Here is a 72,089-nt window from a genome sequence, read left to right as displayed (position 1 = left end):
GTTGGAGAAGAGAAAGGGGAGGCGGAAAAGGGTTTCGACGTTTTGTTTTATCTTTTATTTTTAATAAATATAAAATGATGTTATTTTTTATGTTCCGATGAATGAAAAGCGCCTTAGGGATTAATGAGTTTCGAAGTGTAAATTCAAGAATGAAATTAAAGAATTATTAACTTTAAAGATCACTTTAAAGTTTGAGTGCAACTTCATGAATCAATTTAGGGAAATGCTACCGTGCTTACAAACGTTTTTAGCATAGTATGCTGATTTTGCGTGGCAATATGAAAGATCGACACGTGGAGGTGGAAATGGTTGTGAGGCAGAGAAAAAGAAGCATCCCGTTCTGCAAGAGTAAAAAATTATGCATGGTAGTTAGTTTTATAATTAGTTGATAAGATAATTTAAAAATTAAGAATAAAAAATATTTAAAAATAAATATAAAAATTTTATTAATTATTTAAATTTTAGAATGTATAAAATTTATAAATTTAAACTAAATAAAATATAAAAAAATATTTAATTATTCTGTTAGCCTTTATAGTTTCGTAAAACTTTTAATTATGTTTCTATATATTTTTTTAATTAAGTCTCTGCACTAATTTTTTTTAATTAGATCCCTTTTAGCAGTAATTGGCTTAATTTTATAGGGACCCAACTAAAAAACAAAGTGATACAGAGACTCAAATAAAAAGAAAAAAAAGTGTAGGGATCCAATTAAAAAATATTGGTCCAAGGATTCGATTAAAAGGAAAAAAAAAGTATAAGAACCTAATTAAATATCGATAAAACATTAATATAATAAAACATGAATTAGATATCGAATCGAGACCATTAGATATCAAACCACATTCAATTTGCTAAAAATCGATAAAACATGAATATAATAAAAGTATAAATTAATAATTTTAAAAAGTAATAAAATTAAAGATAATTTAATAAATTGAATATAAAATTTAAAATTATGCATGAAGATAAAAAATACTTTGAATATAATGTTTATCTTTGCTTCAAATTAAATACTGTTAAAAAAATAAATGAATACACTTATATAATGTTTATGTTAAGATGGGTAACCGGAGATTAATGGGTTGGACTCGTTGGGTTGGCCCAATCGCCTGAAGGAGAGAGCCCTTTGACTTGGTTCGCCCATCTGACTTGTGTGCGTGCGAGAGAATGGGGGGTGGTACCTGCAAAGACACTCCGATGCCTAAGTCAGCAAGAGTCTAAGCAAGTTTGGAGAATATTAGAACTTATGGATACCTGAGGAGTGTCAGTGTATTTATATGGTGAACCAATAACTACCGTTGAAATAGTTCCATCTTTTAAAGAGGATAAATGTCCCTTTATCATAGGGAAGTTGAGATATGGTAGTTACTTATGTGAATAAGTATTATTTTGCCAGCTAACCCTTGTTCCCGACTTTCTTAGGGTGGAGCTTGTATCGAATCCGACCTCTTGTGAGGAGGTCGATTACGGGGGGAGGTCAATCTATGGATTTGGCCTTTTTATCTTATTTGGTCCTAGCCCTCAGTGTTGGGTCAGGGTACGAACAATTTATAAATAATTATTTTATAAATGTTTATTTTAATTTTGTTACACATAATAATAATATAATAAAATTTTTTAGGTTTAATTACTTTGTTGGCCCTATAGTTTCGCGAAATTTTTAATTAGGTCTTTGTACTTTTTTCCTTTTAATCGAGTCCTTGCACCAATTTTTTTTTAATTGGGTCCCTACACTTTTTTTTCTTTTATTTGGGTCCTTATACTAATTTTTTTCCTATAAAATTAAGTCAATTACTATTAAAAGAGACCTAATTGAAAAAAAAAATTGATATAAGAACCTAATTAAAAATTTCGTAAAACTATAAGGACTAATAAAATAATTAAACTTTTTTTAATATTTTATTTCATTTAAATTTATAAATTTTATATATTCTACAATTTAATTAACTTATAAAATTTTTATATTTATTTTTAAATATTTTTTATTTTTAATTTTTAAATTATCTTATCAACTACTTATAAAACTAACTACCACGCATAATTATTCTTGTAAAACGGGATGCTGCTTATGCTCCGTCTCACAACCATTCTCTCCCTCACGTGTCGATCTTCTATATTGCCACGCAAAATCAGCATACTATGCTGAAAACGTTTATAAGCACGGTAGAATTTTCCATCAGTTTAAGGCTTAACTTATAGTCTGAGAACTTCCCATCCCACGGTGGCAGAACAAAATGTTTACCCGTTTTATTTTTCAATTTTGTGATTTTTGGTTTACAATTTTTCAATTCTTAATTCTTTTATGTTTTGAACATGGGCCAAGCCCTAGAAGTAAAACCCAATCCGCAAACCTGGTCTCCAACCTATTCTTATGCCCATGACAAAAAAAAACCCTATTCCTATGCCTCTTAATTCGTTTTGTGTGCGAACTATTCATTTTGGCCATGCTAGTTTCTTTTTTGGTCAAGTTCCACAATGACTTCGATAATGAATTCATGACCAGTCATATGAACATTTTTGGGTAGCATTCTTAGAAAATTTTAACAATTGGGCTATAAGCAATAGCAAAAGAATTAACCTTTATTTTTTTCCAAAAACCCTGACACTATAATCTTAAAAAAAAAAAGAAACGACAAAAAGTCAAAAAGTAGTAATCGTTGTATATATGCTTAGTTGCTTACAGCTTAGAATATGACAAATTGTCAATTAGGAATTTAAAAATGTCATATACATAATAAAAATTAATCATTAAATTATTCACTATGTATTTATATATAAATATATATTATTTAATTTATTTTTAATATATATTTTAGATTGATTTTTATTTATATAAAAAAATATTGATATTTTTTTTAAATGAGATTATTTGGTGTAATTACAAGTAGATAAATTTTATAGGTAAAAAGTCAATACGTGAAGAGCATGTTGCAATCGTAAAAGCGTGTTAGACACGTGATAATATTCTAGCCAACACGTGAGAACGTGTTGAATACATGGCACTATCTTAGCTAATATGTGGAGGCGTGTTACAACACGTGGGAGTGTATTGAATAATTTTTATAATACTATAATATATTTCAAATATCAATACTCAACCAAAATATTATTTTTATTTTTATATTAAAAATAATTTTTGTATATTTTATATTGTAACGTGTATTTATATAAATATTTAATATAGTAATTAATTTTTAATATACACATAATATTGATATGAGTTAGAATCTGATACTAAGCTTAAAATTATTGAAAGTAATTAAAGTTGTTTTCAAGAGAAAATATCTTAGGTAAAGTCTTTTTTACATCTAATTCTCAAATTAAGTAATGACATCTGGATTTTTTTTTTAAATCTTAATATGAGTATAAAATTTAAAATTTCAATTATTCACTTAAAGCAAAAAAGTAAACATGTAATTGTTTGAATTGAGAATTGACTGAAATAAATATAAAGATATAATACAGCTGCCAAAAACAGAGTGTCCTTTGAGGCATGTCCACATAACATTAAGGCATAGATATAATAATAGTTCAAAACAAGAGGAATTACCAATGTCAACGTATGAGAACAGATCAAAACGCAGCACGTTAAAGAAAAGAAAAGTTTTTCACCAACTATTAGGAAAACCTAATTAAACAAACTTGTACAAAGATGCAAGCATGCACGAAAAGGCAAAAGTAGATTTTGTGACATAACATAATAATTTTCAAAATGGAACAAGTGACAAACTTCAAATCACACAGTGACACATTGAAAGCGAACCATAACCCACAAGCTATAAGGAAAGAAAATGCTAAAAGTGTATTCTATAGATAAAACTATTTTGGGCTTTATTTAAAAACAAAAGTATTACAGTCTGAGAGGAAATTTTTCCAAACAGGTTGGATATGATTTTTCTTGGCATGTTGGAGATTCTGTCGTGTATAATCTTTTTGTCAAAAAAAGAAAAAGGAATTGATAAAGATTCCTTTGGTATTTGTAATATTGTAATAATATTATGTTGAACTTTAGTGAGGCTAATATTGAAGATTCAGGTGAGTGGGAATAGCACCAAAATGAAACGGAGCCCACAAATAAAATAGGCATAAATAGTGGACAGTTTAAGCTGTGACCAACTCCTTGGAGCTTGGACCAAGGGCCGGCCTCTCCCATAGTCACATGTATTCCCACCTTTTTTTTCTTTCACGGAATAAATAGGTTACGGTAAAGTGTCAATTAAATTGTGGAGGATTTTGACTAGAACTAATTAATTTTTAATAAAAAATATTAATTAGAATCTAGAATTAATTAATTTTTAATAAAATAATATCAATTAGATTATCCACTATGATAATCAGTAGATATATGTCTTTTTAATAAATCGCGCAAAACGAAATAAAATTATTCATATATTTTATTATTTATAGTCATATATATTCAATTAAAAATACTCTAGTTTTAGATAATAAATTATTTATTATTTTTTAAGTTTTTATATAATTTATATCAATTATTTTTTATTTATTACAAATTTTACTAAAACAGATAAAATTATTATTTATATAATAATGTTACATAAATAAACACGTTATAATAATTAATGGTACATAAAAGTATTATTGTTAAGTTTTACATGTTAAATTAATAAAAGAACATAATATATCTACTGTTTATTACTGTAAAAAGTTAAATTGATAGTTTTTTTAAAAAAGGCTAATTAGTCTAAAGTCAAAATTTTCAAAAATTTAATTGTCACTTTATTCGTAATTTTATTTGAGTAGATGTTAGTTTAAATAGATGATATTTTCCCAAGTTAAGTTGATTTGTGTTTAGAGAAAAAATATATTTGAATTGATGAGATTTAGTGAGTTTAAATTGGATGGAATAAATATATTTTTAAATGAATCAAAATCAATCCAGATTGATTAAGCCAGTTGGATCGACTTAAATACTCGGATATCTAAATTAGTAAATATGTGACCGTAAAAAAAAAAAGGATAGCACAAGTGAATTACAAATTATAATATATAATTAAATTTATATTTAAATAAATATCATTTAAGAATTGACGAAAAAATTAGAGTTAGAGTGATAAAGATAACAGACCTGCTATACATACAAGCGTTTTTGGTTTATAAGTTATATAAGTTGGGTTAAACCCAATAAAAAAAAAGCTCACCCATACGAACATGTTAACACGCACGCTATTTAACAGTTTTCATAGCGCGCTCACTCACTATTATGAAAGACGCTTCTTTTTCTTCCTCGATCAAAACTACGACCGTCGTTTTTTTTTTCGCCCTCCTCCTCCTCCTACTCCTCTTCCTCCTCCTCCTCCTCCTCCTTCTTCTTCTCCTTCTTCTTTGAGTTTCTCTTTCTTTTTTTGTGTGTTTCATCTTCATCGCCGTTTTTTTATTACTGTTGTTGTTACTGCATTTTTTTCTCCTTCTCTTTCTATTCATTTTACAACATATTATGTATTTTTTTCTTTGTTTATTTTTTTCCTAAAAAGAATTATGAGAATATGAAATAAGCATATGAAGAAGAAGAAGCAGTAGAAGATGAGGAAGAAGAAGAAGGAGAGTTTTGAATTATGTAGAACTTATCAGAACACATACGCAAAAAATTCTTAAACAATACACCCAAATATCTTCGTGTTACACCCAAATATCTTACACCCCAATTTGCTGCAAATACAAAAAATTGTTTCCTCTAATGTTGCATTTTTTTGTTCTTTTTTTCTTATTTCTTTCTTTCTTTTAGTTGAACGAATGTAAGTTAATCATCTTTATGTGTTTCTTTTTCTTTTTTGTTTTTTTTATTTTTGTTTTTATTCTTGTTAAAAGAGTAAAATAAGAAAAAATTTGAAAAGATAAAAGAAAAAAAAGATGAATAAGAAAAAAAAGAAGATGATGATGATGATGATGAAAAGAAGAAGAAGCAGCAGGAGATGAGGAGGAGGAGGAAGAAGAGTTTTGAATTATGCAGAACTTATCAGCACACATACATCGAAAATTCTTAAACAATACATTCAAATATCTTCGTATTACACCCAAATATCTTTGTGTTACACCCAAAGACAGAAAAATATTTTCTTTAATGCATAACTTTTACATTACATTCAATTCAAATCATCAACGATGAACAACAATGTTCACAAACAAAAACAACATTATTCACCTACAGAATCATAAACTACTAACAAAAATATTAACTAGAATCCAACCACACCTCAACCGCTTGATCGGATTCAATATAATCAACTTCGTTCTGGTTTAATTGACAATCTGAACTTGAATTATTCATTATTTTCAACAACAAGATAACTGATGATGGAGGAGAAGGAGGAAAAGAAAGGAGAAGAAGAAATTCCAATGAAAAAGAAAGAGGAAGATGAGGAGGAGGAGGAGGAGGTGATGTTGGTGAGAGAGTAACAAGAAGAAACTTGAGAAGGTAAAACAAAAAGAAAAAGATGAATAAAAAAAAGAAAAAGATAGTGATGATGATGAAAAAAAGAAGAAGAAGCAGCAGAAGATGAGGAGGAGGAGGAAGAGAAAAAGATTTGAATTATGCAGAACTTATCAGCACACATACACCGAAAATTCTTAAATAATACACCAAAATATCTTCGCGTTACACCCAAATATCTTCGTGTTACACCCAAATTTGCTGCAAATATAGGAAAATGTTTCCTCTAATGCTGCATTTTTCTTCTTTTTTTTTCTTATTTCTTTCTTTCTTTTAGTTGAATGAATGTAAGTTCATCCTCTTTCAAGTAATTTTATACCACTATGTGTTTCTTCTTCTTCTTTGTTTAATTTTTTTTGTTTTTATTCTTATTAAAATAGTAAAACAAGAAGAAACTTGAGAAGATAAAATAAGAAAAAAAAAAGATGAATAAGAAAAAAAAAGATGATGAATATGATGAATTGATGATGATGATAAAAAAGAAGAAGAAGAAGAAGAAGTAGTAGAAGATGAGGAGGAGGGAGAATAAGAGTTTTGAATTATGCAGAATTTATCAGCACACATACACAGAAAATTCTTAAAGAATACACCCAAATATCTTCGTGTTACACCCAAATATCTTCGTGTTATACCCAAATTTGTTGCAAATACAGAAAAATATTTTCTTTAATGCAGAACTTTTACATTACATTCAATTTAAACCATCAACGATGAAACATTATTCACCTACAGAATCATAAACTATTAACGAAAAAATTAACTAGAATCGAACCACACCTCAGCCACCTGATTGAATTCAAAACAATAATCAATTTCGTTTTGATTCAATTGACAATCTGAACTTGAATTATTTATTATATTCAACAATGAGATAAGGAGGAGAAAGAAAAAAAGAAAGGAGGAGAAGAAATTTTAATGAAAAAAGAAGGAAGAAGAGGAAGAGGAAGAGGTGGTGGTGTTGGTGACGACGATAACGAAAAAGAAGAAAAAGAAGGTGCAGTAATGACACGAAGAAGAATGTGCACGTGTTGATTGAAATCTGTTAAATTAAGACGCGCATAAAATGTGGGTGCGTAAGACGCTTGCGTGATGGTGATTTAGGAAAAAATGACTTGTATGAACTTGTATGGTAAAATAGTTTGTATGTAGAGAATACTTGTAAAGATAATATTTTATTTTTTTAATGCAAATATAAAACTAATCGAATTTGTTGATCCATACTTTTATTTATGATGTAATGACTCTTATTAAGTCTTAATAAATGATTTGCAAGTGATAAATTTCTATGTAAAACATGCTTGTATTTGTCTCTTTGTGAACATGATAATGCTATGTGAATACTATACATGAGAGAATCTATTCTTTTGTTTTCTTTAGTTGTTTTGAAAACGAGAGGTTCATTACTTTTATTTGCTACATGTTATTTCTACAAGTTGTAATTTCACCCATAATTTAAAACTGCATGTGTTAGTTTGCTGAATTTCAGGTAGATATGATTTAAACGTTAAAATTAATAATTAGATGCAAAATATTTACCAAAATGACAAACATATATAAAAAATAAATTATTCAAGTTTTATGATTTAAAGTTATTCAGTGGTTCTTATTTTTAATTATAAGGGGAAGGGGAAAAAAGTGTAAAGAGGTTTATATTATATATATAAGAAAGTGGGCATTTTATTCTTGATGCTTCCACTTCCCCTTTAAAAAAAAAAAAAAGGAATGACCGAATGAACGAATCAAAAGATAAAGTGATTACTAAAGAAAGGTAAATTTAAAGCGGATTAGTTTTTACATTCCAATAGTCTAAAGTATTTTATATTACCTACTTATTATCAATGATATGATTTGCCAAATATAATTTGCCATAACATTGAAAACATTAAATATTTTGTTATTATCGTAGTAATTTAAAATTAGAAGTTTTATATAATTTTTTATGTCGATAATAAATTAAAATGGGAAAAATAAACAAAAACGAATATTTAAATTGAGTAAAAAATAATAAAAGTATTCATGTAGTAATAAAAGGTTTAATTATCTATTGGTTACTGTATGTAGTTTTCTTAATTTTATAATTAGATTTTTATATTTTTTTAATTAAGTTTTTATATTATTTTTTATTTTATAAGTAAATCTTTTTTAATAGAAAAAATATTAGAATTAATTAAATATTTTTTTATAAATTAAAAGTATATATAATTAAAAAACTAATTAGATATTTGATTATATGTATTTTGAAAGAAATATTCTGATAATTTTAAAAATATTTTAATTATAAAGTTAAAAATAATGTAAGAATTATCCTACAATTTTTTATATTGACTCACAAGACAAGTATTTGAGATTGCCATCAGTGGTGTATAGATAAAAAAAGGCGACATTTTACTACATCAAAGGACAAGGTAATAAAAAATTGCAACATTGAAACCGGAATTTATTTTCAACAAGTGAAAGAGACTGCTTATAAAGTCAACTGGATTTACAATATCAATTTATACACTTGATTGTTTCAAACTATCCGACACTCATTGATGATATTCAAAGGAATATGATGCGATTTTGTTGGGTAAAAAACATGATGAAAAAAGATGCAATAGACTAAACAAGATACATTGTGCAAAGACAAAAGGTAAGACAATATGAGTTTTAAGGACTTGAAGAACTTTAATTTAGCAATGTTGGGAAAATAGAGATGGAGATTGAAGGTTGTAGAAGGCTTAGAGAAAGGGGGTTGAATCTATGGTCTTCTTTTACTTTAATGACCTTATTCTTTAATTTCAAACTCTTAATTAGAATCTGTTTGAACTGTGCAGCGAAAACTTTATGAGATAATTTCGTTTTGTATCATAAATAATAGAAAACATAACTTAGAGCAAGAGAAGAAGAATGACACAAGCATGTATCCTGGTTCAGTTGCCTTGTGCCATGCAACCTACATCCAGTCTCCACCACAACAGTAGTGGAATTTTGATAAACCCCATTTGTAGGGTTTATCTTGTATTGATTTTAGGAGATTTTAATACCTTTTACCCACATTTATTCAATGAATTAGCATGATTTTGTGATTGTCTCCTTATTTGTGCTTAGATGTGAAAATATGCTTTTTAGGTCTATAACTTGATGATTTTAATCTCCCTTTGATTCCACTAGATGCCTTGATGTGTTTGTTAGTAATTTCAGATTGAAAAGGCTAGGAATGGATCAAAGGAGTGAAGAGGAAAGCATGCAAAGTGGAGAAATCATGAAAAGTCAAAGATTGGACTCGCCCATGGACGCGCGCGCACACCAGGCGCTTACGCGCACCTTGCGAAATGGCCCATGGACGCGTACGCGTGTTGTGCGCGTACGCGTCGTTGCGGAAATATGATTTTTTAATAAAAACGTGCCCAGCGATTTCTAAGAAGCTGTGGGGCCCAATCCCAACCAACTTTGGTGCCGAAAATACTATTTAAAGCCAAGGATTGAAGAGCAAAGGGAGGGGAATCATTCACATCCATTAGGATTAGTTTAGAGCTAGTTTTAGAGAGAGAAGCTTTCACTTCTCTCTAGGATTAGGATTAGGATTAGGTTTAGTTCTTAGATCTAGGTTTTTATTCATCCTCTTCTACTTCTACTCTTCAATTCTTTGATTGTTACATTCATCATTCTTCTATTCTTTTGTTGTAATTTCCTTTATGTTGTTCCTATGCTTTGTTGTAGATCTACTCTTGTTCCTTCTATTTTCTTTCAATTCAATTAGAGGTAATTCATAATAATTGTGTTTCTTTTTATTGTTGTTGTTAATTCCTTTCAATAATTGTTGTTAGATTCTATTCTTGTTGTCAATTTTACTATGCTTTCCTTTTATTGCCTTCCAAGTGTTTGATGAAATGCTTGGTTGGATTTTAGAGTAGAATTTTATGCTCTTGGCATGGAAAGGTAACTTAGGAACTCTTGAGTTACTAATGTCCAAGTAATTGATGATTGGGAGCCATTGACTCTAGTTCTCACTATATGAATTAGTGAAGAGTTAGGACTTATAGACTTGGATTGATATATCTCATTTAACTTTCTTTTACTACTAGTTAGAGGATGATTTAATGAGATTAATTCTTGCCAATTCTCATATTGTGGTTAGTGATTAGGATAGAGATCCTTGACCACCAACCCTTGCCAAGACCTTTTTAGCTATTAGTTTACTTTTTGCCATTTATCTTTCAAGTCTCTTATCAAAATCCCAAAAATAACTCATAACCAATAACAAGACACTTTATTGTAATTCCTAGGGAGAACGACCCGAGGTTCAATACTTCGGTTTATAAATTTAGGGGTTTGTTTTAGTGACAAACAATCTTTTGTATGAAAGGATTATTGTTAGTTTAGAAACTATACTTGCAACGAGAATTCATTTGTGAAATTCTATACCATCAAAATCCAATCATCAAATTTCCACTATAGTTAAAGTATTACATACACCAATTCATAGGATTCACCCAATCCTTTTCTCTCAAGTTCTCAACTAACTTGACTTGGTCATGTTAACACCTAACTCTTCACTCTAAGTGTTAACCCGACTTAGAAAGGGACACCTCACAGGTACAAGATACAAGACACATGAAACAACCTAAAGAAATCTGAAATCACTCTAGGCTTTTCTCTCAAGTGTGTTACTCAGCCTTTTATCACTCATGGGCTTTTTCTTGATTCTTCTCTTTCAGCCTTTTTCCACTCAACAAATTACAGAAAGATATACATTAAAAATAAAATACAAACTGTAGAACATGAAGGAGATTGATGCATTAATCGCCTCTGTTGCTATAAGTTGAATCGGATTCAGTTGACACTGATTAAGTTCTTCATCTTGGCAGAATTCTTCTTTTACTAGAAAATACTATCCAAAGTTGATGAACACTTCACAGAGAAACTCTTCATAACAATACTCAAAATCTGGTTTTCTCTTCTTATTTTTTTAAAAGATGAGAATTTTTTTCTTTTGTATCTCTTTTCCAATTGCTGAGTTGCTTTCTTCCAAGTCAACTCTTCGAGTTGTGTGCTTCCCAAAAGTGACATTTCATTTTCTTCCATTAACCCCCAAATTAGAAATTTTGGAACGGACCCTTTTTACTTGACCGAATGCCTGAAATCAGCAAAGATAAAAGTTTCAAAGGTAAACTTGAATATGAACCCTTGAGCAAGAGCTTTGTCCCCAATAAATAGTTTTAGCCTTTGATTCACAGCAGTGATTATCAGAGAACACTTTTCCATTTATCCCAAATTAGAATAGCAGAATTTTGGAAAAGGAGTAAAGAAAGTAAATTGCATGCAAATAGATATAAATCACCTTTAACTTCTAACTTAGCTTAAAATGGTTTGATTTTGGTGATTAGATCTTTGTCCTTTTTTATTAAGCTTTCTCTTTCTTTCTTCTCTAGTGAAATGAGCAAGAAGAAGAACAAAACTTTCTCTCTCTTTTTCTCTGAGTCTAACCGAAGCAACAAGTGGCTTTGAAGTGTATCAGCTTGGTGGGATCAACTTTGGCTTGGATTTGCTTTCCTTACCTCTCAACCCGTTTGATTTATTTGCTCAATTACTTTGGGTTTTGTTGGCTAAAGATTCACCAATAATCTCGGTTTTGTTTTCTTCCAAATGGGCTGCTGCTTCTTTGATGTTTGGCCTGCATCACTTAACCAAATACAATCAAAACTAATTGGGTGTTTAACCCAATGAAATAATATTTGTCATCATCATATTAAATTAGTTATACACATGATTCAACAATCTCCCCCTTGATGACAAACATAATTGTGACATTGATCAAAGGAGTTGAATTTTAATAAAGTTGAGGTACTTCCCTCTAAGTGATGTCACTTGCTTTTGAGTTGCTCTCCCTTTTTCTTTTCAAGAGTTACTTCCCCTAGATTTGTGCTTTTCTCTTCTTTCCTGTTTACGCATTCTCATAAAGAACACAATAATATACTACATACTATATGTTGTCCATGGATGAAGCAATCCTCAAGATTTTAAAACAATTTAACATCTCAACTTAAGTGAGAGATTGTACGCATACAACAATTAAAATCCAGCCTAATACCAAATAAAACATGGCAGGAACTGAACAAAAATAGAGCAGCAACATCAAGAAGATCAAAAGCAAAGCAGAGCAAAATAGAGATAACAAAGCAGAGCAAAGCAACATATAGATTTATGCAACAGATACAGACCATATACACAATATATGCAATCTGATACTATTACTACTATTACTACTACTACTATTACTACTCTCCCTTTTGTCATCAAGGGAGAAAATCTAATCAAATGCAAATCTGCAACTTAAAACCTACAACAAACTATTAATGCAAAGTTCAAACATCTAAATAACTTAAATTAAAAGCAACAGTTGTTAAACGATTTACAGTCATTCTAGACATAAGAGTTTTTATGAGACAAAAGTAAACAGAAGACTGCAGCATCATGAGATCATTTCAGGCATCTGAACCATCCTCTTCAAAAGCAGCATCTTCTTTAAGATTAGTGGCAGCATTGTCATCTTCTTGGAGGTTATCAATGAATTTCAAGAAGACTGCCACTCTATCTCTAGATTTCTTGATGAAGTTTTCATGCTTGGTGGCAAGTTTCTTCTGCTCTTTACTCATAGCAATTAGATGATTTGACTAAAAGACAAACTCTTGCACCATATCCTTAACAACTTCATACAAAATAGTTTTGTGTCCAGTTGAGGCTGAAATACCTGAGGCAGATGGAGGAGGGGACTCTTCTGGTTCATAGTCATCATCATCATCATCAAGAACCACCCTTTCAGTTCAAGTTGGTCCCTTTTTCTGCTGTTTCACTAAACCACCTCTTTTTATATATGAGAGTTTATTTTCATATGACTCATTTGACAGGTCAACATCAAAATGTTCAAAGATACAAGTTAAGAACATGCCATAAGGAAGAGTTTTATCTTTCTCGCTTCTAACACAATCAAACATATACCTTATGATTAAGTAAGCAAGAGAAATTTCAGTTTTTGTGAGAGTAGCATATAAAACCAGAGTATCAGTGTAAGACACCCTTTGATATAAGCCACTCTGAGGAAGGATGATATGGTTCACTATGCAGTGCAACTGAGCATGACTGTAACCCAGGACTTTGTGAGTTGGAGTGATGCCATTAATCAAAGAGATATGTTCACATACATAGGCTAGAGCATCATTGTAAGAGAGACCTGCACCTTCATCCCACTTACCATATGTGTAGACACAAGCACCAACATCAGTGTATTTTAGAAAATCACTGATGGTTTCATTATTCAGAACTATGTCACCGCCTTTTACATAAAAATAAACACTGCCCTCATGATAAGTCATATTTGCATAAAACTCCTTGACTAAATCAGGGTAAACTGATTTTTTGATTTTAAAGATATGGTTCCAGTCAAGAAATTCAAAATTTTCAGCAAAGACAAAACCTTTCTTTTTCACATTTGGTAAATCAAGAAAAAAGGTAGGACATAAGGTACGGTGAGCAATAACACCCTCAGAAATCATTATTCATGGCAGATCGAAAACAGTGAGGATTATAGTTTGAGTGGAAAGTCATGAAGTGTGATTTGTGTGTAAAAGAGTCAATGGAAGGCTCTTTAACAGATTTGAGAGGGATTCAGGTATTACCTCTTTGAGGACGAGAGGGAGCAGACCTAGGCTTAGGTCGAGATGGCTCAGGAGCAGGTTCTTCATTGGCAGTGCGCTTCCCTTTTGATGTGCTAGGTTTGGAAGGAGTCTCCTTTAGTGGAGCCATCGGCTTGGCAGAAGAGGGGAACCGTGGTGTGGTTTTGGTTCATGCCATTGGATTAGTATGAGGAGGAGAGATAAGAGGAGAAGGAGATGGAGTGAACATGCGATACCTGGAGCGAGTGGAGGGTTTAGGTTTCTCAGGGAGTTTAAGGATTTGTTCACGAGGAGGCTTTGCAATAGTGGTTTTCTTCCTCATTAGGTGAACCTCGATTTTGAATGAAGAGAAGCACTAATGGAAGTTGGAAAGTAACAAAGGGTTAGTGGAGAAGGAGTTTTAGAAGAGCTTTGTCCCCAAGAAACAATTTTAGCCTTTGATTCATAGCAGTGATTATCAGAGAACACTTTTTCATTTATCCCAAATTAGAATAGTTGAATTTTGGAGAAGGAGTGAAAAAAGTTAATTGCATGCAAATTGATATAAATCACCTTTAACTTCTGACTTAGTTTAAAATGGCTTGATTTGGGTGATTAGACCTTTGTCTTTTTTTTATTAAGCTTTCTCTTTCTTTCTTCTCTAGTGAAATGAGCAAGAAGAAGAACGAAGCTTTCTCTCTCTTTTTCTTTGAAAGCAACAAGTGAACGTTAGCTTTAGAGTGTATCAGCTTGGTGGGATCAACTTGGGTTTGGATTTGCTTTCCTTACCTCGCAGCCTGTTTGATTTCTTTGCTCAATTACTTTGGGCTTTGTTGGCTAGAGATTCACCAATAATCTCATTTTTTGTTTTCTTCCAAATGGGCTACTGCTTCTTTGATTTTCGGTCTGCATCACTTAACCAAACACAATCAAAACTAATTAGGTGTTTAACCCAATGAAATAATGTTTGTCATCATCATATTAAATTAGTTATACACATGACTCAACAGAGATTGATAACAAAGACTAATTCTTTGGTCCTTAAGGTATATAAAAGCAAGTATTTTCGCTTTTCTTCATTCCTAAAAGCAGAAGCGGGTTCGAACCCATCTTAAGCATGGATAAGCTTATTGGAGGGGAGAAATGTGCTAGAGAAAAGAGTTGTTTGGCAAATTGAGAGATACTCTACGGTAAGTATTTGAAAAATAATTGGATACAAAACCATCCAGTTATTTTAGAACCTCAAAATTTGCACTTACAGACTAATTTATTATGAGTTAGTCAACTAATGAAAAAGAAGAAAATTGGAATGCTCAAATTATTTAAAACAGTTTTAACCCAGACACAACCCAAACAATTTTACAAACTATAATTCATAAAGGCAGAGATAGAATTAGATGGAGCAGAGAAAGAAACGACACTTACTCAGTTTGCACAGGTTACTCTATTAGTTTTCAGTTCTATCACCCCCTGTAGATGCTTTTCCCACTTATTTCAGAAACAAAAACCTATGAAAAGAGCTTTAGAATGTTAATAGCCCAGTCAAATTAAAAGTATTTTTCTAAAAACAAGTTTTAGCAGTGAAACAAAAGCTACATACTATAATTAAAGCTATAAGAGAGACTTGTCCTTGTTGTCATCAGTGTCCAGAATTGATGACCCATTGCTTGATAAAACTTTTTCCATTCTTATAGAATCTGACAGCTGGTAGACGCGCACATACCTCAAGTAGGTGATGATGCACAATAGAAGATTAACAGCATTGGTGACTGAAGACAGTGAACAGTTTTCGCTGAGCTAAAACTGGCAAAAAAAAGTAAGTCTTATTGCCATGGTGTGTATAAAAAATTTGGAATGCAAGAAATAAAGAGATTTTTTAAGACTTAAAAATTTTTTCTGTAAAAAATTGTTGATGCTACATCAAGATTGAAGGATGAACAATGACGTTATAGTAGCAGAAACTTTACTCCCCCATTTTTTTAATCTTTTCTCTCCTAATGTTGTTTTTTTATTTCTTTTGGGTTATTCTTTTTTTCTGTGTGATGTCCACAAATTGGACCTTTAGAGTATTAGAGTTTGTACTTTTTTATCCTCATTATTTAATAAATTTATACTTTTGGGAAAAAAAAAACTATAGGTGACATAAGCTTTGGTATCAACTCCATAATGTCATCTTTCGCATTATCATAAACAACATTTGAAGTTAAAGACAACATTATAATCCAACAACCGCGCCTGAGAGAGAACAAAGGAGAATCGTGCAACGCCGAAAAGAGAGTGATAGAGAATCATACCGCCGAAGAGAGAGGGAAGGAGAATTGTGCCGTCGGAGAAAGAGAAGGAAGGAGAATCATGTTTGAGAGTGAGAATGAGAAAGGAGAATCGTACCTAAGAGTGAGAGTGAGGAAACGAGAAAAAGAGAGGTATATTTCGGCGCATATAAAGAGTGAGAGTAGGGTTTTGATTTTTAATTTCTGAATTTGATATTTGTATATATATACAAATATAGTAGCTGAAAATAGTGTGCATGTAGCACAACTGTAATACAAAAGAGTTGGTAGAAATTTTTTTTTTTGTCAATTAAATTTTCATATTTTTTATTTAACTACTATGTCCAATTTAAATAAACAATTTAATTAAATTCTTTAGAAAAAAAACTTAACACATAAGAATTTATATTAAAAACAGTTTATAAATAAGTTATTTTGTGTTTAAATTTGTAGTCATAAAAGTAGTTGTTTAATAAATGGGAATGATAAATAAAACTGCTTTTAAAAATGAGAGAAGAAATATTTTTTATTTTTTTAAAAATTCTTAAATAACTTTTTAGAAAGTTAAAAATATCTTTTAAAAATTATACCAAACAATATTAATGTGATCTTTTATAATTCAAAAAAAAATTTACCACTTTTTAAACAGACTAATCAATTTGGTTTAAGATAAATTATCAGTGAATTAGTTAAAAAAATAAAAAATTAATATACTAATTTAAATTAGTTTAATTTTTTAATAATTAACTGATTTAAAATAATAAAATATAAAAAATATTTTTTATTTTACACAGAAATATTTTATTTATTATAATCGATTTAACTTCGATTAAATTTCTATTACATCTCTAAATCTTTAAACCTCTAAATTTACTCATTTATAATCCGTTAGGTTTTAGAATCTTGAAATTTAAGTAATAAATGTTGAAATGTTGAAAATATCTAATAATTATCCACTTCCATAACAAAAATAATGAAAATCGTGAATACTTCAGGTAACATCGATGAATTTAGTAATAAATGTTGATATTATGTAAAATTTATCCATATAAAAATGATAATAAGCAATAAGCTCATGAATGCAAACCTTCCATTTCTTACAATACATTTAACGCATTGAATATATTGGATTCTCCCATAAAAATTCTTTAATTATTTATATGTGAAGATATTTTTTTATTAGACGATAAATTATAATATTTAATTTTAGTATATTATAAAAATATTATTATTCTCTCTGAACCGTTTTTTTTTTAATAAATTATACTTTTGAAATGTGAGTAAATTAATATTTTGTTTAGAGTAGGTAGAGTATGATATTTTAACAAGGGGGAGGTAGTGTTAGGAAAGCTATAAACCTAGTGTGTAGTGATGAGTGGGGAAAGCACATGAGAAGTAACGCCCTCCGTTGTCGGCTTCAAAAGCAGAGAGGAAAACAACGAAATTGACCAAAACCTCAAAAAACAACCAAAACCAACAACTACATTTGCCCACTCATTAAAAGTATTAAACACTTTGTTACGCCCTACAAAAACCACAACAAGAAGAAGAATAAGAAGAAAAAGAAAGCCAACTTTTAAAACGACATCGATTACAATGTCGTCGTTCGCTTTCTCTTTCACTCCAGCTCCCTCCTCCTCCTCCTCCTCCACCTATTCCCCTTTTTCTTCTTCCAAAACTAACCCTCCCTTCTTCGCTTCCTTTTCTTCTTCTTCTTCTTCTTCCTCATTTTCTCTTCGTCTTGCTTCACCTCCCTCCTTTTCCTCCTTCTCTTTCGGAATCAACCGCCGCACAGATCCCGCTTTCGTTCTCCATTCCACCGTCGAAGTCGCCGGTGGCGGCGGCGATCACGGATCCATCGGCGGCGGTCATGGAGGAGGTGGTCACGGCGGAGACGACGACGGCAATGCGGGCGAGCACGGGAGGAAGAAGGAGGCGATGATGGTGCTGGCGGAGGCAGGGAGGTCGTTGGAGAGCGTGCCTTCAGACTTGGCGGCCGCCATCAAGGACGGAAAGATCCCCGCCTCCGTGGTGTCACGGTTCTTGGAGCTTGAGAAGAATCCATTCTTCAGGTGGCTTCTTCAGTTTGGTGGATTCAAGGAGCGTCTTCTTGCCGATGATCTCTTCCTCGCTAAGGTTGGCATGGAGTGTGGCGTTGGCATCTTCACCAAGGTTTGCTTTCTCTTTCTGATTTCATGCTTTCAAATTTCATGTTTAGAATCTAATTCTGTTCTGAAAAATGTTCATGCTGAATAGACTGCCGCTGAGTATGACCGCAGGAGAGAAAAATTCTTTGACGAGCTGGAAATAGTTTTCGCAGATGTGGTATGAATATCTGCTCTTTATATTCAACTTATTTCTTAAACATGTTCATCATCCTCAAGATTAAATGCTTCCAATTAGTTCTAAAATGATACAGTAGTGAATTATTTTGGCAGATTCAAGGACCAATTTTTGAGATATTTGATCTTTCAGGACTATTTTGACTATTAATACTATTTGTTAAGGATATAGTCAAGTGAGGAATTCAATGGCATAACACCCCTTTTCCCTATACTGTTGTTCTTAGGTGATGGCCATACTTGCAGATTTCATGCTGGTTTATCTTCCTGCACCTACCGTGTCTCTTAGACCGCCGCTTGCAATCAATGCAGGCCCCATTGCTAAGTTCTTCCACAACTGCCCGGATAATGCATTCCAGGTCTCTATATAATCTTGTAGATTATTAATTGATGTTGATTACTTTTGCAGTTATTATTGTTATTTTGGTTTCCCTACTAATTGTTTGTATTGTTCTTAATTTCTTTCCCAGGTTGCTCTCTCTGGGACATCATATTCTTTGTTACAGAGGTTTGGTGCAATAGCGGTGTGTACAATTTCATAACTTTTGTCTTATTACACCTTATAATTCTAATTCAATTTCTACCTTCTTGTTGCCTTCTCTTAGCATATATTTTTTTAGTTTATGCAACTAATTGTTATACAAATGGTTACACTGTACAGCGTAATGGGGCTAAGCTTTTTGCTGTTGGATCTGCATCATCACTGGTTAGTTCTCATCATCCTCAGCAATTTTTCTCACCCTCTTACATTTTATGCTTTCTCTTAATAAGTTTTGAATCTACTTTTTCCTTCACTTTAATATATGTTTCTCATAAGTGTGGTTAATGATCCTTTTGACACCTGATAATTATGGTTGTAATTTAATTAACTTTTTTTCATATTTTTGTTTCGGGGGTATGGTTTTGTTAGCTCCATGCTTCTGTATCTATGGTTAAGTTTGTCTATGATGCAGTTCTAGTCTAAATTGTGGTTGTTTGCTTGTGCTTCTTCCGTTGTTGAACTTGTTTTTAACTCCATGAATTATAAATCAAATATAATGACGAAATGCTGTCATAAATATTCTTCAAATATGAATATGAAAATCACTGATCAATTTTCTTAGTAGTGAAAAATGTTGAAGATTTATAATGTTTGCCAAAGGATCCGTGATAATGTGATATATATCCATAACATTGCGCTCAAACATTTAATCCAACCAAATGTTCTTCCTCACAATTTTAAAGGAAAATGGTATCAATTGAGTCTAGATATTGACACATATTCTCTTCTGTATATATTTAGGTCGGGACAGCTGTGACAAATGCCTTGATTAATGCAAAGAAGGCTGTTGATAAGTCTTCCTCTGGAGAAATCGAAAATGTTCCAATATTATCAACCAGTGCTGCCTATGGTGTCTATATGGGAGTTTCTAGCAACCTCAGGTAAATTATGTAATTAGCAGTACCTTTTTATTAGTGCCTGAAGCGAGTGGAACTTCTTATAACTTGCTCGCGCCTTGGTACGAATATGTATACTACAACAACAACAAAGCCTTGTCCCATTAAGTGGGGTCGGCTGGTACGAATATGTATACCATGAATTAAATTTGATGCATCATGGTAACATTTTAGTAAGTCTGGGTGAATGTCACTTAAATACAGTGCCAACTTTCCAATCATATTAAAAAATGTTCTTAGCGTATTAAGGTTGTTAATAATTGGTTTTGTTGTCTTAAAAAAAAATTATTACGTTCTAAGGTAAATTATTATTATTATGCCTAAAGCAAGTGAGTGGAACCTCTTATACCATTAACTAAATCTGATGCATCATGGTAACATTTTAAAAAATGTTGTAGCCTATTAAGGTTGTCAATAATTGGTTTTCTTGTCTTAAACCTAGTATTTAGAATCTAATTTTGCTGACAGGTACCAAGTACTTGCTGGAATTATAGAACAAAGGATTTTGGAACCATTGCTGCACCAACACAAACTCATGCTCAGCGCGCTTTGCTTTGCTGTTAGAACCGGCAACACTTACTTGGGTTCATTATTGTAAGAAACTCGATTCCTTCGCTGTTTTTTCTTACAATACACTCTTGGTTCTTTTTTATCTTAAACTGTCAGTTTCAGACAAAAGTATAAGCATTGCTGGTTATCAATGGCTCATGGTTTGTAATTCTTCCGTCGACAGGTGGGTGGATTATGCTCGATTTATAGGGGTTCAGTAGCGCGCAACACCAACGGCACAGGGTTTGGAATTTGGATACTCTCTTTGTTGATTGACTTCCAAGTTTTTTGTTTCAAGACCGTCATTTTGCTTCAATAGTGGCCATCACAAAAACAATTTGTTTTTCTTGGGAGGTTTGGTCATAGGAATAGTCCATTAGATTTTTATTTATATGCTCATTGTTTGAGCATGCTACGTTATTTTTTTTTTCTCTCTTTGTTTTCCTCATTCAATTGATGATAAGAGGATGTTCACATAATTTTAAACACAAGCATAAACAGATTGAAAGATGTTGAAGGAACAATATTTCTTTTCTTTTTTCAATAATATCTAGCATGAGGTACTGGTTTTGCATATTACTTCACATCATATATTTATTGCATCCTTATAATTATATTTTAATAAGGAATGTTAGAGGATTATCAAAATTTATTATTTTTGGTTATCAGTTAGTCATCAACGTTTAAAAGTATGGGATAAAGTATGTTGTAGGAATATTAAATTGAAAAAATTAGACTAAAGGAATTGAGTTGATAATTAAGTGATAGTTAAAAATAATAAATTTTGATGGTTTTTTAGCATTTTTCTTTTCCAATTTTATATTCAGTTTATACAATGCATTAGTTATATATAGATTTTTAAAGTCTGATTTGGTATAGTTTTTTAGAGTGTTAACACTTTACTTTATATTTTATAAATAAAAAAGATAATGTATGTGTTTTTAGTTTTGAAAAGTTAGAAACATTTTAAGAGTACGTGACTTGTACTTTTTCAAAATTAGAAGAGTTAATATAATTTTATATGTTAATGAATATTTATATTTTTTATTTTTATTAAATTTATGTCTATTAAAATTATTTGAATTATTCAAAATAATTTTATCAAACACAATTTTTATAGTTTATGCTTATTGGAAGTTTTTTTCCTTGTAATTTACTATACCTAATTACTATAACTTTAAAAGATGTTTTTGGAATACTCGCTTTAATAAGCTATTTTTCAAAGCTAAAGTTTTATAAGTTGTGTTGGTTCTTCATCAGTTGCTTTTAGAACTTTGGCTATAGTAGAGAGCATTTATGTATTTTTTTTTTTTTTTTTTTGGGTAAAACTACAAATATAACATCGAAGTCATAAAATGATAAAGTGTACAAGTTTTAAATGTATGCAGATTGATAGATTCACCTAAATTGAACCATGACAAATAGTCATACAGGATAATAAATTCATCTAAAATGAACCAAGACAAAATTGATATTAATCTTTGCATAATAATAATAGTAATATTATTATAATAAGAAGAAGAAACTATGTTATTGAATAAGTGGAAAAAATTAGGAAAAGATATACTTTATAGTTTATACTCTCAGCATTTCTATATGATTTTAATTTTGCTCTTAAGATTTTAATTCATTTTAGTTTTACACCAAACATTTCAATTTTACCTTTCTAATAACATTTCTAACAGTAGAGGATAGTCAACTATTATAGGCAAACTATTGAGTTTAATTATCTTTTTCTCCTAAAAAAAAGTGTGGAGTACTGATCCATAGTTGTTCAGCTCTTACAATAACATAATCTCCCAACTCAATTCTCTACAATTTTCATCATCATCGGTGGACAATACTGTAGTGAAAAACAGAAAATTATGAATACAATCTTCTATTGATACAAGAAAGAAAACTACACTAAACAAAAGTTAACTTAGCAATTTTCTATAAGCATCCAACTGTAGGCCTTGTGAAGGCCCCTAAAGCCCTACTAAAAAGAATATACTCTCCATTCCGTTTGTCACTTTGGAAATTCGATACTATATCGAATTTCCAGAGTGACAAATGTTACGAAAACAGGAACAGTAGATATTTAGAAGTTATGATTCACGAGGACCGTCGAATGATTGTGTCTTTCTCAAGTTCCAATGGAGTCCCTCGTGAATACTGCGCAAGAAATCATTGGTAGAATCAACAAGGCACGCCGTGGGAACTGGCCACGGCGCCATGCTGCACACAAGGGCATCCCCTGGTTCTAATTGCTTCCTGTCCTTGCCATCAAAAGAGGCCCATGCAGGGCTTCTGCTATTGAATGGCACTTGCACCCTCAAAGTTACATGCTCAGGTAATATCAATGGCCTAAACGATAGAGAATGTGGGCATATTGGTGTGAACAAAATACCTGGAACCTGCAAGATTTTCCCAGACTCGGTATTAAATGTAAGTAGGTAGTTCATTGTAACTAGCATCTTAGGTTGCATTTGTTTACAATCACAGAACAATAATGCAAAGACATGGAGATAAAATCATATTTGGCAAGTGAGAGATGCACACAAATATTGTGTTGTGAGACACTGAATTAGTAGGAGAGGAGAGACAAAGAACACTAGCAAAAAACACAACTTATTTTTTCATTTTCCTTTCATTGTCCCTATCAATTTTTCATAATTACATTTTTTACCATTATATTTTGCTTCATAAATTTTGTGTAAAGAAGAAAATGAGGGTAAATTGAACTTTTCATAATTTGTGCTATTTTATATTTAGTTTATCACAAAACAAAATACAAAATACTAATTTTTGTATCTCGTCCAGTGTATCATGTTCTTAGTTCTCAGTATCTTGTCTTGTTCTGTTTTTAAAACCCAACACAGTCTTAGAGAAGATAAATGTAGTAACAAGCAGGCCAAAAGAGAATAAGGAAAGTAAAATAGGGATGACAAAGACTTCTAGGCGAAAAGCTCATAGTACAATTACAAAATATTTAATGTCGTCATGGCATACGAATGTGAAATTCTCAAGGAAAGTACCTGAGGATGGACCATTGAACCGCCGGCTGCCAATGAATACGCAGTGCTGCCAGATGTTGTAGATAAGATTAATCCGTCGCCTTGCACACACGTGACAAAAGAGTTGTCACAATAACATTCGAGATTTGTGAGAAAGGATGATATTCCACGGTCAATCGTAACCTCATTTAGGACAAGTATTGGTTCTTCAGCTTCGTATTCATTTTTAGCTGCATCTCGTATGACATGGCATTGCAGCCGGTGTCGTAACGCGATACTAATGGGACCCTTCAAAATTGAATCAAGGCACTCTTTATAATGCTCGCTATCTGAAGGATGGTTAAGTTAGCTTTCAAATCATAAATGAAAACAGATATGACAATGAAAAGAATATATAATACAAATGTAGCCAAAATGTTGGAGGATACAAAAAGGGGTCATGAAGCCGAGAGAACCTAAAGAGAAGGGGACGATAGGCGGTACTGGCCCTTTGAACATAGATGCCGCCTGCACATTTAGAGCGTCACAATTTATAGCCAGTGTCACATCAAAATAACTATGAATGTTCGGATATGTAATGCAATGCAAAATTTCAGAGTTACCAAACTCTTTCATCCTGAATAACCAATGGCCAAAGTAATCATTCATGTTGAATAAAGTATCACTCAATATAACAAGTCAGCAAATCAGAGAACACATTTATAGATATTGGTAGTAGAGATTAAACAACTGAAAAAGTTTCTTAAGGTGCACTGATTCCTCTATTATCCACAATAGTTGATGGCTATACGCAAACAGTTTCCTTGCCTCTGATCATATATGTGAAAATATTTTGGATCAGAAGCAGTTCTGTGTCACCAAGATTGAAATATGAAAATCATCAACTAGTTGCAAATGAAATAAAATTGATTTACCGTACCCATAGGACAGTTCCATCACCGCCAAGCGTTATTACCAGGTCAACTTTAGTGTGCAGTGCCAGAACTTCCTTATCTTCAAACAAAAAATTGATGCCACAAATGGTTATAATCTCATGAACAATAAAAGCATTTAACATGATATATCACTGCCAGTGAATATAATAAATAGAGCACAATCTTTTTATTAAATTATATCAGTTGTTTGCTTCATGTCATTTTAAATATTAAATTATCAGGATGCCGACTAACCAAAATAGAAGCTCATGAAGGAAAGAGGGCAAGATATCCAATAATTTAATTACAACTTGTTATTTAGGCTCATGAATCACAATAACTGTAAGGAAAATGCTTTCTACATCTTTCACTATTTTTTCTTTTTCCAAATAGTTAGCTCATCGAAGATGGATTCTTTTTGAGAAAGATGAGGACTGCTGAACTGAAAAACATTTTGAAACTGAGAACAGATCAATACCTAAATATTTAACTGCTTACCATCATTCCAGGTTTCAACAAAGTTGAAGTATGATGACTCGGTCAAAAGATCCACCCTGACACGTGGTTCAACATAGATATTTAGCTTCTTTTGCTGCCTCAGCCATCTGGAAACCAAAAGAAAAAGGAAAGCAGCGCCATTAATCGAGGTTTGCATCTGCTAAAATGTAAAATAAAATGAAGAATCTCCTATTATTAGTATATAACCTGTTATAGATGCATATCATAAAAACAAGTAAATGGAAAGATTTTAAGGGTAGAGGACAGATATAAAACTAAGTGCTCAATATTAAGAAATGGAGACATAACCAGAAAGGAAATAATACTAAATATTAAGAGTTAAGTTAAACTTAAAACTTGACAAGGAACAATACTAGCTGTTGAGGACAATACATCAATTCTATCACTTTCATGTTTTGCACGAAGCATTCATTATCCGACAGATAGAAATATTGTGCTAAAAGATTTTAAAACAAAACTATCAAAGTATAGGAAGCTTTTAGATTTCAGTTAAGCAGAGACCTGAGTCTCCTAATTGCAATTAAGAAAAAGAGAATGAAAAACACCAATAGAAGTTAAAACAAATTCCACACATTTCTCAAGAGCTGCAGAGTTGGTGCTGAAGCAGCTTAAAGTGGCAACAAGGTATTGGGATTCACACCTAACCATTTCAACACACAGAATTTGAACTGAAGCTGAATTTGGTTTGGTTAATATGAGCACAGTCTGCGGGCTTGATTCCCACTTCAAAGATATCTGAAATGAATTGACTGCTCAATTAGAAGAAAATAACTACGAAAATTTGGTATTAGCAAGACAATAGACTTTAAGAAATTGAGGAGACACGTACAAGCTTACCAATTTCAAGATAATTTCTTAATTAATAAAACCAAATGCTCCGTAACAAGATGTGATACCTGCTTACTACTGCGCTCTGCGGTGGTTATATTTCCTTTTTCGAAAGAGACAACGTCATGTTTGTGCTGGTCACTTTGCTCACCTTTGCAATACCATGAAAGTTTAAACGAAGCCTGGCTCCGAAAAAGAACAATTTTAGTCACAGTTGAACTGGCAATTTTGACACTATTAGCGGTAATAACAAATATAATTGTAGCTACACCTAAAAAGATATGAAATTAGTTACTGTTAGGACAAACTCCTCAAACCATATAGTGATATTACTTGCACAATGTCATGGGAAAAGAGGACCCAAAAATTCAATAATAATTATCACAACATAAGATCAACTGAAACCACAAAAACAACAGGAACCCAGGATGATAAATAATAACCCATTTTGCTTCAAGAAGGGGTTAACGATATACCTTTCTGACCATTTTGGAATCAGAATCAGATTTCCCATCCCTAAGAACTTCATGGGAGCAAATACCATTGCTTGAACAACATCTTTCAAACCGCTCATTAGCTTTCTTAGATAACGGAGGATGGTTGGCGGGGTTGTTTATCCTCACATCACCAAGATCTGCTTGGTTCTCTAGGGATGATTTCTCTGAAAAAAAAGCAGTAAGATTAGAATGATGCAAACAAAAGGACTTCTAAGTTTAGATAATTAGCAGAGATATCAGAACCAGAGAGGTCCCTGATTAAAAATTTATTAAAGAGGAAGTTCTAAATCACGAGAGACAAAAAAGTGTCAACTGAGTATGAAATGCACAAACAGAAGAGAGAGAGGGGGGGGGGGGAGTCTTCTGCAATAATCTCAAGTAAACAAATAAAATTGATTTTGCTGTTCAGGCAGATGAAAAAAGTTTATTTTTTCTTCCGCAATATCAACTTTTATAGAACAGAAAATGTGTACACAGAAAGTGAAACTTGCATTATTTAATTATAAGAACCTGTAGAATCAAACTGCAGATTCCGCGCCCTCTCCAACTCGAATTTCCGTTTCCATTCAGCGGCCTCAGCTTGAGCAGAAGCTTTTCCTTCAGCTACTCGCCTTAAGGCCTTCGCAACGGCTAGAAGGAGTTTAAGATAAAAATAAGGACAAAGATCTCTGTATCAAAGATCATGTCTTGTTGCATTTGGATATTAATAATTTCAACAAAATATGATCATACTTCTTAACGCCTCCGAGAACTCTATAAGATGGTCGTCTGATCCCTGGACTGGAGACTGAAGAAGTTCTTGCACCGCTTTCTCGGGGAATAGAGAAAACGAACTGATAAAACCATTATCAGACTGTGAACCATGTACACTTGAGTTTCCCTGCATCACACAAACCAAGATAATGATACACTTGTAACTAATAACTGCTACAACAGTTTAAACTATATACATAAGTGTAAACAAATCATAGAATCAATTACATTGTGGTGACTTTGTTTATGAATCACTGGTGATTGGTTAATATTTGTGATAGCATAAATACTATTCTCCACTATAGCCCTATGTCAATACACTATAGCTGATGCTGATTATAACAATTAACTAATGAGAATCAAGCACAACTTTAACTCTTGTCATTTTCTTTGGTATTCAAAAAACTGAATTATCAAAGTAGCAAGTACTTTGTTTCCAGACTCCCAATTTCCAGGAACACAAATCCAAAACTAAATCCTAGGCTGGAAAAATAGGACTTAAAAACCCTAGCAGTAAAATATACACACACACACAATTACAAAATTAAAATCAAAACAAGATGGAAGCTGGAATTAAGAAACAAAACGATCAAAACACGTGAGAAGGGAATATAGATACATACCGATGATGAATTGAGCTTGTTAGGGGCCATGATGAAGAGTGAATAAGAAGGGAAGAGAGACCCAAGAGGAAGAAGAGAAAAAAGATTGAAAATTTGGATCCCTTTTCCCTTGGTAGAGCCTTCCCTGGTCAATTCAATATGAATAATAAAAATGCATCTAACAAAACAAAGTAGTTAAGGACTCTTGAGGAAAAGGGTTGATTTTTGACCTTGTATTTATAATATGGAGTGGTGGATTGTTGAGAGAAGTGTGAGAGGGACATGCACATGTAAGAGAAGACACAAAAGATTGTTTTTTTGGTTGGGATTTTTGGTGGGTGTTAGGAACAAACCTGAAAGGAGGCAAGTGCATTCAGAAAACTCAGATTTTGACATTTCCATTTTCATGGTTCCTTCAAAATTTTCATTTTTATTTTGTTTTTGTTTCTCCTTCAGTGGGAACCACAATCTTGCTAACGCAAAGATGATTGTATCCGAAAATATTAATTAAACTGTTTAATATAATATTTATCAACATTTTTATTATTATTATTATTATTATTATTATTATTATTATTATTATTATTATTATTATTATTATTATACATTTGTAGTTACTTTTTTAAACCACTCATTTTTATTTTATTTTTTTAAATAAAACAAAAAACAAAAATTTTATTGTTTCTTTTTGAAAATTATAAAAAGATTTTAAAAATAAAATAAAATAAAAAGTGATCTTTTAAACCAAACAATTTTCAACATCCATAAAATGTCTTTATTTCTGTACCTATAATAAATTGATAAGACTGATGCTATAACGACTCTCATTAAACATTTAAGAAATATTGATTACTATTAAATTTTTAAGTTTTATTATAATTTAAATTTATATATTTTGTATCGGACACATATTTTTTTTCTTTTTTACGAAAATAAGATTTGAATTTATACTTTTTAGGTGGGTATGAGAAGATTATATCATTTGAAATATAATTTATTGGTTAAAAACATATATTAAGATTATAATTTTTATTAAAAATATACAGAATTTAAATTTTTAAATATTTAATTTATATTATTAAATAATAAATTTATCATATATTCTTAAGATACATATAATTAAACTCTTATGATTAAAAAAAAATTCATGTTAATGTCAACATATTTAAATATATAAAGATGTTTACGTGTGTAATTAGAATTTGTCTACCATAACATAAAGTTATTTAGGTTATAAGGGATTACAATTTTTAGAATACATAATAAAATTTGAAAAAAATTAATTTTTAATATATTTAATATATTTTTATTAAAATAAATTATTTAAAATCTTTTATTACATACTACCAACTTTAACTTATACTCTCAAAACTCATATTAATTAAATTTTAAACCCTTCTCATCCTAACACAATTTTCTACCTGAATAATGTCACAAACCAATAAAATTGGGAGTCTCCAACGTGGAATCCTTGACTATTCGCTAGTAATAATTAATGACTATAAATATAATCAATAATGCCATCTAATTGTTTGACTCTCTTAATTGAATTTTTCAGCAAACGGATTTTGTTTTATTTTATATTTATTTATTTTTATAAAACAATTTCTATATGAAATTCCCTCTAAGCCTTTTAGAATGCAATGTTAGACATTCTTTTACCTTTTATTAGTAAAAAATTAATGAATTGAGGGATTTTGTCTATTTAAGCTAAATAAATAGGAAAAGAGGGGGAAAAATAGGTGGTTGAATAAATAAAATTACTCGCCCTCAAACATTCTTAAATAAGTAGTCTATTATTTTTTATTAATTTAAAAAATTTTAATTTTATATTTATTATATTTTATATTTAAAAGGATAATGTGTTCATGTTAACCATATTTTAGTAAGATTATAAAAAATAAAAATCTAAAACTATTAATTTATTATCTCTAATAACAAATTATTTTTGAATTTTTTTTTAAATAGTATTAGCATTTATCTAACAAAATAAAGAAAGATAAAAATGCTTTTAGGAAAAAAGAATTGAATCTCCCATTTATTGCAATAATGCAATGAGATTAATTCTTGATGGGTTGTGGCAATAGTGGATAGTTGGTGATAAACTTGGTACAATTAATAGTCTTTTGAAATCAGTTGTCTGCTTTATGTATAGACTTGTCTTGATTCTTTTTTAAGTTTTCTTCCAAAAGTTGATTATCATTCAGATAGTGGATCAAGACTACTTCCTTGGCCATCATCAATTGAAGGATTCAGCAATAAGTAAATTCGAGTCAGATTCAAGACCCGTTTGAAAAATTTTTAAATAATTTTTTTTAAGTTTTTGACTCATAAAAAGTAGTAATATTAATGTTTAGTATAATTTTTAAACTAAATTGTAGCTTTCTAAAAAGTTATTTAAAAACTTATAGAGAAGTTAAAAAAATTATTTCTCTCATAATACTACTAATTTTTTATCACATTTTTATAAAATAAGCATTTTTTTAGAATTAAAAATTCAAACACAAAATAACTTATTTATAAACTATTTTTAATATAGTCATTTATTATTTAAACTATTTTTTCAAAAATAACTTAATTAAACTGTTTACTCAAATTGGGTCTAAAAGTAATTAGAAATTGCAATTTTTTTCAGAAATTGCGATCTTTTTTCACTAATATCATTATGAAGTGTAATTCTGATTAAGTTGAAGGCAATAAATATCTGCTCTCTCTTTAACTTAAACAAGTGTTGATTATTTAAATATTACTTTGTGTATATATTAATTTACTGATAAATAAATATCAAGAGTTCAAATTTTATTTTATATAAATAAAATTTTTTTAAATTTACAGTAAATTAGTCATTGGCTTATGGAACTTAAGAATTCTCAGAAAAATAAAAATCTTTTGGTGAATAGCTTAAATTTTTTTTCTGTCTGATTTTGGTTTTGTTTAGGAAACCATATATAATATCATATACTACTACATTTATAATTCATGTTCATATTGCCAATTGTCGTTAATTAGTTCCTAGCAGATGATACCAGCAAAAGCAAAAAGAAATTCAATTGAATGTGGCCCCTATAATCAACTAACTGGTCAGGTCTTCACGCGGCATTACCAGTCAACCAACCACCCGCAATTCCCTCCTATTTTAATTTTCTACGATCTTATACAAACCAATTTAAATCTATCTATATATGTTCTTTTATATACCATTTTTTTTTATGTGTTACAACTTACAACCGAGGTTTAAAACTGAGAAGTTATGCACCTTTCGGCTCTCACTCACTCATTCTTCCTCTACTTTTTATTTTTGTGGATACTCACATAAAAATAGTATTATAGATTATTAGATGATTTTTTTTTTTTAAAGAAGTAGACCATTAGATAATTTAATATGTTTAATTAAATATATTTAATTAACCATCTAAAAATATATAATATCATCCTTATATAAAAATGTTATCATATGAATATTTTTTTATATTTTATATATATAAGTGTAGATTGACAATAATGTAGCTGAAATTTAAGTTTGTTTTTGTTCTTTGTATTGTACTTATTTGACTTGGTACCACTGGAACAACTTTCTTCTAATAGGAACTTAGGAAGAATCTTAAGAGCTTCAAAGTCGCTCAGACTTAGAAACACATGTATTCACATTCATTTCTTTTTAATTGACTCGACCAAATTTGTCTCTCTAGTCTTCTGTTTCCTCAATTTTCTTTCTTTCCTTCTTTATTTTCAGTGGCTCAAGAACCTACATTTGTTCACACGTCATACCGGGTTAATTCAAGAATCTAACTCAATGTGAAACATTACTATCATAGTCTCATTGGTTTTTTGCTCAGAATCAATTCAATTTTAGTGGTACGTAATCTTGATGACAACCTACATTATTATTACCATCTACTTGTAATGATATGATAATAATTGATAAATACGTTACACCACATTCATTATATATATCCGTGTATTCCTTTTTGAACTAGAATATATGATTCCATTCTCCACCATACAAAGAAACATGCTTCCTTTCTTAATTGTTCATTTGAATGGAAACCACCATGCTACATGATTATTCATTCATATTGATTTCATACCTCTCTTCAGCACAATAAGATAGAGCATTAAAATAAACAAAAAGTAAGCAAACAACAGTTGACAACTCAAAGTGTATATCAATCTCTAGTCATTTTTGGCATTACTATCAACAACCAATGGATTCACTACCAAATCATTTATCAGAAAAATTAAAGGACCTGTTCATAATTTCCATCATACTTGAAGTTTGATTTTTGAAGATTCTGTCATTCCTTTCTAGTCATATTGTCCAAATAACAGTAAAGAATCCAATGAACCATTGCTTCCTCTCATCTTTTTTTGTTGGAAAATTCGTCCAACTTTCAAAGTGTTGTTTTAGTGAATCTGGCATTGAGTGAAAAGCAAGCACACCACACCTGCCAAGTGATCTCACAATCAATAAGCAAATAAAAAGTAGACTCTACAGACTTACAACATAGCACACACATATTATCATTCTGGTCAATAACACCTAATCTACACAGTCTATCCTTAGTATTGACCCCGCCAACCAACACAAACAAAAAAAACAGCTCAATTCTTGGTGGGTCGAAACCTCTCCAAATAACACTATTAGTGAAGCTATAGCTTGTGATTTCTTCCGGAAGGACTTCTGCTTGTAACACCTGCACAAATGAGTTAGTAGAAAAAATACATGATCTATCAAATTTTCAAACCACTCTATCTTCTCTCGCATTTGTTAGTTTAACCGATTGTAAACTCTTATGAAGTCGGTTTACTAGCTCCAACTCCCATTGGAATAACTCTTTCCTCCATTGGAAGCTCCAGATCCATTGTAACCCATCCCAAAACCCACAATCCCCTATTACAGATCCTTTAAGGTTTGAGACTGAGAAAAATCTTGAAAACACATCTTTCAATGCGCCACTAGGTAGCTAGCTATCCTCCTAGAAGCGGATTGTTCTGCCATTCCTTACCTCCATAGACAAGCCTCTTATCATCTTTTCTCTCATATGTGGCTCCCTAATTTGTAGTTGACAAATATCCTTTCAGGGACTCCCTCTGGTAGGTATAGGCTGACCACTCAACATCTCAGAAGGATTCATGTTATTACAGGAGCAAATAACTTTCTTCCATTACGGGCAGTCTTTTTTCGAAAATCTCCACCACCACTTAAAGAGTAAAGCTATATTCCGAACTACTGCATCACCAACTCTCAAGTCATCTGTCTTTTTTGGAGCCATCACTAGTTCCCATTTCACTAGAGGCATCCCGTTTCTCCTATCCTTTTTACTCCACAAGAACCGTCTTTGTAGGGAGATCAACTTTTTCGCCACTGCCTTTAGCATCTTGTACAAACTGAGGTAGTAAATATGTAGACTATTAAGAACAGACTTAATGAGAACCAGCTTATCCGCCTTATTGAGCGTCTTTGCTTTTTCACAAATTAAGCTTTTCTTCCACCTTATCAATCACTGGTTTCCATGTCTTTACAAGCCTTGAATTTGCTCCCAAAGAAATGCTTAGGTATCTGATTGGCTATGACGCCTCCTTACATCCCAACAAATGACACATCTTTCTTGTCCAATGCCGCTCACAATTAACTAGAATAAAGCTGGACTTCTCGAAATTAATACTCAACCCAGACATCATCTCAAAGCATCGCCAATAACCGTTTGTAGTTTCTGATAGTCTCCTCCTGAGTAGGAATGAACAGGATAGTATCATCCGTAAACTGCAAGTATGACAGCTCAATGTAATCTCACCCAATCGAAAGCGGAGAGATATGTACATTCCTCACCGCCTCCCCAATCATTCTATGAAGAACATCAACTACTAATACAAACAGAAAAAAAGACAGTGGGTCCCCTTATCGTAGACCCCTTTCCATTTAAAGGGTTTAGAGGAGGTCTCATTGATAAGAATCGATATAGATGCAGAGCACACACACTCCTTGATCCAATCCCTCCACTTAAGGCCAAATCCAATCTTGTGCAATACAATATCGACAAAACTCTACTTGACCCTATCATAAGCCTTTTAAAAATTCGGTTTAATAATCATTGGCCTCTCTTCCTAATTTGATGAGCCATATATAAAATTATGATGTTAAAATTTAAATATACATACAAAAATTCAATCAACAATATTTGTATAAAATGTATATTGAAATATAAAATATACATTGACTTGATTGTCAGAATCATTTTTAAGTATTAATCTCTTATCTAGTTTATGGACTGTTGCTAACTAGAAATCATTATTCATTTTTAAAATTAACTTAATTTAAATTATTTACCGCTGAACATACATAAATATATATAAATATATAATAATTAATTTACTAATTTTTTTAATATAAAAAGACGTTAATTTGTGTTAAGTTGAAAATCTGTATCAAATCTCAGTTATCAAATAGTAAAATAAGTAAATAAATCCAGAATAAGCAAATCTCCTAATCCAAAGTTATTGGGATATTTGCATATGCCAATGGTTTTTATGGATTAAATTTTTATTTTGATCCCTGAATTCACGTGATTACTTATTTTGGTTTTTGAAATTTAAAATTATCTATATTAATCTTCTAAATTCAAGTCTAAATATCAATGTGGTCTTTTAATTCTTTTCGGCGATGACTAGACAAACACAATGTTGAGATAACACCCTCTTTATCACGCTGGATGATGATGAGTAAACGACGTCGTTTATCCTTGGTACCCAAATAAGTCAGAAATATTGTCATTTTGTATATAAAGGGAGAAAAAACAATGGAGACCCAAAATAAAGTATTTTTCTTTTCCTCTGTCTCCACTATTCTTCATTTCTGACTTGTTTGGGTGTCAAGGATAAATGATGTCGTGTACTCATTATCCAACGTGGCAGGGAGAGTGTCGTATCAACATTTTATTTGTCTAGTCATCGTCATAAAGAGTCGAGGGACTATATTAATGCCCAAATTTAAATCTGGAAGACTAATATGAGTAATTTTAAATTTCGGAGACTAAATTGAATAATTACGTGAATAGGGACCAAAATGGTTATTTAGTCGATTTTTATGTCGTCTCTTCCTGTTCATTTTCTTTGGGACAAGGTTTTCTCTTTTTGTTTATGATAGTCAATATTGGGCCTACAATAACAGCCTAAAATCAATAAGCCCAGCCCAATCCAAAACATTTTAAAAAGCGAAACCCAACCCAATTGAGTAAAGGAATATTCTGTCGCTGTCAGTTCAGAGTTCTGAGTCTCAGAGTGTCTCTGTTATCGGAAGCGCTCTCTTTTCTTCTCCGAACCTCATAGAGTCATAGTCATAGTAATTGCACTCGGAAAATAAAATCAAATAAAGAAAAAACCCTAGAACCGCCATGGATAATTTAAAAGCTTCGTACAAAGACGAAGAGGAAGAAGACGGGGCACCAACCACCGCCGCCGTTGCGGCCGCTGACGCCGTCGTTGGCGACGCCCCGATTCCCAGTGACGCGGTAGCTGCCGGAGGAGGCACCGATACGGAATCAGCCGAAGTTCCTCCTGTAACAACCACCAGCACCGCCTCCGACACGCCAACGGAAGCTCAAAACGACGGCAGATCGGAGCCCGACCCTTCCGACATGTCTGATGACGAACCCGTCTCTGATGAAGGTTCCCTGAAGAAGTCGCCGAAGTCGCCTGCAAGAGACGATGGTGGCGGCGGTGACAACGACGAGGACGACGAGGAACCTCCCCCGAAGAAGCAGAAGCAGCTCTCCACATTGACCGCTGAAACCGTTACCGTTAAGATCGAATCTTCTCCGGTGGCTGCGGAATTGCCAGAAGGAGCTAGCAACGGCGACGCCAATGCGGCCGTGTCAACGCCGGCGACAACGGCCACGGGAACAACGGGGACGAATTCGAAGAAATCTAAGAAGAAGAACAACAATGTGTGGGTAACGAAATCGAAGAAATCAAAGAAGAAGAACAAGGCTAACAACAATAACAACAATCACCACGGCGCAAACGGCGAAGACACGGTGCTTATAACGCCGGTGCCGAGGTTCCCGGACAAGAGCGACGACACGGCGGAGATGAAGATCTGCCTCTCGAAGGTGTACAAGGCGGAGAAGGTTGAGCTGAGCGACGACCGAATGGTGGCAGGGAGCACGAAGGGCTACAGAATGGTGAGGGCAACGAGAGGGGTGGTTGAAGGAGCGTGGTACTTCGAAATTAGGGTTTTGCATTTGGGGGAAACAGGGCACACACGGTTGGGGTGGTCCACTGAGAAAGGTGACTTGCAGGCACCGGTTGGTTACGATGGGAATAGTTTTGGGTATAGGGATATTGATGGGAGTAAGGTGCATAAGGCTCTGAGGGAGAAGTATGGAGAAGAAGGGTATAAGGAAGGTGATGTTATTGGTTTCTATATCAACTTGCCTGAAGGGGAGAAGTATGCTCCAAAGCCACTGCATTTGGTTTGGTATAAAGGACAGAGATATGTTGTTGCTCAAGATGCTAAGGAAGATCCTCCCAAAGTTGTGCCTGGTGAGTGGTTTTTCTGTTCTTTTTCTTTGTTTTTGTCATGAACTCTGTTATCTTTTACTTTGGTGTAGTTGGTTTTCTGTTTAGTTATTGTGATTCTTGGTGTTTGAGGGTTGTGAATTAGAACTTCAGTTTTTTAGTGGGAATGAAGGCTGAATAACGGGGTTGATGGATGTGATGTGTTCTTAGTATTTAACAACGGATGCTTAATTTTTGCTAACTTAGTGGTTTAGTCCAAATTACCTGTTTGTGATTTAGGGTAATGAGGAGGGGGAAGATTTTCAATCATTTTTGTAGTACTGCATGGTTGTGAATGGTTTGAGACATTGAGTTATGGAATCCATTATTTTATCTAGACTCTGAAGCATGTGGAACTAAATACAGCTTGCCATGTTTTCAATCAAAGCATTCAAAGGAAATTGGTAACAGGTACGGAAGAAGGGAAAGCATTTTAAAAATATGTAAGATATAGAAAGCAGATCTGCAGAACATACTGAATAAAAAGTGAAGTCCTTCAACCAGCCATTGCATAGTTAACGGCTGTGAACGATTAATACCTCACGAACAAGCAAAGATATAGTCAGAAATGCATGTGTCTATTATTTGTGTGAAGGTGGCCAGAAATAGTCTGAGATTTTGCTCAGAACAGAGACTAGGCACTTAAGATTAAGAAAGCAGACATGAGAGATAGATGGCAGTGATGACAGTTTGAGAGTAGCTACCTGAGATGAGATACTTTGTCCAAGCGTGCCCCTCACAGCCAAGAAAAGATGAGACGGAAGAGAGTGAAATTTGACTGTTGAATGAGCTTTCCCTTGTTTTCCACAAGTGGGAAGAGTCAGAAAAATATGCTCTAAAATTTTATAACTATAGGTTAAAGGATATGAAGCACGGACACTTAATTTAGGTTGTGTCCACATGTTGGACATATTCCAGATAAACACTCGTCCGACTTGCTGGTGTTCTGTGTCAGACTATCTTAATAAAAAAAAAAAGTATTTCTCCAGACATGTTTAGACACACCCAAATATGATTGCGTATTGGCATATCTAATCTTATTCTTGGTCTATATTCTTGAAATGAGTTTAGAAATAATATATATTATTAATTATTAATACAAAAAGTTATCTAAAATATTTTGCATAATTAAAAAACACATAAAAAACAAAAGGCTAGTTTGTACTTTAATATCAATAAAATTTCAAGATATTATTATAATTTATTTACAAAATTCTATATATTTTATATATATGTTCTGTCCTTATACCTAACAAATTTGAAATTTGTGTGTCGGCGTTCTTGTGTTATGTCGTACCTCGTGTCCGTTAGACCGTGCTTCATAAGTTATAGAGGTGAGGGCAACGAAATTTTCATATGGCTCCACTATTTTCCCTTAGGTGGATGCTCAAGAACTTTGTTTTTAATACCTTTAGAAGTAATTTACCTATAAACTTCCTGAATGCCATGTGTTATATCGTCCTTCATCATTGATATCAGTGGCCATAAAAGCATATTGCTATGGCTTCATTTTTTAATTCTCTCATTATTGCTATTCTTTGCTCAAATTGGTATATCCTATTTGTCAAAAATTCAAATCCTTCTCATAAAATGCCTAGTGTGGTTCTTTGGAAGATAATGTATATGTGTGTTAGAAGTAATGCTAGGCTTGTTCCTCTATTGGATTGGTAGACATTGTCATTCTTCCCATTTGACAAAAAGTTTGAATAGTAAGTTATGGATCTAAGACTACATTGGGCCATCCTTTCTACATTTAATTCCTTATGGTTGGGAACAGACAATAGAAGGTAAAAAGGGGAAGAATTTTGCAAAGGATCAAGCTCCTCTAAAGTGAGGTTGGTAAAGTGAAAAAGTGAGAGTCTAATCACCCTTGATTCAAGATAGTGGGATGCATACGTTATGATTATTATAAGTTCAATGGTAATCAATATCTCACTTTATCACTTTACTAATCTCCTCATTTTAGAGAATCTTTTTCCACTTGGGAAATATAGGAGATATGAGACTGCAATGTTGGAATAAGGTCATTGATGGTATTCCTTAGCTAGATTTGTCCAAGAACCAGGATGACGTATGTAAAAATTGGCACAAAATTTTTGTGGATACATTATTTGATTGAGCAGCCTCAATATAAAATTGGTTGGAAGTGGTTAATAATACAATACAGTAAATTTATTGGTTTCTTTATGGCTGTTAATGGAGTTGTTGGACAAAACGCAATTAGATACAATCTAGGCAAATGATCATTGTTTTTGGATCTGGGATTTGATTGTATAAAGTATGGTCAGTACTACTGCATCTTTGGTTCATTATACACTATAGATATAATCACATTCCTTTTTGAATTCCGCAAACTGAATATCTGCTTATTGGAAATTAGGTGTGCTTGCTCTGTCTTGTTGGTTACTGTAGTAGCAAATCAGATTTTGTAAGTGTCATTGCTTGCGCTGTTATAAATTAAATTCCCTTGCCTGTAATATAAATTTTGAATTTCCTTTGCTGTAAGTTGTATTCTAAGTGTTCCATGTATATAAAAATCACCTGATTCCAAATATCATATTGTATGCAGGAAGTGAGATATCTTTCTTCAAAAATGGCGTGTGCCAAGGTGTAGCTTTCAAGGATCTTTTTGGTGGTCGATACTACCCTGCGGCTTCAATGTATACTCTCCCCAATGAACCAAACTGCATGGTCAAATTCAACTTTGGCCCCGACTTTGAATTCTTTCCCGAGGATTTCCAAGATCGGCCCATTCCCAAGCCAATGATTGAAGTTCCCTACCATGGTTTTGATAATCGAGTTGAAAATGGAGAGGCTACTGAGAAGAAACCGTGAAAAGGTTGATGCAGTTTGCATATATTATTAACTACGACTCTGCTGCAAAACCCTAGCGGTGCACACGCACTCTGCCTCTGCTGCATTTGATATATTTCTTTTTTTTTTTTCAATTTTAAAAGAAACTTACATTCTTTTCTGTTTCAAGCTTGATCCACTGTACACCATACCAGCTGAAGGTGACCTATGATTGCACCACCTTTGAAAAGTGTATGTGCTGCACACATGGTCTTATTCTTCTGTAACTCTAGATGGTTCCTGAATTGACTCAAATGACTAGCGTAGCTGTGTAAACTTATGAAACAGAGAAATTGTTCAAGTCGAATATATAAGAATTTCATGGCTTCGATAAGATATTATGCAGTTTCTCTGGCCTCGTCTCTTTCCAATATTCTTTTTCTTGTACATCTGTTATATCCATTGTTTACTATGCAGTTATGCATAATGCATGATTCTTTCACATAATTTGTTACAATCAAGTAAATGGCCTTTGTTCTCAGTACAGGCAAACTTAGAAGAATATAAGAAACAAATACGAAGTGAATATCAATCCCCTCATAGAAAATGGCCTGTATGTTGCAGATGGGTTTTCCAAAGCGTAATGATACTCAGGTATAATGCAGTACCACCAATGATATATAGTATATAGTATATAACTTCAGTGAACTTATTTTCCTTATATATCTGTTTCATTGTAGATAATGAAATAAGAGACATATTTCAACGTTTTGTTGTGGTCTTTTTTGTTTTCTAAATAAGTAAATTGTAAATTGTATAAGTTCTTTGCTTTGCAAGAGTTCTGATACAATATCAGTAGTATGTTGTTGTGTGATTGTTGTATCTTTAATGAATTGGTGAGTTGAGACCCTCTTGAGAAGACAAGGGATGCAGTGTTTGGTGCCTCTTTGAAGAGAAAGATGGTGTTTTCCTGAAAGATGGCCTCTTCTTGATGCGTTGCATTGCTTGCTTTGCATAGATACTATAAAGAAAATGTGAAGCGGGCTCTTTGAATCTGAGAATGATGAAAAAGAGAACTCTATGCATTATGAGGATGAAGACGACAGCAGCTAAGTCCCACCATTTTGAATATTCAATTCTCATGCCAAGCATGGTTGTGAGTATGGTTTCTCCTTTCAGCTTTGGACCACCTGGTACTAGAGGATCAAACTCCAGCCCAATCAAATCATTCTTGAATGCTCCCTGCATCCCCACGAATCATTATTAGGTAAGTCGAATGAATAATGTTACATGTACTCACTTTGCATTGTACATCAATTCTCATTACTATCAAGATGAAGTGTAATTAGTGGGACAACACCAAATCTCATGTGAGTCAACTGGTTATTCAATACAAAATGAGCTTAACACTTTTGGAGTTGAATAACAGATTACTACAGTTATGTTATGCATTATAAGTGCCATTTATCATTAGAATCTCGAGATGTAAACTACTTATAATTTGTCATTTTATAATTTTTCATATTACAATACTCACCTACACTACTTACGCACTCACACACACAATAGTGAGGGTTCACACAATTGCACCCACATCTAGCTTAGACAGCTCGAACCCGAGTGTGGTCTTTTCGGAGGCACAAGATATGCCATTATTACAAGGCTCCAACCACATTTTTTTTGTATCCATTTGATCATCACATACTTTTAAGAGGTTTTATAATGGTAATAATCCTGATGAAGTTATTATTATTACCTGTAATCCCCACGCCCCATAATTAATGTATGAAATTGGGTAACGCCAGAAGAATTTGGGAAGATCAGGGATCTGACGGAAGTAGCCAGCAGTCATCATCATTACACCCTGCACCCATATTACAACAGGTAATTAATAATAATTGCAAATTTCAATTATGTTTCATAAATGTGATGATAAGAGAGCATGTTCAAATGGTAAAAATTAGGATAAAGTATATTTTTTTATATATTTTTGAAAAGGTTCAAAAATATTTGTAATGTCTGATTTGCTTTAAGTTTGTCTCTAAAATTTTCGACAAGTTAAAAGGATAAAATTAAAATTTATTGAAAATATTAGTGGTAAAATTTAAATTTATCGAAAACGTTAGAGACAAAATTAAAACAAATTAAATAGTTTGATGCATTGTCAGTGTAAAATAGTTTTAGACATGCATCTGATTACGTAACGCCACATCAGCAAAAATAACTACATTTTACATTGACCGTGTAAATAATCATTCAAAAAATAACGGATGTGATTGCACGACTATGTTTTATACTGTGAATACATCAAAATTAAACTCATTAAAAATATTTTTAAAACTTTTCGAAAACAATAGAGACAAATGGTATACTTTAATTTTAAAATTATACGACTTACAATATATCCTGCTCCTATTATTACTCCCATGAGGAAGTTGGGAACTAAGGAAGCTATGATCATCATGGAACTCTCCACAACCGCAATGCAGCCAATAAGATCAAGGGTGATGTAACAAAGATGTGAAAATTCTGGACGAAACTTGACCATATAATAGGTTATGGTGGCAGTGGCAATGGACATCATTGAAACAAAGGGAAATGAAGAGAGAAAATTTGATAGAATGTAGACACTAATTCCATAATATCCGTTAAGCCTTTCTTTATGAAACACCTTCATTTCCTCTATGAAGGAGGGGAAGCCTCCAATGGACAAGAATGTCATGAAACCAGAAATGAAAGCCCCACATGCACCTCTTGCAAAGATGGCTCTGTAACTTGTTCCAACATCAAAGAAGATTGTTCCAACAGATAAAGATAATGCTATGTAGATTGCTAGCCTTATCCAATAGTACCCTACATCCCTACTCATGTTCACCAAAGATCTATGAGTCAATGTTGTTAGTTGCTTCCACCATTTCGCTTGATTCTTGCTTTTGCTTTCACCATCATATCCTTCCTGGAGTAATAATTGATTATTTAGTTAAAACGTGTCTTAAAGATTATTAATTATAAAATTTTAAACTTTTTAATCTAATAAATACATATAATTTTTATAAAGAGAATTTCAATTAGTAATTTTAACATGTGTTCTAAGAATATATATTAGTTAAATTCTAATAATACTAATAATATCAATGATTTCTTACTCCCTATATATGATTTGACATTAAATTAAATTACTCGTTCTACTAGAAACACAAATATTCGAGAGACAATAAAAAAATAAATCTAAATAAATTTAAAATTATTTTATTTTGTATTTTTGAATTATTACTTATTTTATTTTATATTTTTTAATTATTGCTTGAATAATTGAGTAATATTATGTGTAATAAGTGTATAATTATGAATAGTATAGGTTTAATTATAAATATTAAATTAAATAAAATAATTTTCAATTGTTATCTCCTAGTATTATACAAAATACTAAAAGTTCATTACCATCCCTTTTTATTTTTAATGAATCTTTGAAGTTTGAATGAATGTATCTAAATATATTAATTTAAAAATATACTAAAAAGTGAGAGATAGAAAGCAAATTAAAAAGAAAGAACTTACAAAGTTTGAGATTTGTTTGATTCTAGTTCTTGCGGCAGTTGCATATTCAGACCAACGGTATCTCTCAATGAGTTTTGCTCTGATTGCAGCAGTTGATAAGTTCCCTAATGATGGTGTTAATGAGTTTTGTTCCTGAAGATGAAAAGCAATAATAATAATATAATATTAATTAAATTAATTAATTACTCAATGAATTTAATCAAGGGAAGTGATGATTTAATTATGATATAAAGAACATATACATGGATTCTTTGGGAGGCCATGATGGTGGTTGTGACAGTATCAAAGTCTGAATTAATACAGCGAAGGAAATGATCAGAAGGGTTTCTTCTACTTGGACATGGGAACCCTGCTTTCCCAAAGAACTGCACAAATAAATGGACAAAATCATTTTTGTCATCAAAATAGGGTTTTGTGATCTAAGTGCTAAGCTAAACATATCCAAAATATTGAAAGGATTTTTAATCTAAATTTTCACCAAAATTTCATCTAAAATATGTTTAGAGGGAAAAAATGGAGTAAAATGACAATTTACATCCTTGAAGAATTAATTCGAACTAATTAATCCCTCAAAAAAATTATCAATTTGGTCCTTTGCGATAGTAAATAGTAAACATTTGATGTTCTGTGAATTTATCATATAAAATTTAACCGTGGATACATATTTATTTATGAAAGATTGTCATACAAATAATAATTTTTAGAGCAAAATTTCATCTATTTTGATAGGATACATGATAAATAGAGATCGATTAACAAAGATTATATAAAAACTAAAAAGATAATAAATGCTTCACGGTCTAAAACTACATCGTTTCCATGCTTACGTGACAACAACATAATATGTATGCACTATTATAAATAATGAAATAATTTTATTTCATTTTGCATTATCTATTAACGATAAGACATACTTTATTAACTTTAAAAATATATGTAAGTCAATCTCCAAATATTTTGGTCATTTAGTGGTTGTTTTATATGATTATAAATTGTTAATTTGTATACATTTTCAAAAGAGAAAGAATTTGAATCTTCTACATTTTAGATTTTTATTTTAGATGATAAAATGTGTTTTTTACTCTTAAATAATTTTTTTTTGTTTCGCTTATAAAATAAATTGTGAAAGATAAAACTTTATTCTTTAAAATGAGATTCAAAATTTAGAAGATTTAAATATTAGTAAACACTTTTTTTTCTTACATTCGAACCAACATTAACTAATTTTATACTTTTTTTCCCCTTTAAAAGTGTTAAGTCCCTAACTTTCTTCTTTAATTTTTAAAAATCAAGAGTTAAAACAACGTACATAACTTATGGTTCAAAAGTTTAAGATACATCTTCTAATAGTTATTTGACAACACAAGTTTTTTGTTTTGGTTGCCAACTATGAAAGTAGGACTATGAAAGTAGGAGTGAAAGTTTTCTAAATTTTCAATGTATTTAATGTTTTTTTTTTCATTTATAATAATCTTTAGGCTATTTTATTACCTCTATATATTCTCAATTGTTGTTGTGATAAAAAATAATCATAATAATAATAGATAGATTAAATTACTTTATTATTAATTCTTATAATTTTATTAAATTTATATATTTTTTTAATTGAGTCTCTACATTATTTTTAATTTTATAATTAAGTTATTGTCAGAATAAAAAATATTAAAATTAATAGAATATTTTTCTATAAATTGAAGATACCCATAATTAAAAAATTAATTGGACCTTTAATTAAATATTTTTTGGGAGGAATATTTCGTTAATTTTAACATTTTTAAGATGAAAAAGATCTAATTACAAAATTAAAAGTAATGTAAAGACTTAATTAAAAAATATATATATAAAAATCTATTTATAAATTTAATAAAATTAAAAAGACCAACAAAATAATTAAACTTAATAGATATATGTACCTCGAGTGAGTTTTGAGCTGGTCCAAAATAAATAGTTTGGCCTCCAGAAAGCAGGAAGAGATCATCAAAAAGTTGAAAAACCTCACTACTTGGTTGATGAATGGATGAAATTACAGTCTTGCCATCATGAGCAATGTTCCTCAAAGTTTGAATAACAAAATAAGCTGAGGCACTATCAAGGCCAGTGGTTGGTTCATCAAGGAACAAGAGACTAGGCCTTGTTAATATCTCAACTGCTATGCTTAGTCTTTTCCTTTCTCCACCACTTATTCCTCTCAAATGCCAATTCCCTATAACCCTATCTGCACAATCTTCAAGACCCATCTCCATTATTGTTCCTTCTACAATCTCATTTACCTCTTCTTTCCTCATTCTTGATGGAAGCCTTAGATTTGCTGAATAACTTATTGTTTCTCTCACTGTTAGTGTTCCCAACAATATGTCTTCTTGGGTCACATAAGCCTATAGTACGAATGTTTACATAACAAAATAATACATGTCATTAATTAGTATATTGATTAATTAAAATATAACAAAAAATTATTTAGTTTTTTCTTGATATACTAATAAAAAATCTTTAAAAGGACTATGTCATTTGAGTTATAACTCGTTAGTAACTGCTTAATCGCTTTAGTTATTTAAATAATAATTATTTACATAGTAGATATAAAAACTTGTTATTTTTATCTACATATAAATATGTAATTGGATATATAGTTAGTAAAATTTCTTTATACTACTACTAGCTGTTTATTAAAATTAAATTTTATGTAGATATTCTTAAACATTTTTCAAATTGTTAAATGAAAAAAAAATAGAAATTGGATCTCAATTAGAAGTATCTAACTTTTAATTCTTTTAATATTTAGGAGAATGGTAAGTGAAAGATTAGACTGTCATTTCTTGGTAACATATTTGGTAATGTATTTTCATAACCACTAACTTTAGAAGCTGGATATCATTACAAACAAATTTCAAAAAAATATTATATATACACTAAAAATTAAAAATTAATCGCCATGAATTTATATAAAAATATATGTATTATTTAATTTATTTGTATTATATATTTTATATTTTAATATTATTTAATACAAATAATTAATTTAGTGAGTATTTTCTTTTCTAACATGATTGAACAAACTTTCAACTAACAAACTTTCAAGTATATCTATTACTATCAATTTTTATACATCTGTTTAATTAATGCACATGTAGATGTACGAAAGATATGATGGCCAGATACAGTTATGCAAAATTTTCGGGTTTTTTTTATGAGAATAAGATGGGTGATATATTTTGACATAGTAATTTTTTATTATTTTTTAAATTGAGAGTTTAATTTTTGTACACCAAATTAAATCGTTTCACATTTGAGATTAATATCCTAATTCGAAAAGATATAGTTATTAATCCAATATAAAAATAAAAAATGGCAAAATTTTTCCTAAAAAAAAAAGATAGTAAGATATAAAAATGAAGGATATGGAATAATATACAAAAATAATATATATTGTGATCATAGTTACTTACAACACCACCATAGTCCAATCTTCTTTTCTTTCCATTTAAAAGCACATTTCCAGACAAGATAACATTCCTAGCGAGTCTACCTGCGATCAATAATTCCAATAATAATCTGAGGATGTTAATGTGCCACCATATATATTCATAATAAAAAATAATATTTGTATACTAAAATCAGCCACTAAAATCAGTCATTAGTATATTTGTGTATAAATATATGTATAATTTAATTTATTTTTAATGTATATTTGTATTTTAATATATATTTTATACTGGTGCCTAATTTTAGTGGCTGATTTTGGTTTACGCATAACATAACTCATTTATAATTTGTACATACACCTATTTCGTATATATATCTATGCTATGTAACGAACTATGCTTTATTATAATTAATGAAAATATTTCTCTTATTATTAATAACACCTTAAGAATTTGGTAACTGTTCATCATCACCATCCAACAATTTCTAAATCAATTAGTAGAACCTACCGTCCGATACACATGATTCTGAAAATCTCCACCTACCTTAACTTCTTTTAGTAGTGCATGTTTAATTAATAATTATACAGAACATTTTCGCCGAGGCCACTGTTAGGGCAATATAATAATTTTATATTTAATTTCCATTTAAAGCATAAGCATTAATTTTTCCCAAATACATGACAAATAATAGTGAAATTATTATTACTTGCAACCGTCCCTACCAAGGGTAGATGTTCAATAATAAATGAAATATGCTTTCTAAGATAATGTTCATCCAGATAGAGATGATTCTTTGTTTGATCCCATGAAATAAATAAATAAATAAATGAGGACAGTTGATGGTAGGGCTAACTTTAGCTATGTTAAAACTTGAAATAATTATCTTAGAAAGGCCAAGGAAGAATATTTTCTTTCAAATTAAATGAAGTGACAAATTAAATAGGATACTTTTTTAACTTTTCATATATTGCTCATTTATTCTATATAAAAAAAGAATCTGTAGCCTGTAGTAGTATAAATCATTATTGCTTACTATAGAATAAAAATAATTAATTTACATATATTAATAGTAAAAAATAGTAATCATGCTATTTAACTTTCAACAGCTGTTTTCTATGTTTTGTTGAGTTTTTGAATTTTTTTTGGTTAGTATTATCAAAGTATTATTTTATACTATTTTTGGCACTTAAAAAATAACCTCTACAATTAATTAACTACACCCTAATTATCTATGCAAGGACATGTTATGGGGCTCTCTTTGGCAGGGTACAATGGAACATCATGATTTAATAACATGATAAACTGCAGAGAAAGACTATTGGGTCTGTTTTATGAGTTTAATCTTGATACACTCAGTGTAAAATATATTTTACTTCCGTTCTTTAAGATGATCATTTATGTAGTCAATGTAAAAAATAATTATTTTTATTGATGTAACATTAAATGCACGTGTAAAATTATTTTATATTGACAGTACATCAAAATTAAATTCTTATTCTATTAAAGAAAAAAAATTTATACCATTTTTTCATCCACTTTTTAAGTTATTAGATGTAAATAAACAAAATTTAACCCCGAAAAAAAAAAAGAATAAAAAGATAAAAGTCATTTTTGTTAACTTATCTGAACAAATATTCAACTTTTGCAGTATGGTGTCAATGTATCAAATAAATTTGCATGATTTGATAATTTACTATGAAAATATTTGTCTTTGATCTAAAATAGATGGTCAATGGTAAAAATTTCTGAAGAAAATCTATATAAGGGTAATTTATTCATTCCCATCTTGTTGGGAGATAACAATAACTAACCCCACCACCATTTGATTCTATTTGAAATAATAAATATATGAGAAAGAGACATACTTATCACCTTTCAAAGTACATTATTTTATTCTATTCTATTCCATCATAGGATGATTTGAATCATATCACAATCACATCTAAGAGAAGCATGCAAATTGAAACAATGAACATGATAATCATTAATCAAGTTACTAAAAAAAAGGTTTTTGCAAATGGGTAGTTAATAGTTAATAGTTAATAGGATGTTTAGAAACTTTTATATCATAATTTAGACAAATTATAGAGTGTTTGTATCAACATGCATATTGGCCAATGCAAGGTTTCCCAATGGAAAGTAAAAAAAAATAAAATAAAATAATAATAACAATATAAAAACCAAAATAGAAGTATATATAATAACGAACATGAAAGCTAAGGCATGAAGAACCAAATATGAACATATTGAATGGTGAAAACTCAGCTACAATCAACTTCACGTGAAGTTGATAATTGATAGTCATTAGATGAAAATTTAGTCAAATCAATAAAATCATTTAACGATTCTTAGCTATCAACTTCATGTGAAGTCGAATGCAGTTGAGTTTTCACCATATTAAATATTATTATTATATTTGATGAAAAGATGGAAATGCAAAGGGTGATGAAAAAAAGTACAAAAACCTGCCAAAGAATCAAGAAGAGTGGATTTTCCAGAGCCAGAAGGACCCATAATAGCCATGATTCTGTTAGGTTCAGCATAGCCATTCAAGCCATTAAGCAACCTCCTTGTGTGTCCATTGCCAAAGTTTGGAACCACAACAGTTATGTCTTCCCAAACTAGGTACATTCCTCTCTTCTCACTTCCCTCATCATCACCATTACTTCCACTGCTAGTACTTGTTGTAATGCTTTTATTCTCCATTTCTCTCTCAAATCAAGAATACTAGACAAAACCCTGTACTTCTAGTACTCTTTGGTTTTTGGAAATAATCAAATATCAAGTAATAATAATAATATTATATATAACATTGCTGCACAGCTAGCTAGCTTATATATATAAATGAAATGTGTGTGCATGATCCACAGAAATGGAAAAATGGGTCACCACTTACAAAGTCACTTTTTAGGTATATATTATTATTATTATTATTATTATTTTTTGATGAGAAATTAATTAATGGTTTCGTTCTGATCTGTCCAAAACAAAACAACACAAGACAGTAATATATAGATGGGCAGCTATCGTTGTTAAATAATGATGGCCTCGGTCATGCATGTGAATTAAGGAGAAGTTGAAAAGGACACGTCTCATTATCTCAATCTCACTAAAATAATTAATAACTAGTTAGGGCAACATCAACTTAGAGCTTCTTCAGTCTTCGGATAATTATGAAAAGCTGCCTCTACTTTTAGTTTTAAGAGAAAGGAAATAAGTTAAATTTATAAGATTATATATATATATAAAGTTTAAAAGCTTGATATTTGCATGCAATAGACAAATGCTTTATTTTGCGCAAAGGAAAAGTCTAAGGACCAGCAGTTTTGTTGAATTTTGGCCAGTATTTAATCAGCAGAGAAAGGTGAGCCATTGGATGAAATCTTATACCAATCTCACACCATCAAATCATCATTGATGGTTAATTGATGGCTAACAATCACAAAAATTGCTGACCCCCTAACATTGTTCTTGCGCAAAATAATTTATGGCTAGTGTTAAATAGAGTTTAGATTCGTGAGAGTTTAATTTATTGCAAAATAATTTATATATATAATGCTTGCTCCCGCTTAAATTTTTTCTTTTGGTTTATAATCTTAAGCCATATAAGAGTAAAGGAAGACTCCCATCATGCATCATGTTATAAAAATATTATATTAATTAAACATATAATAATAAAATAAATTAATAAATTAATAATTTAAATTTAAACTCTAAAGTTATCGTTTTTTTTTCTCTAATATTATTTATCTATTAATATTTTTAAAAAAATTAGATTTAATTTTGTCCGTAACAATTATATCAATTGATATAATTTTTTCGGTTATAAGCATCATAAAACATCAATTTTTGCAACCATATAAAAAATAATTTTTAAATAATTATTTACTAACATATATAAAAAAGAGATATTTAATTGTATTAACAATAAAAAAATTATCTTTTAAAATATACAATCCAAAAAAAATTCTAAATTATGTTATTATTTTAATTTTTTATTTTATTTTATTTGCTAAATAATTCAAAAATTAATTATATTTTATAAAAATTATTATCGTATTATATATATGTAAAGTTAATATTTAATTTGATTTTTAAAATTTGAGGTCAGACTTAAATTGATTCTTAAAATTACAATTGACTTAATTTAAACATCAAAATTTACAATAATAACTAGTGTTAGTCCATGAATTAATTTTTGTGAACCGCACGTTGATTTTGCATGTTAGTTTACTAAGATTTGAACTCCTTGAGTAAGATTTTATGTGACTGATATTAGATCTCCTGTAAACTTTGATTGGTTTTTCAATATTCTCACGAAAACAACTATAACAAGTTTAATTTGAAAAATTTTGAGATTCTAGAAACAATAGTCAAATTTATGAAATTTCTAATAGATCTCGATTACATATGGAATCAAGTGAGCAAAAAAATCAAATCGTAATAAGTTAATATACCAAATCAATATGTCGTTAACAGAAATTAATTCAAAAATTAATACAAGTTACGATTACAAATTTTAAAATTTATTAAAATTTTAAAGATTAAATTAAATTTGATCTCAAATTTCAGATATAAAAAAAATATTAATTCATATTCTTTGCTTTTGCTTTCACTGTTAAAGTTGTTTAGATCTGTTGGTTGGACACAGGGGCTTCCAAAGTCGCAATAACTATCCTACTAAGGTTACAAGACGCAGTAATTACTCTCACCAAACCAACAAACCTCCTAAAATAAATTCCATAATGAAACTCAGAATCAAAAGCAGCATGGGGAACAGGGCTTTGAGGTTTGAACATTCAATATGGACAATAATATGTTGTTGTTTTAACCCCTTTTTTTTCTATCCTATTTTTCCATGTTTTTTTTTTTTATCACCGTTTATTCTCTGATTGACACCTCTACGTACACAAACTGTCACATATTTCAATTTCAATCTCTTGCTTCTTGGACAATTTCAATAATTAATAGTAACATACATATGTATACATGTACGGGTATTTGCAGTGCAGTTTGGATCGGTTTTAAGTAAAAAATTTATCTGATTTGAACACTAATTTTGTTTGTGATGCAGTTTGGATTGGATGACTTAAAAAAAAATCCGATCCGATCCAATTTCAAGCGGTTTGGATTTGATTGAATTTGCGGTTTTACAAATTAAAAAAATTAAATACATATAACAAGTCTTAACATCAAATTTTAAATAATATAATCAACAATAACATAACAAGTCTCAACAATATTTTTAAAAGCCAACGATAACAATAGAAATAAAATTATAGGTTAGTTAAAATAAATAAATAAATAACATTTTGAACATAAAAAATTTATTAAATAATAATAATACTGAATAATATAAAAATATATAACAAATTGAACATGTTATAAATATAATTGTAAATATAATAATAAAATAATAATATTATAGTACATTGTGCGGTTTAGATTGGATTGGATTAGTTATGAAAAGTAAATCCGAAATCCGATCCGATCCAACGGTTTGTAAAAAATAGAATCCAATCAAATTCGAATTAGTACAGTTTTAATCGGTTTTCAATTTGAATTGGATTGAATAAGCAGTTTAATTTGGATCAGTTTGAATTTGAACACCTCTGTATACATGATTGTTACTCAAACCAACTACATGAAAAAAAATGGGGCCGTTTAAAAAAAATGCTATTAATACATATTTTTTGGTGAGGTGGATTTTACCATAATTTCTCTAATAATTAATTTGTTTTTTTGTTTGTTTTCTCTTAAAAAAGAAAACAAAAAAAATGACGTCCCATCACTCTTTTTGTTAGCTAGTTCTAAATATAGGAAAGTGTTTAATAAGTAATAGGAAGAGTATTAAGTAATGTTGAATATGAATCACCAACTCCAACTGTGAATTAAATCTTCTGCCACATTATGAATTCAAAATTTGTTCTTTCAATATAATAGTGGGGACCTTTAAATTGACACAGTTTCCTTTCATTGGGCAATGGGCATAGTAAAAGCCCATCTCCTTCTTCATGCAAGCAGAATGTGTTTGCCTATAATATCATTTCATACTGTCTTTCCATTATCTTTATTGTCATATTTAAATGCTCCTAGTTGACCTACCTATCTGGGTTTTTTACTCTTTTATTTTAGGGTAAATCACCAAAAATATATTCCAATTATTTTTGTATTGATAAAAATATTTATAAATTTTATTATCAATAAAAATATTTTAAAATTAGTTTTAGAATGTGACAAAAATACTCATGTGATAAAAAATAAAGCACGTCTCTGATTACAACGAAGTATTTTTGTTATGTTTTTAAATTATTTAAAGATATTTTTATTAATAATAAAATTTGAGAATATTTTTGTCAATAAAAAAATAATTTAGATACAATTTTAGTAGTTTATCTATTATTTTATTTTAATGTCAAACAATGATCAAATCCAGTCACACGCTTTAACCATGACAAATAAATAATACCAACGTTTAAAAGGTTTTTTTATATTTGTAATATAAATATATTTTTGACTCGTTAATTAGTATATAGATATAAGATATATACATTTTAATTTATTGATAGAGTATTTGATGACTACATATGATATCAGTATATGTTTCATTCACATTTGAAATTATTTGTCCAAATTTAAATTGATAAGAAAAAATATGTGTTGTCATTTCAAATAAAATTCTCTTTCTTTAAATTGTATAATTTTTGCATAAACGTAATTTTATTTATATCCTGAAAGTTTTTTGTTTTTATCATGTACTTTTCTATTTTCACTAGTTATTATAATAAGAATACTAATGTTTTAAAGTGGCACATTCTACTACTAACTTAGGATATTAATATTGTTATAAATAATGATTTCTTCTTTACCATCAAAAACTCTTCTTCCCTAACTGTTATCGAACATTGACAACATGCAAATTTATTACGATCACAGAGAAATAATGAGAGAAAAAGAAGGGGGTACATTGTCTCTGCTTCTGCATCTATCTTCTCTATTTCTGTGTGCTATTTATTATTAAAATTATGTTGCACTGCCTCACCCATCATTATATAAGTATCATTCAATTAATTCACTGCCTCACCCATTAAGCTTGTCATGCATGCATGACCAATTTGTCATATATAACTAACAACGATTTCAAATGTTTTTAAATATCAATATTTTAATATTTTTAATCGTTAATTCTAATTATAATATATATATAATATTAATGTCACCCAATAATTCTATTTTCTTGTTAGGGTTTTTTAACTTTTTTGGATTTCAAATCAAGAAGGAAAGATTTAATTTAAATGTGATTGTAAAATTAATTAAAGAGGAGAATATGAAATTTTGATATAGTTATATTTTTGAAACCAAAAAAACCGTTTTTGCGAGAATGAGAAGTTGCTGTATGTATAAGACGAAATTCGAACTCCCGATACTTATTTAAACGGACGAGTGAGTTTACTCAAACAACTCAAATTAATTAGTTAGATAAATTGAAAGTTATGTAATGTACCTGTGGACTTTATTAAATATTTAGCTAGGATTTCTTGGTTACCTAACAGCACTGAAAGAGAAAAAAAAGGGTAATGAAAGTTTAAGTTAATTAATGTGCTAGACTATGTTAATTTGTTTGGGTAGAGAGTGGACCAATTGCTTTGGTTATAATTAAGCATCATTATTGGTAGAGGTTTAGGTTATATGTGCCATGTGTTCCTGTTTTCTCCTTTAGGTTATTAGGTAATTGTATGCGACCCTTGTCTCTTTTAAACCATACATAGAATAGAATTTCAACGTTGAGCTATCAATGAACTATCAAAAATCGAGGTGCATTTAGTTTCTATTTTTTTAATATATTTTTTTTAGATTTATAAAAAAATAAAAAAATTATTTTCTGTTTTCACTTCCTATTTTTTTTATAAAAATCTGGAAACTATAAATTTAAAAAATAAAAATACAAACTAAATACATCCTAAAATATTATTATTAGTTATTTTTAAGATTTAAAAACTCAGAATTATTTATTATAAAATAATTCACTTATTATTTTAGTTAATCTAATTTAACCAAAATCATTATACATTTTAATGAATAAAAATAAAATAATGGAAATTAATCCATATGTTTGTTAATGCCTTAAAAGTAAACTTTTGTTCTATAGAAGAAATAAGTTAAAGGTTTTTTTTTTCGTTGAAGTTTTTAATAATAATGGATATATAATAAACTTAACCTTTTAATTAATCTAGAATTGATTAATATTACTAATATAGTGATCCCCTAACTATGGTCTCGTATTAGAGCTTTAAGAATAGAAAAAAGAATTCTCATTAAAAACCCTCTACTTCTTTCATGAAATTTGAGTTAGGTTGGGTTGGATTAATTTTCTCATGATAAGACTTGATGCCTTTAGTTCGATTGGGTCAAACAGTGGGAAGATCAAACCGGCCTCTCTTGCCATTCCAGTGAAATAGCTCAAAAATGTAATTATTAAAACTTTTACATACCTCCAAAAACAATGATTTTTTTTTATTTAAATGAAATCAGTAATCACCCAAGTATTTGGGTTGCGAGGAAACACTCTCCTATTATACGATGCCAAATATCCATCTAAACCGGCTAGGCCCAGTTCGCTAAGAAGATAGTTGACATAAAATCCGGTTCTGACAAAAAATACGGTTCTGTCAAAAAGACCCGGTTCTTACCTCTATTTAAAAAAGAATATATACCATTTTGGTCCTCAAAGAATTTTAGATTGGACACTTTAGTCCCAACTAAAATTAATTACTCGATTAGTCCTTAACAATTAATTCCGTCAGTCACTTAAGTCCTTTACTCCGTTAGCTCTACCGGAGGACAAAATAGTCCCTAACAACTCTAACAGGAGACAAAATGGTCCCTAATCTCCTTTGTTCGTAAACGACACTGTTCTCTCCCAATTTCTATTATATCTCGCATAACACTAGCAGTCTAACACTATAACTTCAAACTACACAATACACACTCTATAAATTTAATGTTCACAAGAAAAAAATTTCTCAACTTGTTCTCAACCAATTCATACTCAGGAAACTAATGCCTATATCTCTCAACTAGTTATCGTCTTCGATGGATCTCTTGAATCTAGATAGCAAGTCTGGTTTGTTAAGACCTGTCGTCATCGTTGACATCTCCATCCTCCTCTGCCCTATCATCTCCATGACTACATTGTCCACCACTCGATCGCTTCCTTCAGCTTTTTCCCCGAACCAATGTTTAATTCAGTTTTCATATGAGCGGCAACGGTGACATTGTTCGTTGTATTGATAGCTTGGATGCGAGGTCGAAATTGTCTGCCAACTTGGACTCTGGAAAAGAAGGAATGAAGCACTCAATGTCTATTTCAAATGAGAATTTGCATATGATGTCGAAGGAGAATCTTCTCATGATGTTCTAATGTCCAACAATCTATATTACTTGTCAGAGAGTGGAGAAAGGCGTGCCCTTAGAGTAGTTGTGGAACTTGGTCTTGAGGATGTCGTGGACGTGTTGGGGTTGGAGGTGATGTTATCGAAGACGTGAAAGTGGATGCTTTTGGTGGGTGAAGTGCAAAGGAGGTGAATGTACCAGTTACAAAGATTTAGGAAGTGTGTGATCCATGACATGTTGAGATAGGTGCGACACGTGTGACAATTACACCATGGCTTAATCTTGAAACTAAAGAGGAGGAAGGAAAAGATGGAAAAGAATACTGCGAAGGTGAAGAAGGAGACTATGAATGTTATGGTTATGCAAGATATGATAAAAATTGGGGAAGAACAGTGTCGTTTTCGAAAAAAGGGGTTATGAATCATTTTGTCCTTTGTTAGAGTTGTTAGGGACCATTTTGTCCCTTGTTAGAGTTGTCAGGGACTATTTTGTCCTCCGTTAGAGTTAACGGAGTAAAGGACCTAAGTAACTGACGGAATTAATTGTTAGGGACCAATCGAGTAATTAATTTTAGTTGGGGACTAAAGTGTCCAGTTTAAAATTATTTGAAGACCAAAATGGATATATACTCTTTAAAAAACAAACATTTAAACCAACCAATTTTTTTTTACTTAAATCAACCAATCTCTTCTGCTCTTCGTACCAAAATTAGTCACTAGTATTAAATATGATGAATTTTACTCTACCTTTTTTAAAATAAAGAATAAATTACTCCTTGTGACATATATAGTGATTATTCATAAATTATTTTTCTACCAAAGCTCTAAGATTTACTTATCTTCTCTTTTCTTTTCAATTGACGCGATGTTTCTCTTGAAACTTGATAGCAGTGTCATTTTCATAATTCCCACCAAATACACCTATTCTTCTCCAATTTTAAAACCATAATTCCTCTCAAATACAATCACCATTTCTAATCAATTAGGTTAGGATTTTAAACTTGTTCATATGCTTTCAATCTCCCATCTCAGCGAACACATCTATTAATTTTTCAGCTTTCTCCTTCCTAAGATTTTTTTCTTAGTATTTTTTTTAAAATTCAGTCGGATCAACAATGATACTCCTCTTCAAATAACCAACCCTCGTAGTCTTATATAACTATATAACAAACACAAATCAAAATATTAGTTAGTCATAAAAACAATGAGTCAATAATTACCATTTTAGGATTTTTATTATTTGAATAATGATTGAAAAATAATTTAAGAGCAATTAAAGAGAAAAAAAATAAAAAATAAAATACCTTGGTGTCTTCTTTCACACACCAATTACTATCATTTTTAATTAATATATCACAAATTTCTATAAATTTTTTAGCTCTCCCGTTTTTAGGATTTTCTAACAATCGTATTAGAGATTGCAATTAGATTTGACGATCTTATTCGAACTTTGGAACTCTGGTTAAAAGATAATTTATCAATAATAACTGTATATACCACAAGGAGTAATTTACCCTTTATTTTAGAGATGGCATAGTAGAATTCACCATTAAATATACACATTAAAAATAAGTTAAATAATATATATTAATACATAAATATATAGTAATTAAGTTTATATAGTAATTAAGTTTAGTATGCACATAATATTTTTTTATATTTATTTATAAGAATGTTAATACGATATAAAAAAGTAAGAAGTACACTTCTTTATAAAAATTAACTTATTATTAAAGATAAAAATAAATAAAATACAAATTTTAAGCCTAAATACTAAATTATAAATGATAAGGTCCAAAACATAAATCTCAAATTTTCAATCTGAATTATTAATATAAAATATAATAAATAAAATTCTAAAATTTATTTAATTAATGCAAGTTATCTTACTTATTAATAAATATTTAATGATAAATAATTTATAAGTAATAAATTATTTATGTATAAATTGAATTGTAGACACGATAAGAATAACAAAAATATTTAAAAAATAATAAAAAATAATTTAAAGTAGTCTAAATTTTTTTATTTTAAACTCATTAATTATTGCTAAAATAAATAATTTTAAATATAATAAATATGTAATTATAAATATTATTAATATTATTTTTTAACATTATTCTTGTTACGTGGATAACCTGAAACTGGTGATTTGGATTTAAAAGATTGGCCCAAATATTAACGGAAGAAGGTATCCGATTTGATGTACGCTTAAGAGCCTCCGTCCGAGTTACATATGTGAGAGAATGGAGGGTAGTATCTGCAAAGACACTCCGATGCCTAAGTAAGTAAGGGGTTAAGCAGGTTTTTGAATATTGGAACTTACATATACCGGGTGCAGTATATTTATAGTGGTGATCCAATAAATACAATTGGAGTAGTTCTACTTTTCAGGGTGGATAACTGTCTCTTTATCTTAGAATAGTTGAAATATGACTCATGGAAGTAGGTTGAGAGATTTTAGGGGCAGTTACTTATTTGAATAAATGTTATCTGGCAGACGACAGCTATCTGTCGAGCCCGACTTCTTTAGAAATGAGTCTGTGTTGAATCTGACCTCTCTTGAAGAAGTAAGTGGTCGAAAAAGGCCAATCTTTAAATTAGACCTTTTGATATGCTTGAACATGGACTATTGTGTTGAGCCAGGATATGAACAACTCTAAAAATAATTATCATCTACGTAGTTTATTTTCTGCCTTCGTTGTTATATTTTACGTTTGTATAATATTTTCATTTCATGTCGCAACCGTCATTAGCTTTATCTAAACTTTATTATGGTGATCACTGCAAACATAGTCACCATAAAAATAAAAATAAAAACATTTGTTTGGAACCATGAATCAATCATCTTCTATTGCCTTTTCCCGTTATTTGGATGCCTCAAATTAAATTGAGTTGGTATTTAGTTATTTACTATTGAATTTCAATAAATACAAAATAGAAGTTCACATTGGAGATTTGTGTGAATTGAATGCAATATCATTGTTTGCCAAAAAAAGAAAGAATATAATTTTTTTGCTTTTAATTTTAAACATATAATAGTTAAGACTCAAAATGATCCCTGAATTTTCAGTCGAGTCTCAATATTATTCTTGAGTATTTTTAGAATAATTTTAAGTTTAGGAACGATATTGAGATACTGTAAGTTCAAGAACCACTTTAAATATTAATTCACCGTATAATAAATATCACATTTTTGTAACCTAATTAGAAAAGTAAAATCTCCAATTTTTTTTTTTGTTGTCGTATAGTCCGATTTGTCTATGGTTGTACCTTAATTGAAGTGGTTCATTAATTGATTGTGGAAACATTAATAATTTCCTCTATACACATAAGCTGGTAGAACAATTGAAATTGAAATTTGGTATACATGTTAATTAACAACGCAATCCGAAAATCCAGGAGACAAATTGAATTAATTATATGATATATGATATAAAAGTCTTGTGCTGTGTCTAATGAAGTGGAGAATTAAGACCCTCTTGAGAAGACAAAGAGTGGAGTGGTTGATGCCTCATGGAAGGGAAAGAAGGCATTTTTCTGAATGAAGGTCTCTTTTCAAGTTGCTGAATGGTTCTCTTTGCATAAAGGTTTTTAAACAATGGAGATGCTCTTTCCTTCAACTTGAGTATGGTGAAGAACAAAAGCCTATATACTATGAGGATCAATAATAGTGCTCCTAAGTCCCACCATTTTGAATGGTTTAATTCAATTCCCAACATGTGTGTTATCACATATTCTCCTGTTAATTTTGGGTCCCCTGGTATCATAGGTTCAAACTCAAGTCCAAGCAAGTCATTCTTGTATGCACCCTACATTCCAATTCCAATGTATATATTCATGTTAGATCTTACATCAACAAAACAATACTTTAATATACTAATACAGAAAAGAGTTAATAATATCCCTGTTTTGGTCATTGTTTAAGGTAAAATACAGAGATAATAGAAAAAAAAATTGAAGTTGGATAAATTTTGTCAAATTATACAAGGATTTTAAAAAAATTTCGTGAACACAAAAATGAGTTAATACTCAATTTGGTCTATAAATTTGCATGCGAGTCTCAATTTAGTTTTTAAAATTTTAATTATTTCTATTTAGTTTTCAAATATTACAAACGTGACTCACATTCGTCTTTGAGACAATTTTCAGTACAGAAATGTTAATGAAACAGTGACATAGATCATCAGATACTACCTGAAACTTGTTGTAAAATGATGCAGTTTGAGTTTGACACTTAAATAATCTAAAAACAATACTGTATCACTTACTTTGAGAGGAAATATTCTAATGAATACAACTTACAATGTTGTTTTTGAATTATTTAAGTGTCAAAATTAAAATGGTTTTGATTTACAGTTCAACGTGACTAAATTAAATGTTATCTACACAAAAACTTAATTATTAAATTAGTTACTAAGTATTTTTGTATATTTATACATGTTATTTCGCATATTCTTTTTAATAAAATAATCAACCACCCATATAATTAAATGTGTCCCAATCGAATAATTAAATCATGGCAGAATAATAAAAGATTTTCATGAAGCTCAATTGTATTGGTTGCTGGTTTTTTAATTTTTTTGTTTCAATATTATGACTGAAATATTTTACATGGGTATATATTTAAGTAATTGAGACAGTGACTTAATTATGCAGAATGATTGATTATACATGTAAATGTAAAAAATTGTTATGATTAATGGGTGTGTCATGCATAGACAAATAAATAAGGGGTACAATATTGAATATTCAGGATGAGAAAGGAAACTACCTGAATTGCCCATGCACCATAACTGATATATGAAATTGGGTAGCGCCAAACTGGCTTTGGAAGATCAGATAGCAACCTGAAGAATCCAGAGGTCATCATCATGATTCCCTGCATCAATACAAGCACCAATAATTCAATATTAGTTCATAACTGGAATTTCCTTTTTTGGAATTTCATTTTTATTTTTAAAGTACTTTTTTCTTCAAGAAAATATCATAACTTTTTTATTTCTAAAATTTGAACGCAAAACTACTAATTAAAATACTAAAATATCTATTATATTGACAAACTTCACATTTATTATCATTTCACAAATTCAATAGAAAAAAAGTAGTTCATTAATAGGCACCCAAACATGCCTATTAATCTGTTAATATATATATAAAATAAAAGTATATACTATATGCTACTACCATATTAATTTATTTAAGATTTATTTATTGTAAGGTACATTAAATAAAGTCAAAAATAATTTGGTGGTTTTTTGTTAATATTTTTTTGTTACCAAATATTTTCGTTAATTAATTGGCTGCTTACAATGATTCCAGCTCCTGTGATGATCCCCATTAGGAAATTTGGAACAAGAGAAGCTACAACCATCATGAGACTCTCTATGACAGAGATGCAACCATAGATGTTGAGAGTGAAGAACACAAAGTGAATGATCCCTGGCCTGAATTTCACCATGTTGTATGTGATGGTGCTTGTTGTAAGAGCAATTGCAACCAAGAAAGGGAAAGAAGATAGAAAGTTGGCTAGAATATATGCTGCAACTCCATAGTATCCATTAAGCCTTTCTCTATAGAAAACCTGTTTCAGAGTAAGACATCAAATTTAACTCTAAATGCCAACTCTGCTTTTGAAGTAACAAATTAAACATGTAGTGATGTTTTTATATTAGTTATTTGTTGATGATACCTTCATTTCTTCAATGAATGATGGGAAGCCTCCAATAGACATGAATGTCATGAAGCCTGAGATAAATGCACCACAAGCACCACGAGCTAGGATTGAGGTATAGCTATAGCCAATATCAAAATAGATAGTTCCAACACATATTGAAACTATGATGTAGATTATGATCCTCAACCAGTAGTATCCAACATCTCTACACATGTTCACAAATGATCTCTTTGTCAATGTCCTCAGTTGCTTCCACCAAGTTGCTTGACTTCCCTTTTGTCTCTCATTTTCAAGCCCTTCCTGCAATTAACAATATCATCATCATCATACATAATTATGATCAAAATACAAAAAGAAAACAGAACAACATAAGTAAAATCGGTTACATTGGTAGATAGTTCTTGAATCCTGTCCTTTGCTCTTGTTGCATAAGTTGAACGCCTATATCTATCAACCAGCATTGCTTTAATTTGTGCTGTGGCCATATTCATGAAAGGATCTGCTGAATTTGGAACATCCTAAAAAGGAAAGCAAAATATATGAAACAGTTCCATTAATTAACTATAATTATTATAAAGAATACAATTAATATATAGTTTGTACATACGTGAATTCTTTGAGATCCTTTGAGTGTAGCCGTGACAACATCAAAGTCAGAATTGATGCATCTTAGGAAGTGATCAGAAGGATTCCTTTTACGTGGACAAGGAAATCCGGCTTCAGCAAAAAACTGTAAAAGGTGAAAAATCAGTACTAACTAATTCTAGAAAAATCCTAAAAGCTTCATGATCAACATGCTAGTAGCTAAAAGTATATTTAGATTTGTGGTGAGTTTAATTTGCTTAACTAAATATTATTATGTAAATATCTATAAAAGATTAAGAAGCAAAGAAAATAATTTACTATTAAATTAAAGTAAACACTTACATGCAGTTTATTTTCATGTAAAGTTTATAGTTAAAATCAAATATTAACTTCACATGAAAATAACTGAACGTGAGTTTTCATAAATAAGAAATTGGTACCTGAACGGCCATTTTAGCTTCTCCAAAATAAACGGTTTCGCCGCCGGAGAGCAAGAAAAGGTCATCAAAGAGAGCAAAGACTTCGCTGCTAGGCTGGTGAATGGAGGAGATGACAGTGCGGCCGTCACGAGCGACATTGCGGAGAGTCTGAACGACGAAGAAGGCGGAGGCGCTGTCGAGGCCGCTGGTAGGTTCATCAAGAAACAGCAAGCTTGGCTTTGTGAGGATCTCAAGGGCAATGCTGAGCCTCTTCTTCTCCCCGCCGCTTATCCCTCTGAGGTGCCAGTTTCCGATTAACCTGTCAGCACAGTCTTGCAGTCCCATCTCTATGATTGTTTCTTCCACGATGTTCTCTATTTCTTCTTTCGACATTGATGTTGGAAGCCTTAGATTTGCCGAATACGATATCGTTTCTTTCACTGTTAGGGTTCCCAGCACCACATCCTCTTGTGTTACGTACGCCTGAACAATTACAACAACAACAACAACCATTTTCATGCATTTTCAATCTCTACTTTTCTCTTTTGGCATCTCTCACTTCACCAATGTCTTACTATACACTCGAAATTAATTTCAACACATGTTTAAACAGACGAGTTATATGCCAACAGATTATAGCTCAAAGAGGAAGTATAGGGAGCCAGTACATATTCCGAGATGTTTATTTAAAGCTGTTCACATATATTTATTAAAGTATCAGATGTTTATTATCCCTTTTATACGGATGGTTATTCCGGATAATATGGTATATTGTGTTTGATAAATTAATAGTATTTTACTCTGGATATTCAAACCTATACGATAGCGGATGGTTACTTTTTTTAATTGGGTTAAAGAATCAGCCCATTGTACACATTATATACTTATTCCATTGACTCCCTAGTGGAATTCTAGCTCAAATAGCATATACAATGTTAAATTGAAAATAAGTGTTGTTACTTACAACAAAGCCATAGCCTAGGTTTTTCTTCTTCCCATTGAGAATAACATTTCCTGTCATGACCACATTTTTTGAGAGCCTACCTGTGACAACATATCCAGAAATTCACATATTCAGAAAATTGTACCCTACCACACACATATTTAGAATACAACTTAAAAACTAATTAAGCCTTCTTCAATCAAACAAATTAAACATCTTTCATCACTTGTTCGCTATTATGTTGGCTTTGAATTAAACAACAATATTATTTCATAGTGTACAGCATCATTGTAAATTGTAATTGTAAGTTAGTAAAAATTGGAACTACAATAATTAATTGTTTGATTCACGAATTAAAGATGATGAGGAAGTTTCATTGATCTTGTTATTCTTATGTACAAATATGAACATGGTTTCTTTGAAACCAAACAAATTAATGCAGACAGCATTCAACTCCCTTTGTGAATGTTAGTTGGTTGGGAAGTAGTAGTAAAAGTAGTTCAAAGATAAGACTAAGACCAAACCTCATGCCATACCAATCAATGTTATAAGACCAGACAAAATGTGAGAAAATAGTAACAACCAACCTATGTATATGGTCCTAAGCATGGACCATTCTTATTGTTGAACTACAATTCAATTCATATGTATTACATATAGTTTGATTTTTTAATTTGGCCTAACAAATTATTATAGTTACCCAAAGTTAATTGAGTAATTAAACATTTATAGTATATAGTATAAATTATAATCTCATAATATTAATTATTCCAACCACCAAAATTAAGACACATGTACTGTCTTATACTGATGAATTGTATATAAGAAAAAGCATAAGATGTCGTTTTCAATTGTCAACTATAGCTAAAAATTCGGAAGTATAATATGCTACAACTACAATAGGTATATATATATGGATAATACCGAAAATTCTATATAGTTACCATTACCACCGACTTTTCTCTAATGTTCATTGTTCAAAGCCAACTCACTAAATGAAAAAAAAAAAAAAGAGGAAGCCAAAGTCAACCAAAAAAGTATCAACAACATTTTTGGGGGGTAAAATTAAAGTTAGAGTAGAAAATGTAATTTTTATAAATAATTATTACTACTAACAATAACAAAATATATAGTATGATAAGGTTAGGCTTGTTCCCGGGGAACCTGGACGCTCCATATTTAGTTACTATTCTTTAATTGCAGATAATGACATCATAACCACTTAGGACATAACATTTAAATACAAGGGCCCTGTGTGTTATTACTTGGCCTAAGAGGGAGAATATACTTTTTGGAATAGAAAAAATCTACTATCACTTTTCAAAAATGTAATACCCCAAACATTTTCAAGTTTTAAATTCAGCTAACATGGAAAAGTTTTTTACTCCCAGAAACCCTTTTAGTTTAGAGTACACTAAATTTTAATTTCAATTTAAAGAACAAATAGTAGTAGAACAAGTTGCCATGATTGATGAAGTAATTATACCAAAAAAGGTTTAACACTTGAAAGCACTATTAGGTCAAGAGTATACATCTATAATAGAAAAGATCTAAACTTTCATTACTATTCAATAACCCAATTGATTAGCAAATAATAAAAATAAAAATAAATAAATGGGTAGCACTAGAAAGTCAGAACTATGAAAGACAAGAGAAAAAGGTTGAACCTTTACATCCAAAAACATGTCATGTATGTGTTTTGGGGTAAAAGGGACTCAAAATCTCTCAATGTTTGAACTTTGAACTCTTCATGTTATATCAAAGACATACACAAGATACTTAAAAAAAAAAAAAATCATTTTAAAAACTTGATACATTAATAATAATTCAATATATTATAAATGTACCAAATTTTTTTTCCATTAAGAATATTTTAGAACAGAAAAGTAATAACCTGCAAGTGAATCAAGGAGTGTGGATTTTCCAGAGCCAGAAGGTCCCATAATAGCCATGATCCTTCCAGGTTCAGCATAACCATTGAGGCCATTAAGCAACCTCTTAGTTGGTCCTTTTCCAAAATTTGGAAGAAAAACTTTTAGATCTTCCCATGCTAAGTAGCTTCCCCTATCAAAGCCACTACTATTGCTACTTCCACTTGTTGCAGCTTCTATCTCCATCATGTTTTGCTATAAGAGGAGGAAAGGAAAGATTTTGAACTCAAGATGAAGCTGAATGCTTAAGTTTGAAGCTCAAAAGATCATAGTAATAGTAGTAGTAGTAGAGAGAGAAAAAAAAAACACACTTACTACTTTCTTCTTATTAATTACTATTTTCTTTTTTAAATTTTGTAGGGAGGTGTAGCACTGTTTTGCAACAAATACCAAACAACTAACTATTAATGGGTGCAATGAGATTCAATTAGTAACATGGGAGAATTATGAAGAGAGAGAGAGAGAGAGGGAGATGTGGAAGGAGTTTAATGGGTTTGAGTAAGTACAGATCAGAAGCATATGGGTGGCAAGTGAAGGACATTAATGGTGAGGGCTAGAAGGCCTTTTACATCTTCAATAACCCCATGCTTGTGATGGCACGGATATGGATGTTAGTATGTTGCTATCATCCGTTTTTCAAAAATATTGTAACATCATCATCATCTCACAAAATACCATAACATAAAATAATCATTTTTATTTAATTTTTTTTTATTTTCAATTTTTTAGAAACTAGGTTACATGTCCAAAAAATCTATATTTAAGCATTAATGGATTAGTTAGAGTAATTTTAATTAGATACTTTTTGAATATTATTTTTTATATTTATAGTAATTGAATTAATTTAAATTTAAAACTTGTATTGGATATAATATTTAAAATAAGACAAATATCATTAAAAAAAAACTGTATCACTTTAAAGAATGACTAATTAAATGCTATCACTTATATAATTCATTAAATGAAATAATTAAAAATAATATAAAATTTAAATTGAGTTGAGACCAAGTATTAGAATGACAAATTTTACACTTAGTCGATTTTAAATTAATTTTTATATATATGATCTCACAAATATTTATATGATATTTTATAAAACCTAAAATAAAATTAAACAAAACTAAATATTAGAGATGTTCTTAAGATTTAAAGGACTAAAGATATATATATTTTTATTTAAAATATCAAGTTTGCTTTCATTAATATTTGAAAATGATATGAACCTAAATGAATTAATAATTATTCATGATATGACACAATTATATTGTTTGATTAATGCAATCAATTAGAATAAGACTTTTCTTAATTATCTATGGTGTAATATATTTATGCATGTACTTATATAATTAGCAGGAACATTTAATGTCTTTTTTAAATTAAAAATTGGACCAATTTAACAGAAACTTGTACTGCATAGAATTAACTTATACAACAATAAAATTAAATTAAAGCAGGTCTAAGTTGTTTTCAGGACGGTTCAGAAACAAGAATTGAATTCGATGTTGATATTAAGCAGTCATTAAAGACTTGAATTACTTATAAGCTAAGGTATATTAAGTTCATTATATATATGGACCTTATCATTTTAGCTTGTCTGTACATAGAGCTTTGTTATTATTCTTTTTTGACACTCGACACATAAACGATTAATTATGAGTCAATACTCCATCTCTGACAATTATTTTAAAAGGATAACGAGGTTTTCAAGAAAAAAAAATACTCAACTTAGTTTTTGATATTTTTTTTAGGACTGATTAGCTCATGTGCAAAAAAAAAAAAACAACATTAATTTTTTTTGATACAAGAGTTAATTCGTCCCATAAAATTAAAGCTCAAAAATCGAGTTTTTTGTCATAAATTTCGTTGTCTTTTGAGATAATTATTAAAGACTATTTTAAATTTTTTTATATATCGTAGATTTAAATTTTGTTTAAAAGTCTGTCATCAATCAATAAATTATTATATGTATAAAATAAAATTTGAATTTCCCATCAGTTGATCAAGCTAATTAAGTTGGTTAGCTTTGATATTTATTTATGCATTAAATGCAACCCAATATAAGTGTAGACACACATCATCTACATACAACAAGGTTAGTAGATTACAAGGTCAATGACGTTTCTCATATTTCTTTATTGATATTACTTTTTTGTTACATCCATTTCTAATTTTCTATATAAAACAAGGTCTCCCTCTCTACTATACTTGCTATGTGTAGATAAATATGAACGTACTATACAGTATACACACCTCACGGCAATGGAAAGTAGGATCTAGGAAGGTGTACCTGCTTGCACGGCTAAGCATAGGGGTTTTAAATTAGCCAATAATTGCATACATGCTTGTGAAAGAACTTACAAGCTCACTAGATTTTGGAATTGGAATATGAGCCTAGGGCAAGCGTGCAACACTGCTAATTACAACATTAGGCTCAATTTCCAATCGTGATTAGACTGTCGTTACGATTAATCTTAATAGTAACTAACCTAAATTGATTTAATAATTAGTTTATTAGTTTATTTAAATATATATTAAAAGTTAAAATTTCAATTTTTTATATTTAGTAATTTATTAATTCGTGATAAATTTTTGAATAAAATTTCGATTTATAACAAATTAGTTCTTAGTCTACTAAATTAAGTAATACCGTAAAAAATAAAAAAAAATTAACCTTAATAGTGTATATTTTTTTGTGACTGAAAATTTAAAACAATTAAATAGAAAAGAAAAATAAAGTCCTAAGGGACTAAGAAGGCGGAGGACGATCCCTCTGAATATATACTTATCTCAACACCATATTTATTATTGTATCTGTCACTGTGTTTACATCTCGCAGGATAAAGCGAAAATCAACGCGCCACTTTCAAGTCATAATATGTCTTATTTTAAGCACAAAATGATCTACACACCTGTCATTATCATGAGAATTGTTAACAAGAATGAAAACCTACGGACAATTCGTTTCGCAAATCACATCTTTGTGCCTCAAGTCCCAAACTAAAAGAAATCATCTCCAAATAGCAAACAACTCTTCTTGAAGAATATTGCACTCTTTATTGTTTCCAAACAACCTCGTTGTCAATTTCCGTTTCAGTCTTTGTTAACACGGGCAAAATCAATTCGATCTCCAAAACCAGAATAACTAGCATCACAATTGATCTTAAAAGTATCCATCGAAAGAGGAACACAAGAGCAACTAATCATAGAAGGAATAGAAACTTGTTGTAATTCAAAGATATTCCGAAATTCTTTCTTAAAGGCTAAAGTCATACGAGCCACTTTAAAAAGACGCCAAGACTCATTATGGTTAAAAATCTCATTGTTCATAGCTCTCCAAATCCATCACATATCAAATAAGAATCTAAAAAGATGTTTTTTATTATGGAACAAGAACCAGTTCTTCAAAATCAGAAAATGACTGAAAATTTTTAGAGTCTCACAAACAAATGAAATTTTTGGACAATCTCAAATACAATGCAAGTCAAGCAACTAGAATAACTATCTATAGATAAAAGACTTCTCTTGAAATGAAAACAGTAGTGGACAGTGCCTCTCGCATACAAAGCTTGAATTCATAGTTATTAATAATCTTGAGATATTATGTGTGCAGTATTTTTTTCAACAAAATTAAGAATTTAATTAACATGTATTTTAAAAACAAAATGTATGTTGAAGTTATTTATTAAAAAATTATTATGAAAAAATACAAAATTTAATTTTTTATGTAATTGTTGTATATTTATTAAAACAAAAATTTTAAATTTTTTAATTAATAGTAATTTTAATTTATGTTTTTAGGATATATATATTAGCTAAATTTAAAATTAAATATCTCATTAATTTTAAAAATACAATGATGAATTGAATTTATCTTTTTATTTATTAGATGGTGGATGATATATCACAAAATGATATATATTTCATATTATTTAACTGACAAAAAATCATTCTAATTTATAATTATATTTTCAAAAACTAACTTAAGACTTTAAACTTTTCAATAATCCAAATAATGCACAGATATTTTTTTAAATTATTAGGACTATCAATCCTAATTATTACTGAATTCATATGAGAAGTTGATTAGCTCAATCATTTATTTATGGGTCGTACTGCAAGAATCATATTTAATTAAATAAAAATAAGATATTACAATTCAATTGAACAAATGTCTATTATATGTAAAAACTATTATATATACTTTTTTATATTTTTTATAGAGATTTGTTAACTTATATCCTAAAAGTATATAAATATTTTATAAAATTTATTATAAAAATTAAATTTTTAACGTTTTTAATATATTAAATACATAAAAAATATTTAAAAAAGTTTACTATTATATTTTTTTGGTACAAATTAGTTAAATCTTTTTATATATATCTTTCGCTTTTATTAATGATTGATATAATTTTTCATATTATATATATAGCCGTTGACCCTTTTGCAATAGCAATATTATAGAGTAGTGAGACAAGGGACAAGGTCCGGTGATGTAGATACTGAATTTATCATTGTACCACCTAAACATGGACACTCCATACACGTGGATAGGCCTCATGGGCACTTCCATCCTCCTCCATTTCTATTGTCAGAAAATGGGATAGTTTAAACTTTTGTCTTGATAATACTGTAGCTGGTTATTTACTCCTTTCAAGTTTCAAGTTCTCAATTTCCTAACTTTCTTCATTATTACTAGTACTATATCAAATTTATGGCACAACTATCCATCAATATTTTATTTTATCAGGTTATTATGTAGCTTTGATTGCTATCTGCTGTGTAAGCTGTCTAGAAAAAAAAAAAAAGACTTGACAATTAGTACTTATGTTAAAATATTAAACCCTATTTTGGTACTGTAATTGAGTCAAATATAAAAACAAAATTGTGCAAATTTGTAATCCATGAATAATGTATTAGGAGTGAATATTGCTGTCCAAATAATTACTAAAGAAAATTTTAATAACATACTTATGAGAGTATATCACTCATTTCTGATTTCTCTCATCAAAGTTATTACCTGTATTTTGCTTTTTAAAGCATACATATATATCAAGTTTAAAACTAGATACATTTTCTAAGTGGATCTGTTTAGGGTCTAAAGCATCACATGCATGACCATTATGTTTGTAGCTAAGATTTCTCTTAAAAAACCAGCAAAATTTCTATATATCTTAATAAGAGAAAGTCTAAAAAACTAATTATATATATAACTAAAGAGTCAATTTTTCAAAAAATTCTGATTTTAAAATTTGGAAAACTAGTTTTCTTCTCCTTTCCATCCATGCCGCCTCTCCCTCCCCGTTTTTTCTTCTCAGGATCACCTTTAAAATTTCTTGTACAACGATTTTAGATTTTTTTTTTGTTAGATTTTAGATGTTCTTTTTTTTATGATTTTAGATATTTTTCTATTAAGTTTTGGATGTTATTTTTTAAAAATAAACATCCGAAAACTAAGAAAAAGAAACATCTAAAATTATATAAAAAAATCATTCAAAATCTAAAAAGAAAAAATATCGAATAGATAAGAGGAAAAAGAAGAAAAGACATGGAGGAAGAGGAGAAGAGAGGTTTGTACTACCATGTTTGTGGACTACAGGTGGCAGAAGGTGATGCATCATTGATGGTGGAGGACCTGTGGCTGCTGGTGGCGGAAGAGGACATGTGACTACTAGTGATGGGAGGTGATGTGTTGTTGATGGTGGCCGTCCATACACTAGTTGACTCCATAGTTGATACTTTAGTTGGTTATCTAGCGGGATTGATTTAATAATGGTCTATTATGCTCATGGTCGATGGACCAGGACCACCTTCCAAACACGGCACTAGCTAGAAGCCAAGAAAAATGCACTACCAAAGACTCTTTTTATGAAATTGATTCTTATTCCAAATTTCTAATTTGATAACTGGCACGACCAAAATTAAATCCTCTTACTGACGTTCTATATACTGATACAAATTATTCAATATTCAACATGATAAATCTCCCCTGAAGTAGAAGACAACAAAAAGCTACAAGAACGCTCACCACATCCACAGTCACAAATAATATAATATTTTCTACCAATACTTTTGATACAATAGACCCGACATCACAGCAATTATTATCTTCAACAAACGAATCATTGCTCTTGTGGAGTCTCAAATCTTGTTGGGGTATCAATTCCCATCATACAGCAAAGGCCAGAGATCAAGATTATTAGCAAAACGATTCCCTGAAATATAAACATGATAGTATGAATGGAAGGGTTCATAGACAAAGACCTACACCATTTCAAGTTCAGTTGATGCAAGAAAATAAAACTTAATCCATATTCTTTCTACAGACATTTAGCGAGGTCTATAAAAGCTAAGCATGCAAAGGTTATGAATGCCGCTGTATTGTTATATTCCAGATTTTCACAACTTAGATTGAAAGAGAACAGTTTTATAAGGAAAGATGCCGCATGATAATGGACAGAAAGTAATAGCATAACCAAAATTTTACCAAATGTATATTGATTTCTAGGGAAGCGAATAGCAAAAAAGAAATAAAAATGGCTAAGATCCCAAGATGGGATGCTGAAAAAGCCTAAATGTGTTACTGGCTGTGCAAATTAACGTGATCACATCATCAGACTATTAGAACTGTATGCATAGAGTTAGAAACAGGCAGCAGTTTACACATGCATGCGCCGAGAATGCAGTCGGAGAACCACAGAATTTAATCACCAAAATGGAAGAAACAAAAAATACCAGAGGAAAAGTGAAATGAAAGAGCAGAGTAATAACTTAATCATATTTTACTCATGAGACGAAAGAAAATATACAAGCATCCCCATCCAGCATATAGTTAAATGTGTAAAATGGACAAAGAAACTTACCACTAAAATTCCCTCCAGAAGAGAGGACTTAATCTGGCAGACTCCATCGCAAACTGTGGAATTGGCTGTCAGTGACGCATTTGTGGTTTCTTCTAGAAACCTTTGTAGTTCCCTGTAAGAAGGATATCGGACCAACCTGGAGGGATCTGACACAT

General features: G+C 30.4%; 6 protein-coding genes across 9 annotated transcripts in view; 2 read left to right on the top strand and 4 right to left on the bottom strand.

Annotated features, from left to right (window-relative positions):
* Nucleotides 1-17,731: 17,731 nt before the first annotated feature.
* Nucleotides 17,732-21,257, top strand: LOC112789270 (protein RETICULATA-RELATED 4, chloroplastic). The gene is made up of 8 exons (XM_025831102.3): nucleotides 17,732-18,527; nucleotides 18,612-18,680; nucleotides 18,925-19,056; nucleotides 19,168-19,221; nucleotides 19,359-19,403; nucleotides 19,980-20,119; nucleotides 20,603-20,728; nucleotides 20,868-21,257. Exons 1-8 carry the CDS (start codon nucleotides 17,952-17,954, stop codon nucleotides 20,902-20,904), a joined length of 1,179 nt encoding a protein of 392 aa, XP_025686887.1. The 5' UTR covers nucleotides 17,732-17,951; the 3' UTR covers nucleotides 20,905-21,257.
* Nucleotides 21,258-22,385: 1,128 nt separating this feature from the next.
* LOC112789269 (NAD(H) kinase 1) lies at nucleotides 22,386-28,250 on the bottom strand. Its single transcript, XM_025831100.3, has 11 exons — nucleotides 27,814-28,250; nucleotides 27,170-27,317; nucleotides 26,948-27,067; nucleotides 26,417-26,601; nucleotides 26,009-26,122; nucleotides 25,753-25,847; nucleotides 25,092-25,198; nucleotides 24,599-24,672; nucleotides 24,108-24,186; nucleotides 23,701-24,008; nucleotides 22,386-23,079 (listed from the first exon to the last, which is right to left on the bottom strand). Exons 1-11 carry the CDS (start codon nucleotides 27,841-27,843, stop codon nucleotides 22,771-22,773), a joined length of 1,569 nt encoding a protein of 522 aa, XP_025686885.1. The 5' UTR covers nucleotides 27,844-28,250; the 3' UTR covers nucleotides 22,386-22,770.
* A 6,781-nt stretch (nucleotides 28,251-35,031) lies between these two features.
* Nucleotides 35,032-40,673, top strand: LOC112789268 (protein TRAUCO). Of its 3 annotated transcripts, none has more exons than XR_011879490.1 (4): nucleotides 35,032-36,333; nucleotides 38,918-39,393; nucleotides 39,689-39,795; nucleotides 40,160-40,673. XR_011879490.1 is itself a non-coding variant. In XM_025831098.3 (2 exons), exons 1-2 carry the CDS (start codon nucleotides 35,184-35,186, stop codon nucleotides 39,181-39,183), a joined length of 1,416 nt encoding a protein of 471 aa, XP_025686883.1. In that variant the 5' UTR covers nucleotides 35,032-35,183; the 3' UTR covers nucleotides 39,184-39,537. The 3 variants fall into 3 exon arrangements, 1 of the variants encoding a protein (XP_025686883.1); XR_011879489.1 differs by having other exon boundaries at nucleotides 39,684-39,795; XM_025831098.3 differs by lacking the exons at nucleotides 39,689-39,795; nucleotides 40,160-40,673 and having other exon boundaries at nucleotides 38,918-39,537.
* Nucleotides 39,807-48,971, bottom strand: LOC112789267 (ABC transporter G family member 15). Its single transcript, XM_025831096.3, has 8 exons — nucleotides 48,590-48,971; nucleotides 46,146-46,225; nucleotides 44,613-45,074; nucleotides 42,942-43,064; nucleotides 42,700-42,831; nucleotides 41,540-42,097; nucleotides 40,898-41,005; nucleotides 39,807-40,383 (listed from the first exon to the last, which is right to left on the bottom strand). Exons 1-8 carry the CDS (start codon nucleotides 48,828-48,830, stop codon nucleotides 40,027-40,029), a joined length of 2,061 nt encoding a protein of 686 aa, XP_025686881.1. The 5' UTR covers nucleotides 48,831-48,971; the 3' UTR covers nucleotides 39,807-40,026.
* Nucleotides 48,972-58,790: 9,819 nt separating this feature from the next.
* LOC112789266 (ABC transporter G family member 15) lies at nucleotides 58,791-65,723 on the bottom strand. Of its 2 annotated transcripts, XM_025831095.3 has the most exons (10): nucleotides 65,387-65,723; nucleotides 65,035-65,266; nucleotides 63,162-63,241; nucleotides 62,219-62,680; nucleotides 61,801-61,923; nucleotides 61,580-61,711; nucleotides 61,209-61,493; nucleotides 60,828-61,100; nucleotides 60,291-60,398; nucleotides 58,791-59,328 (listed from the first exon to the last, which is right to left on the bottom strand). In XM_025831095.3, the coding sequence occupies exons 2-10, from the start codon at nucleotides 65,258-65,260 to the stop codon at nucleotides 58,972-58,974; spliced, it is 2,046 nt and encodes a 681-aa protein (XP_025686880.1). In that variant the 5' UTR covers nucleotides 65,261-65,266; nucleotides 65,387-65,723; the 3' UTR covers nucleotides 58,791-58,971. The 2 variants fall into 2 exon arrangements, with proteins under 2 accessions (XP_025686880.1, XP_025686879.1); XM_025831094.3 differs by having other exon boundaries at nucleotides 65,035-65,397.
* A 5,211-nt stretch (nucleotides 65,724-70,934) lies between these two features.
* The window catches only part of LOC112789265 (uncharacterized), a 3,882-nt gene continuing 2,727 nt past the window's right edge, over nucleotides 70,935-72,089 (bottom strand). The window contains exons 8-9 of the mRNA XM_025831093.3: nucleotides 71,935-72,089; nucleotides 70,935-71,286 (exon numbers count right to left, since the gene is read on the bottom strand). The exon at nucleotides 71,935-72,089 is cut by the window's right edge and continues 63 nt beyond it. Of these exons, the coding sequence (XP_025686878.1) occupies nucleotides 71,194-71,286; nucleotides 71,935-72,089 (248 nt within the window). The 3' untranslated portion in view covers nucleotides 70,935-71,193. The remainder of the gene's footprint in view (nucleotides 71,287-71,934) is intronic.

Source organism: Arachis hypogaea, chromosome 3, assembly GCF_003086295.3.
Source record: "Arachis hypogaea cultivar Tifrunner chromosome 3, arahy.Tifrunner.gnm2.J5K5, whole genome shotgun sequence".
In the NCBI taxonomy this organism is placed as follows: domain Eukaryota; kingdom Viridiplantae; phylum Streptophyta; class Magnoliopsida; order Fabales; family Fabaceae; genus Arachis; species Arachis hypogaea.
This window is presented reverse-complemented; position numbering and strand designations above follow the sequence as displayed.

Excerpts from the sequence above, each read along its gene's own strand:
- LOC112789270 (XM_025831102.3), top strand. The coding sequence starts at position 17,952 with ATGTCGTCGTTCGCTTTCTCTTTCACTCCAGCTCCCTCCTCCTCCTCC. Across the intron at positions 20,120-20,602 it reads GGAGTTTCTAGCAACCTCAG|GTACCAAGTACTTGCTGGAA; the intron begins GTAAATTATGTA and ends TTTTGCTGACAG. Across the intron at positions 20,729-20,867 it reads ACTTACTTGGGTTCATTATT|GTGGGTGGATTATGCTCGAT; the intron begins GTAAGAAACTCG and ends TTCCGTCGACAG.
- LOC112789269 (XM_025831100.3), bottom strand. The coding sequence starts at position 27,843 with ATGGCCCCTAACAAGCTCAATTCATCATCG. Across the intron at positions 27,068-27,169 it reads GTTCTCGGAGGCGTTAAGAA|CCGTTGCGAAGGCCTTAAGG; the intron begins GTATGATCATAT and ends AACTCCTTCTAG. Across the intron at positions 23,080-23,700 it reads GTTCAATGGTCCATCCTCAG|GTTCCAGGTATTTTGTTCAC; the intron begins GTACTTTCCTTG and ends AAAATCTTGCAG.
- LOC112789268 (XM_025831098.3), top strand. The coding sequence starts at position 35,184 with ATGGATAATTTAAAAGCTTCGTACAAAGACGAAGAGGAAGAAGACGGG. Across the intron at positions 36,334-38,917 it reads TCCTCCCAAAGTTGTGCCTG|GAAGTGAGATATCTTTCTTC; the intron begins GTGAGTGGTTTT and ends TATTGTATGCAG.
- LOC112789267 (XM_025831096.3), bottom strand. The coding sequence starts at position 48,830 with ATGGAGAATAAAAGCATTACAACAAGTACTAGCAGTGGAAGTAATGGT. Across the intron at positions 45,075-46,145 it reads GATTGGACTATGGTGGTGTT|GCTTATGTGACCCAAGAAGA; the intron begins GTAAGTAACTAT and ends TTCGTACTATAG. Across the intron at positions 42,098-42,699 it reads TCAAACAAATCTCAAACTTT|GAAGGATATGATGGTGAAAG; the intron begins GTAAGTTCTTTC and ends TTATTACTCCAG.
- LOC112789266 (XM_025831095.3), bottom strand. The coding sequence starts at position 65,260 with ATGATGGAGATAGAAGCTGCAACAAGTGGAAGTAGCAATAGTAGTGGC. Across the intron at positions 61,712-61,800 it reads AAGGATCTCAAAGAATTCAC|GATGTTCCAAATTCAGCAGA; the intron begins GTATGTACAAAC and ends TTTCCTTTTTAG. Across the intron at positions 60,399-60,827 it reads TCACAGGAGCTGGAATCATT|GGAATCATGATGATGACCTC; the intron begins GTAAGCAGCCAA and ends GTATTGATGCAG.